Here is a 72,089-nt window from a genome sequence, read left to right on the forward strand (position 1 = left end):
TGCTGTGCATCGATGTGGAGTCCGAAGCTCGCCAAGTTGTTCCAGTGGCATACCATGACTTTTTGGACGTTTTCAGCCAAAAGGGGGCAGAAACGCTTCCTCCCCACAGGGCCTATGACTGTCCAATTGAGCTCCTCCCTGGGGTTGAAGTTCCTTTTGGCAGGATCTTTCCTCTATCTGAATCTGAACTTGCTGCTTTGAAAGACTACATTGATGAGAACCTTAAAAAGGGGTTCATTCGCCCTTCCACGTCTCCTGCTGGTGCGGGGATCTTCTTTGTAGAAAAAAAGGACCACTCATTACGCCCCTGTGTGGACTACCGTGAACTTAATAAGATCACTGTGAAAAACCGTTACCCTCTTCCACTTGTGCCTGAACTATTCCAGCGACTCGGTACGGCCACTATTTTCACAAAATTGGATCTTCGGGGTGCTTATAACCTGGTTCGCATACGAGAGGGGGATGAATGGAAGACGGCGTTCCGCACTCGGTTTGGGCATTTCGAATACCTCGTAATGCCCTTTGGACTTTGCAATGCTCCCGCTACTTTTCAGCACTTCATCAACGATGTCTTTAGAGATTTCCTGGATCTTTTTGTTGTCGTTTATCTTGATGATATACTAATCTTCTCTCCCTCTCTAGATCACCACCGTAGTCACGTCAAAAATGTATTGAGTCGCCTTCGACAACACGGACTTTATGCAAAACCAGAGAAATGCGTATTTGAACGCCAAAGCATCCAATTCCTGGGTTTAATCATTTCCACTGAAGGCATCCAGATGGATCCCCAGAAGGTTACAGCCATCCTGGATTGGCCTGCTCCCAGTGATAGGAAGGGTGTCCAACGTTTCGTGGGGTTTGCAAATTTTTATCGAAAATTCATCAGAAATTTTTCTGCAATCATATCCCCCATTACAAGTTTAACCAAGCAAGGTACAAGATTCTCTTGGTCTCCGGAAGCTCAGAAAGCTTTTGACACCCTAAAAAGACTTTTCACATCTGCATCTGTCCTGAAACACCCTGATCCAGCCCTACCCTATGTCTTGGAAGTGGATGCCTCAGAAACAGCGGTCGGAGCAATATTATCTCAGAGGCAGGGAGCTAAGGCTCTACTGCATCCAGTTGCTTTTTTTTCCCGCAAGCTGTCTAATGCTGAAAGGAACTATGACGTCGGGGACCGTGAACTTTTGGCCATCAAAGCCGCTCTGGAGGAATGGAGGTACCTGCTAGAAGGGGCTGCACACCCAATCTTGATCTATACAGATCATAAGAACCTCGAGTATTTAAGAACTGCAAAAAGATTAAAACCCCGACAAGCCAGGTGGGCACTATTCTTTTCTAGATTCACTTTCCACTTAACATTCAGGCCCGGATCGAAGAATACAAAACCTGATGCGCTATCACGCATGTTCAGCAAACCTGAAGAAATCTCATCTCCTGATACCATTCTATCCCCTGGGAACTTCATGTTGCTTCAAGGAGAGTTAATAAAACAAATTAAACAAACTCTAGTAAGGAACCCTTGACCAGTTGGGGTCTCTCTACTGGCAAAGGATGGGCTACTTTGGCACGAAGACAAGGTCTTTGTGCCAGAAGACCTCCGAATGGCCATCCTGGGGCGATGCCATGATCATGTGCTGGCAGGTCACTTTGGCATTGGCAAGACAACTGAATTAGTACAACGGACATTTTGGTGGCCGGGGGTGGAGAAGGATTGTAGGAAATATGTAGAATCTTGTACCACTTGCATCCGCAATAAAACCAGCAGATCCAGAGCCTGGGGTCTTCTAAAACCCTTACCAGTTCCCAGTAGACCTTGGAAGATGATCTCAATAGATTTTATTGTAGAACTCCCCCCATCTGAGGGCCACAACACCATTTTTGTAGTTGTCGATAGGCTGTCTAAGATGGCACACTTCCTGCCCATGAAGGGCACACCATCTGCACGAGAAACAGCTCAAATTTTTGTCAAGGAGATCGTAAGGCTTCACGGGATTCCGGCCAATATTGTGTCCGACCGTGGGGTGCAGTTTACATCCAGATTCTGGAGAGCCTTATGTGATTCGCTCGGGATTGAACTTTCATTTTCTTCTGCATATCACCCACAAACAAATGGGCAAACAGAGAGGACTAATCAGACCCTCGAACAGTACCTACGATGTTTCACCTCATTTTCTCAAGACGATTGGGCTTCTCTGCTTCCCCTGGCCGAGTTTTCTTATAACAATTCAGTACACTCTGCTACAAAGCAATCTCCATTTTTTGCAAACTACGGTTTCCACCCTTCTTTTTTGTCTAATACAATTCCAGATTCCCCTGTACCAGCTGTTTCCGAAACTATAAATTTCTTCAACGCCAATAACAGACTACTACAGGAAACAATAGCCAAGACACAGGCATACAATAAGGAAGTTTTTGACAGGAAAAGAAGAGGAGAATTGATCTTGAACCCTGGTGACCAAGTGTGGCTAGCAACTACTAATTTGAAACTGGCCTGTCCCTCGAAGAAACTGGGCCCTAAATTTATAGGACCCTTTCCGGTGAAGAGACGGATCAATGAGGTTGCGTATGAATTAGAGTTGCCTAAATCATTTAGAATCCACCCTGTGTTCCACATAACCTTGTTGAAACCTGCCATTCCTGACCCCTTTCCAGGACGAAGTTCTGGCCCGCCTGAACCTGTAATTATTGACGGGGAGGAAGAGTTTGAGGTAGAAACAATCTTAGACTGCAGGAAGAAAAGAAATCAGATCCAGTTCCTGATAAAATGGAAAGGATATGGGCCAGAGGACAACTCCTGGGAACCCGAAGGTAATATCCATGCCTAAGATTTGTTTCATGCTTTTAAGAACTCCCATCCTGACAAGTGGGCCAAGTTGGGCATCCGGAGGCTGCCCTTTGGGGAGGGGCAGTGTCAGGAGGGGCATGCCAGCACCCAAAATGGCTGCCGAAGAAGACGACCTGTTACCTCTTCATGTCAGGAAGGGCATTCCAGCACCCAAGATGGCTGCAGAAGAAGATGACCTATTACCTCTGCCCCTGTCAGGATGCCATTGGTGTGCATGCACCATGTGACAGCTTGGTCCGCCCAAACGGGCTATTTAAACTCAGCCAGTTTCCAGGCTCAGTGCTGTCTGCTCTACAGCGTTCCCTGTGTAACCTGCAATTAGCTACCTGGCTTCTGTTCCTGTTGTGACCCGGCTTGCTTCCTGACGTTCCTGTTTCCTGCCTGCATCTGACCCCGGCTCGTCCCCCACTCCGCACCTGCCTGCTCCTTCTGCCACTCCGCTGCCAGCCTGTTGACGACCCGGCTTGTAATCTGATTCTGCTTCCGCTTCAGCCCCTGTTCCTGACGTGCCCATTGTGTATGACCCGGCCTGCCTGTACTTGCCTTCTCTTCAGCCTTGAGGGTGCCACCATCCCTTCTGCTGCATCTGCACTCCTGCCTGGAGGGATCAGTTGTCTACTTGTTCCAGCTACCTGCCTACCACTTCTCTGGGATTTCTACAGACACCTCTACAGCCCGGCCGAGTGCTCCGATCCAGCTCCAGGTTCAGCGATCCTACCAGGCACTCGTGCGACTCTGCATCTCGGTGCTTCCTGTCGGCTCTATCAGGGACTCCGAGTCAGAGCTGTAAGAGAGGCCGTCCTCTGCATATCAGGCTCCATCACCAGGTACGTGACACGTCCTCTTTATCTTAACACTTGAACCCTTTCTTGAACAACTAAAAAACAACCAAAACATTAAAGGGATCCGAACACGAAGTAAAGAATTCAAATACGCTGCCTTCGCGGACGATATTTTACTTTTTTTGGCCGAACCTATAACCACTCTCCCGAATCTCCTAGCCGAATTCCAATCCTTTCAAACTATATCCAATCTCAAAATTAACTTCACAAAGTCGTACGCACTCAACATTTCCTTAACGCAGGACACAGTACAGCAATGCGAGAGTAACTTTCCGTTTCAATGGAGAACCGATCACATAACTTATCTTGGTATCCAAATTCCCCCCAAACTAAAGGATTTATATTCTAAGAACCATCTTTCCCTATTAAACAAGTTAATCCTGGACCTTCAAAAATGGAATAGGCCGATTTTTTCCTGGTTCGGCAGGGCGGCCATTCTCAAAATGAACGCTCTCCCGAGACTTCTTTACATCCTACAGGCAGTTCCTATTCAGCTCCCACCAACATTTTTTAAGACATATAAATCCATTTGCTCCAGGTTTCTTTGGAACGACCGAAGACCCAGGATTAGCTACCAATTTCTTACGCGTCCAAAAGCTTTAGGTGGCATAGGCCTACCTGACATATCCAACTACTGCTATGCCGTACACCTATCTCGAATTGCTGACTGGAATTTACACGCAACCTCTAAAGACTGGGTCTCCCTAGAATCATCCTTCTCGCCTGCCCCCCTTGGCTCCATTCCTTGGTTCAACCCGAACAGAATCCCATTGAATATAAAAAGTCATCCATTAATTGGTCCGACTCTGCATTATTTCCAACGTATCTGCAAACGATCACAGATATCATCTATTCCTGGCCCATTAACGACGTTCAAACTAAACCCAGACTTTCCCCCAGGCTTATCCACTCAATTCTTAGGTCCGGACTGGACACCAACTCAAACCAGAGCAGGCAACTTTTTTTCCAGAGGTGAATTACTATCTGCATCAGACATTGCAGAAACCCTAGAGATGCCCCCTATCCCCCATTGGCCGTATATTCAAATTTCCCACTTCCTCCACTCGTTAAACAAAAATCAGGATTGCTCCCGTGCACAAACTCCCTTTGAAAAACTATGTTCCCAACAATCCCCACAACGACACCTGATAGCCCAGACGCATGCACTTCTCTTCGACCATTTAAGCCCAAGGCATTACGTCGCTTGCAACCGCTGGGAAGAGGATTTGAACCTCTCTCTGACTGACGAACAATGGAGTAATATTTTCCCAACCACACATAAGGGCACATTAAATGTTAATTCGCAAGAGAACAACTACAAAGTACAAACCAGGTGGTATCATACACCAGCGAAACTAAGCAAATTATTCCCGAATACACAAGATAGATGCTGGAGATGCCTTTCAGATACGGGAACATTCCTGCACATTTGGTGGTCCTGCCCCTTGTTGGTCCCTTTCTGGACAGAGGTATGCAAAATTACTACTCAGGTCACTACATATAACATTGAACCTTCTCCAGCTCAGTGTTTATTGCATCTCTCTCCCGGATCTCACAACACCTACCATAAATCATTAGCCATGTTTATGCTAAACGCAGCGAAACAATGTATTCCCACTAAATGGAAATCCAACCAGGTACCCACAGTCAAAGAATGGCTCTGTAGAATCAATCACTCGGCAACAATGGAAGAGCTGATACACATTGCTCGTGACACACCTTCAAAATTTAGTTCGAAATGGGCCTGTTGGATCCACTTCAAAACTACCCCAACTTACACTAATCTCTTGAATGGTCGTCCTTGAACCCTGAAAGTTCAATAGACACAAAAGACGTTCTGCCTTCCCTGTGATAGTTAGACCTACAACCCCCCCCCCCCCCTCACGAAACAATTGGCTACTTGAAGCAATCCCGGGGGGCAAACTCACCTACCTTACCTTCATTTCTCCTATATGTGCTATTTCTCTCCCACTCTTTCTATGTCCCCTAGCTATCCTCTCTTACCTTCCCTGCCCCCCTTCTCCTGATCCCTCTCTTCTGAACATATGAATTCCTCTTTATACACATTCATAATCCTCACCAGCCATTATCTCCCATAGGACCCCAAATTTCACGATGGACTACATTGCAATTTAAGCCGGGTCCGATCTGTACAATCCACACTTGCTTGTGATAATTTTGACAAAGTCGTTTGGGTTTTTGATGACTCTATTTTGTATTCTCTTTTCTTTTACATTTTGCTTCTCTGTATTACCAATGCTCGCTAACTGGACAAACTCAGAAGAGATCTGTTTGTACTTATCGTTTTTCTCCTGTATTAAAATAAACTTCAATAAAATTTTCTTTAAAAAAAAAAAAAATATCAGACATTAGTATGTTAAAACTGTGTTGATCTTGCCTTCATCAGATAGGGTGATGTCACCCCTGTAAAAGCCACATTTTGAAGATGCACACAAATTGGAAGTGAAAATGTGGATTTCCCTCCTGATCCCATGCCTAATGTGAACATGTGCTAGCTCCGATCATGGGTAATCAATGGACATGTTTCGGGGGTGCAACACCCTCATCTCACCTACTTGAGTTGCTAGGAAGGGGTTGCACCCCCAAAACGCGTACCTTTGAATTCTCGTGATGGCAGATAGCACATGTTGACACACTGGGGGTTATTTACGACAGGCAAATTCACTTTACACTACAGGTACACTACAAGTGCACTTGGGAGTGTAGTCGCTGTAGATCAGAGAGGACATGCAAGGAAAATAAAAAACAGCATTTTTGCTTGCACATGATTGGATGATAAAATCAACAGAGCTTCATCTCATTTCAGAACTACCCCTCAGATTTACAGCAACTGCATTTCCAAATGCACTTTCAGTGCACTTGTAGTGCAAAGTGGATTTGCCTTACGTAAATAACCCCACTGTGTCAAAATTTGGCTTTTAAAATACTTTAAAACTTGAATCAAAATAAAAAAAGGTACAATTTTTTTTATTCTGCCTAAAGCATCAATGATGTTCTTCATTTTTTGTTTAACATCATTGATGTTTTCCTTTATCTTTTCTAAATCATGATTGCACACCATGATCTCCCAGATGAGGACATGTACATTTGCACTTGTGAAATGAGTTTCTTCTTCCACAACATCCACATCACCTTTGAAATGGATATTTTGATGATAGGCAACTCCTATCCTCATATTGATTAGTGGTTCCAAATTAATAACTACTGCAGTAGGGAACAGACACAAAAGATACGCTCAGCATCTTTCCAAATAACCGTTCTCCTTTATTATGACGCATGTGAAGGTTTTTATACACATGATTACGTAGGTATCACATTAATATTACAATTGTACATTTATGGTAACAAGGGGCGTTACATTGGCAGGGTAATTCTAATCAAGACTTGAAAGAATGCAAAACATGTACTGAAAACATTGTTAGTGCCGTGTGCACAGTGAAGGCATCGTGCAATACATATAAAATAGAATACAATTATATACAGAACCTACAAATTTACATTACAGTCTCCTCTCTTTTGATCAATATTTTGATCACTAACCATACCTGCTATCACCTTTAACCTGGAACCTCCACACGCTTAGGTGGAGGTAGTCCTGGCCAAAGAGGCAAAAACTCCATTGTGGAGAAAATAATAGCTGAGCAGCTTTTTTCATTACAAAACGACTTTTCACTGTAAAAAACAAATGATTGATAAGATATATTTACAGAGTACTGGCTGTACACTCCTGTGGCCAGAATGGCCTTCTAGATTAATTGCTGGTATGCTGACTTATCAGCATATGTAAACACAGACAATTCTACATAAAATGGAAGAGGTACAAAAGACAAATATGACTTCAACATGGCTAAACTATTTTTCAAATATATGTATCCCTTACAATTAAAGTAATTGAATCAAAAATTACCCTAGACTGTTATCGCAAGAGGGAAACAAATCAAACACTGAGATTTCTTTAATTTAGTAATTTTAGCAGTGTCTGGTGTGGATCCAGGTGACTTTTCCTTCAAGTTTTGCAAAACTGTACATGAAATAGATGCTGTATTGAGTCTCCAAACATTTCCTTATATATAAATGTCTCTAAACAATCCACAAGTCACCTGGCTTTAGTTTTAGATCCTTCCAAACTTTTAGGATCTGGAATTGGTGAGAAAACACATAAATGAGTTTGTCAAAAACCTTAAAAAATCAGCAACATTCTCTGTGAGATCCGAATGGAGGACTTCAGCTGCTAAGACAAAATATAAGCAAGTGAGTAACACACTCCCAAACCAAATCCTAAAGGGAGAGAGTCCAACATCCCCTTACGGGCTTGATAAAATATAATAAAACATTCAGGCAAAAGTTTTCTAGTTTCTTACTCTACTTTGTCCGCTACATTGTAGACAGTAGGGGGTGTAAAAATAAAACCTCAAAACTTCTAATAAGGACTCTCCTATAAAAATGATTTCCTCTGTTACTCTCTGTAGATTCTGCACTCTGTACTTACAAACTACTTCTGATAACACCTTTTTACTGTGGCCTTTGCAGTAGCATTTGCCACTGGACATCCATAAAACATGTCCATACAAACAAAATACATACTCGTAAGATCCTGACTCGGGCATCTGGATAGATCTTTTTGTTATCTCTGGAAAGGATGTTTAGCTTTTGGTAACACCTTTGGTAACAGGTAAAACAAGAAGTGGTATGTTATAAAAACAACTGTGGAGAACCCTGGCTCTATCCCATGCTCATTTACTAAGGCAGCCATAACTACTTGTGACTGATGACATGGTCCATGTGTCAAGCTGAAGGGAAAAGAGTGTCTGGCAGACATAAATGATCACCTTTTCCAAAGTCTTGTTTCGTAAGAAGTTGCCCTCTGTGGACCACTTGTGCTTCTCGTTCTGGGGTCCTTAAAGTTTAATTATTAATCCCAGCTATACTGGACCAGAACTAGGGTGGAATCTGTGAGTTGCACAGACCCAGCAAGTGTCCGGGGCTGTAAATGCAGCATCCTTAGAGTCGCCTGGTCTGTTTCCATATGTGAGTTTTACTGTTGGAAACCTGGAAGGCTGAAAATAGCCGATAAAATTAACTTGGCATGCTTGATTGGTTTACCCGCCGAAGTAGAAACAAACTTCTGGCCCTTCAAATGGAACCAAAAGCTCTCTATATCTCGACTATCTATATAAATATATACTCTTTTTATAGCTCACAGGCTTTTCTAAAACATGGAGCTCTGCTTCTTGAGCTGGGGAAAAAGGATCCGATGACTCTGAATACAGGGAATCCTTCTGGGTGATAAACCTCATCCTCAGTATAAAACCAGGAATAACACTACAAAAAAGTAAATACTCGGGTCTTCAGGGAGTGTGTCCTGCACTGGGCTCACAGCAGCTGATTCCTACGTCATCAGTTTAACACATGTGCTTTTTCTTTGTCTCCAGCCTCCTCCAATAGAGGCAATGAGGTGGCTGGATTCAAATGTACACATTTTTCATTGTTAGATTTGTACATAAACACACAAAACAAATTCATATTTTGAACCTTTCATTAGACAAACACTATATATTTGCTGTGCAGAATGTCGGAATATTAAAAATTAAATATTCAAACAAAATAATATCTGTAACTTTGTCTAATAGCAACTTTGCATAAAGATACAGCTCTGATACATCGGAGTGAACCCTTGATTACTGGGTCCAGCTTGCACAAATATAACAATGGCTTGTTTTCTATCATGCTGTTTGTGTAAGAACACCAGTTTCATGTTTCAAAAAGACAACTTTTTCCTGGCAATATTATAATAAATGATAAGAATACCCGCAGTCATGCAGAGATTTCCATAAACCCTAAGTATTCTTCTACTTATACCCACTGCATTATAAGGAAAAGGGGCACATCATTTCACAATCCACACATTCTGCTTTGGATTTCAAAAATAAAAATACATAAAAACAAAAGGACCAACAATATGTATGACGGACCAGAAAGCACTTGGCCATCAAAAAATATAAACCAACTGGCTGCAGGCAGCAGCTATCCTAACAGGGTGTATGGACTTGATGTGATGGGTCTGTTATATTTACATGTTATTATTACTCTCACATCATGGACCGCACATTAAGTTATTATCAGACTTTAAGATTTAATTTCTGTAGAAAAACTTCCTTATGTATCCCATCCATCTTGGCTTTGTTAAACATTATTGCAGCTGTATTCAAATTAACAACCTCATCTTAATCTTTTTTTTCTTTCCACTCAATAAATGTAAAATTACAAAATTGTTATCTTAATCTAAACTAATTCCATTTTTACCAATTTCCCCATTAACCTGAATTTCATTTACAACCAAAGGTTGTCTAAACCAGTTTCAATATATCTATATTTATTAATAAAATTGTTAAACTCATATTAGAAATTAATACTCATATGATAATTTCAATATCACACACTAATATATATGCACAGATAAATGTCCTTAAAGGGGGACATATTACTTAATTTTTTTTTTAATGCACTGTTTCCACTATCAAAGGATATTCAAATTGTGTAAGACACGGTTAATTTGTAACCTTCATTCTACCTTGTTTGGAAAACAGATTCAAAAATAATTGTGATCACATTGTTTATCATTAGATTCGTTAAACCCGGCACATTTTGTTATAAATGTTTTGTCTAAAAAACTGAAATTGGCATGGTGTCCTTCCAGCTTATCAACAATCTCTCATCCCAGCTACATTCTTTCAGGAGAGCACAAAGGAGGGGGTCACATCTGCATCTGCGTACATGACACATGCAAGCGATAAAACTAAAGGTTCCTGATGAGAGACCATTAAAATTTCCTCTCATATAAACACTATTTCAGATTGGGGGTACTCCGACCCACTTAAGAATTCATAGAGAAAACCGTGGCAGTTGTTAATGAAAAACTCTCTGTATTCTGCAGTTTTCATTTGTTTTGTATACATTATGTTATTATGTAACCCCATGTTGCTGTTTTCCTTTTATATGAAACTTTCAATAAAACTTTTTTGGAAAAAAAAAAGAACTAAAGGTTCCAGCATTCACAAACATACTCAAATATATCGCTCTAAAATCGCTTACATTTATCCCATTTGTACACAACACATGATATCATTCGCTCACTTTCTTTTAACGCTTTTTAATACTTCCTTGCTTAACCACTTGCTTACTGGGCACTTAAACACCCTTCCTGACCAGACCAATTTTCAGCTTTTGGTGCTCTCACATTTTGAATGACAATTACTCAATCATGCAACACTGTACCCAAATGAATTTTGTGTCCTTTTTTTCCCACAAATAGAGCTTTCTTTTGGTGGTATTTGATCACCTCTGGGGTTTTTATTTTTTGCGCTATAAATGAAAAAAGACCGAAAATTTTGAAAAAAATGCATATTTCTTTGTTTCTGTGATAAAATTTTGCAAATTATAATTTTTTTTTCATAAATTTTGGCCACAATTTATACTGCTACATATCTTTGGTAAAAATAACCCAAATTAGTGGATATTATTTGGTCTTTGTGAAAGTTAGAGAGTCTACAATCTGTGGTGCGAATCGCACAAAATTGATCACACCTGATGTACTGGTGGCCTATCTCATTTCTTGCGACCCGAACAAGTCAGAAAAGTACAAATACCCCCCAAATGACCCCTTTTTTGAAAGTAGACATTCCAAGGTATTTACTAAGATGCATGGTGAGGTTTTTGATGTTGTCATCTTTTTCCACAATTCTTTGCAAAATGAAGATTTTTTATTTTTTTTTTCTCACAAAATTTTTAATGTAATAGGTTATTTCTCTCACATGGCATGTGTATACCACAAATGACACCCCAAAATACGTTCTGCTACTCCTTCTGAGTATTACGATACCAAATGTGTGAGACTTTTACACAGCCTGGCCACATACAGAGGCCCAATATTGAAATAGCACCATCAGGCGTTCTAGGAGCATAAATTACACATTTCATTTCTCAACCACCTATTACAGTTTTGAAGGCCCTGGAACACCAGAACAATGGAAATGCACACAAAGTGACCCCATTTTGGAAAGCTAACACCCCAACGTATAATCTATGAGGCATAATGAGTCGTTTGAATGGTTCATTTTTTTCCAGAAGTTTTGGGAAAATGTGGAAAAAAAATGAAAACGCATTTTTTTTACGCAAAGTTGTCCATTTATAAGATATTTCCAACACATAGCATGTACATAGCAAAAATTACACCCCAAAATACGTTCTACTACTCCTCCTGAGTATAACGATACCAAATGTGTGAGACTTTTACACAGCCTGGCCACATACAGAGGCCCAATATTGAAATAGCACCATCAGGCGTTCTCGGAGCATAAATTACACATCTTATTTCTCAACCACCTATTACAGTTTTGAAGGCCCTGGAGCACGAGGACAATGGAAATGCCCACAAAGTGACCCCACGTGGCACTGACGACACGTGGCACTGACAGATGGCACTGGAGGCAGATGGCACTGGAGGCAGATGGCACTGGAGGCAGATGGGGCTGACAGATGGGGCTGGCAGATGGGGCTGACAGATGGGGCTGACAGATGGGGCTGACAGATGGGGCTGACAGATGGGGCTGGCAGATGGGGCTGGCAGATGGGGCTGGCAGATGGAGCTGGGGCTGGCACTGGGGCTGGCACTGGCAGATGGCACTGGCAGATGGTGCTGGCTATTTGCTCTGGCTAATTGCTCTGGCAAATGGGGCTGGCAGATGGCACTGCGGCTGGCAGATGGCACTGGCGCTGGCAGGTGGCTCTGGCAGGTGGCACTGGCAGGTGGCACTGGGGCTGGTGGCACTGGGGCTGACGGATGGCACTGGCGCTGGCAGGTGGCACTGGCACTGGCAGGTGGCACTGGCGCTGGCAGGTGGCACTGGCGCTGGCAGGTGGCACTGGCAGGTGGCACTGGCACTGGCAGGTGGCACTGGCACGTGGCACTGGCACTGGGGCTGGCGGCACTGGGGCTGGCGGCACTGGGGCTGACGGCACTGGGGCTGACGGATGGCACTGGCGCTGGCAGGTGGCACTGGCGCTGGCAGGTGGCACTGGCAGGTGGCAGGTGGCACTAGCAAGTGGCACTGGCGGCACTGGCACTGGCGGCACTGGTGGTGGTAGGTGGCACTGGCAGGTGGCACTGGCGGCACTGGCACTGGGGCTGACGGATGGCACTGGTGCTGGCAGGTGGCACTGGCGCTGGCAGGTGGCACTGGCGCTGGCAGGTGGCACTGGCAGGTGGCACTGGCACTGGCGGCACTGACGGCACTGGGGCTGATGGCACTGGGGCTGACGGATGGCACTGGCAGGTGGCACTGGCAGGTGGCACTGGGGCTGACGGCACTGGCGGCACTGGGGCTGACGGACGGCACTGGGGCTGACGGACGGCACTGGGGCTGACGGGCGGCACTGGGGCTGACGGGCGGCACTGGCGCTAGCAGGTGGCGCTGGCAGGTGGCACTGGGGCTGACGGCACTGGGGCTGACGGCACTGGGGCTGACGGCAGGCGCTGGCAGGTGGCACTGGCGGCACTGGCACTACTGGCAGATGGCACTGGGCTGACAGATGGCACTGGGCTGACAGATGGCACTGGGGCTGACAGATGGCACTGGGGCTGACACTGGCACTGGGGCTGACACTGGCACTGGGGCTGACACTGGCACTGGGGCTGACACAGGCACTGGGGCTGAAACTGGCACTGGGGCTGACACATAGATCGCTCTCCCTCCTCACACGCTGTCTCTGTGTGAGGAGGGAGAGACACGGCAATGGGAGATGATCTCATATGTTTACATATGAGATCATCTCCCATTGGCAGCTGCGATCGCGCTGTGAACGGCCACTTTGATTGGCTGTTCACGGCGATCTGTATTTGCCTGTCTCCGGGAGACACGGCAAATACAATACTTCCGCGATGCACGCCCCTGGCGGCGTGCATTGCGGAAGTAAACACCAGGCCGTCCAGGGACGGCCAGGCGAAGGAAGCCGCCCGCTCTAAGGCCGTCATTCGGCTATAGGGCGGGCGGGAGGAGGTTAAACTTCTGCTTTCTTTATTTTGTTCTGATATCCTTTGCATCCAATGTATTGTAATACCATACTTCACATACTGTACCTTCTATGATCAGACGGGCAGCCATAGTGCTTATCCCATCTTCCCTGTCTGACAACATATAAAGCATTCTGTTTTAACTCTCATTACTGTTTCTTGACTTTACTAGTTGTAGTGCCTGGCCCAAAATTCATCCCACAACTTAACATCAAAAAGTCCCTTTCTGTCTCGTGTAAATGTCACTCTTGACCCATCCTGCTCACATAAATATCTGATTCTCTAGCTGTATACTCTGCATGATTCTTTGTCTCTGTGGACTTTGGTGGTAACCCAGTTACCCTTTTTGGATCCCTGTTCACTTTAACCATTAATCTAGGGGCTCAGTATAGGCGGAACCGCACCTTCGGTTCATATATAGCGCTCCTCTTGCGCTGGGCATTTTTGAGAGTCTCTTACCCATCATTCCCTTACTTAATTTAATGCCCATAATGACTGGCCAGTCTTCTCCACGTGTGCCTATACCCTTTTGCCTCTAAACTACTTTATCTAGCAGATGAACTACATATACCTGTGAACAGCACTATTCTTCCCTTTCTCTATAACACTCCGATGGACAGTAGACAGTGACAACATAACATATAACCACCAATCAATACAGTTCGATTAAGGGGAGTAAAATAGGTACCCTTTGTCCCGAAAATGCCTTACCAATCAAGGAAGTCTGATAACTCAAAATGTAAGCAAAAGGCTTACCTCAGCTGGCTGATTATCAGAAATTCCCGGATCGTCTCAAGCTCCTCGTTTCGGATACTCAGGGTCACCTGATAACCCCACCTGGCTAGCTTTACCACCTGAAATGGATATTTTGATGATAGGCAACTCCTATCCTCATATTGATTAGTGGTTCCAAATTATTAACTACTGCAGTAGGGAACAGACACAAAAGATACACTCAGCATCTTTCCAAATAACCGTTCTCCTTTATTATGATGCATTTGAAGGTTTTTATACACATGATTACGTAGGTATCACATTAATATTACAATTGTACATTTATGGTAACAAGGGGCGATACATAGGCAGGCTAATTCTAATCAGGACTTGAAAGAATGCAAAACATGTACTGAAAACATTGTTAGTGCCGTGTGCACAGTGAAGGCATCGTGCAATACATATAAAATAGAATACAATTATATACAGAACCTACAAATTTCCATTACACCTTAAAAGAATATAACACACCATGTATTATAAATATGCAGGCATACATCTATTACCAGAAGCTGTGGTCTCAGGCACGTCATGAACCTGCTCAGGTTGTGGTGCGGTGACTTCCCCTTCTTTAAGAGGTTGGGGGTCCCTGGTGTCCTCTGATGTCCTGAATCTTTTCTCCCCTATGTGAATAAAAAAAAGCTACATTTAGCACACAGATATTTGAGGCAAGAAATAAGAATATGAAACATTGCTTGAAGTGTCGTAAAATTGTCTGTTTTGGCAGAGTTCTGAAGACATGATTTTTTTCCCCTTTCTTCAAGCTGGAATGCTTACTTTTTTGGTAAAATTTCCCACATGGAGACACCCCTAGTATCCACTGGAGCACCTGTGTGGGACACCCTAAAAGGGTGTTCTGGTGTCCCACACTAGTGCTCCTGTGTCCAGATGTGTAAACAATTTCTGGTCCTTTGATGACGCCCTGTGGGAGGGCGAAATGCATTGACAGGACACACTTCCGGTATTGGTGTAATTTCCTGTCTCATGGGAACGCTAATAAATGGTGTTTGCTGCATCCTCTGAATCATTTCAATGCCTGATTTTAACTTACTTTTGTAAGTACAACCTTTTATGTGCAAAAAATTTCCAGTCTGAACATACTTCACTATTAGTCCCCCTTTTTTCTTCCTTTTTGAGTACCTGTTTTTGTATGGCTGAGTATTAATGTTAAAGGATAGTTTATCATTTCATCAGTGAACCTGCCATCCTGCAACATCCTCTGGATATCACTATAAGCCTATTTTGACTCCCAGACTGCAAAGCTGGGTGTCATGGTGATTTGGTGAGTGGGGACTAGGGATGAGCTGAACAAACCCTGGTTGGGTTTGCACCAGAACCTGTGAATGGACCGAAAATTTGCGCAAACTTTAGAACCCCGTTAAAGTCTATGGGACTCGAATGTTAAAAATCAAAAGTGCTAATTTTAAAGGCTAATATGCAAGTTATTGCCCTAAAAAGGGTTTGGGGACCCAGTTCCTGCCCTATGGGACATGTATCAATGAAAAAAAAAGTTTTAAAATTGGTCGTTTTTTCGGAAGCAGTGATTTTAATGATGCTTAAAGTGAAAAAAAAAGTGAAATATTCCTTTAACCACTTAACAACCGGGCCATAGCCGAATAATGGCTACAGGGCGGTTGCTTAACTCTGGGAGGCTGTCATATGACGTCCTCCCAGAATTCCGCTCTCGTGCGCCCCCTGGGGCACGCACTCGAGAGCATCCGTGACCGTCAGGTCCTGCATCACGGATCACGGTCAAATGATGGAGCGATCACTTGTAAACAAACCGGCATCATGTTATGATGCCAGTTCCTCCATCCCCTCTCTGTACTGATCTGTACAGTGAAAGGGAGAGATCAGTGTCAGCAGCACTGTGGGCTGGATCTGCAGTGCCCACAGCGCTGCTCACCGACAATTAACCCCACAATACTCTGCAATACCCAGCAATGCCCTGCCAATACTCTGCAATACCCTGCCAATACTCTGCGATGCCCTGCCAATACTCTGCAATACCCAGCAATATTCTGCAATAGCCTGCAATACCCTGCCAATACTCTGCCATGAATTGCTATACCCAGCCATACTCAGTGATACCCAGACATACTCTGTGATACCCTGCAATACCCAGCCATTCTCTGCAATACCCAGCCATACTCGGTGATACCCTGCAATACCCAGACATAGTCGATGATACTCTGCAATACCCAGCCATACCCGGTGATACCCTGCAGTACCCAGCCATACTCGGCCATGCTCAGCCATACTCTGATACCCTGCAATACCCAGCCTTACCTTGGTGATACCCTGCAATATCCAGCCATACTTGGTGATACCCTGCAATACTCGGTGATACCCAGCCATGCTCGGCCATGCTTGGCTGTACTCTGCCTCTGTATGTTGCTAAGCTGTGGAATTCTCACACATGTGGTATCGCCATACTCAAGAGAAGTAGGAGAATCTATTTTGGGGTGTCATTTTTGCTATGTACATGCTATGTGTTAGAAATATTGTATAAATGGACAACTTTGTGTTAAAAAAAAAATGCATTTTAACCACTTCCCGCCTGCCGGCCGTCATATGCTGTCCTTGACTTTGTGCAGGGATATCTGAAAGATGCCTGTAGCTACAGGCATCATTCAGATATCAGCTTTTTCAGCCGGCGATTCCCTACACCATAAGAATGATCATAGGAGAGGGGATGTCCCCCCCGCCTACCGACTCGCCAATACCATCAAAGCCAAATTTTGCAAAGAATTGTGGGAAAAAATTACAACTTCTAAAAACTCATCATGCCTCTTACTAAATACCTTGGAATGCCTTCTTTCCAAAAAGCGGTCATTTGTGGGGTATTTGTACTTTTCTGGCATGTTAGGGTCTGCACAAAATGACATTTTTAAAGGAATAAAAGTCATTTAAAACTGCTTACAGCTTTAATGTAATGTCTGGTTCCCGGGAATATGGTTGAAAATCAGTGAGAAAAAAGGCATGGGTACCCCCCCCCAGTCCATTACCAGGCCCTTTGGGTCTTGTATGGATATTAAGGGGGAACCTTGCACCCAAATTAAAAAAAGGAAAGGCGTGGGGCCCACAGGCCCTATATACTCTGAACAGCAGTATACAGGAAGTGCAAACAGGACAGGGACTGTAGGTTTGTTGTTAAGTAGAATCTGTTTGTAGTTTTGAACTGGTACATTTTTATAGTGTAGCTCCAGTCAAAAAAATCTATTTTTAAGATTTTTGGAAAACATAGGGAAGGATTATCACCCCTGTAACATTTGTTTTGCTGTCTGTGCACCACTTCAGAAGATTTCACCTCACTTTCTGTCCCAAAGACAAATGTTTTTTGAAAATTTGGGGTTTTTAGTGAAACAAGGATTGGTGATAAAGCATCAGTGGAGAGGAGACACGTTTTTCCCATATCAACTCTTATAGGAGTAAATTTCCATTTCCTGTTGTCTCTTTCCTTTTTCAAGTAGGAGACGTTTGTAAGTTGGATGTTTGAAAGTAAGGGCCTGCCCTATATGCTCTGCAGAAATTTGGGCCTAAGGTGTTGGTGTTGCCACAACACTGTAAGCCCTCACAGTTACTCACAGTTACTCTTGGTGGGTGCTGGAACGCCCTGCTGTGAACAATTATATCAAAAATTGTAATTACATGCCATTGTTGAACAGTGGTAGAAAAATGGGGTCTATATTCGTAGTGGTGGTGGGGCTGCTGGTGCCACAACACTGTCGTCACAGTTACTCTTGGTAGGAGCAAGAATGGGCCCTAAAGAATTGTAAATACATGTCCCTGTTGAACAGGGGCAGAAAAATTAGGCCTTAGGCACTAGTGCCACAACACTGCATCACCTCACAGAAACTCTAGTTGGAATGCAGGAATGAGCCCTGATGCAAAGTATTGCATCAAAAATTGTAATTACACGCCCCTGTTAAACAGGGGCTGAATAATTGGGCCTTAGGCTCTGGTGCTGGTGTCACAACACTGCAATCCTTCACAGATACTCTAGTTGGAGCACAGGAACGAGCCCTGCTGCAAAGTATTGCATCAAAAATTGTAATTACACGCCCCTGTTAAACAGGGGCTAAAAAATTGGGCCTTAGGCACTGGTGCTGTTGCTACAACACTGCAACCACTCACAGATATTGTAGTTGAGTGCAGCAACAAACCCTCCTGCAAAATATTGCATCAAAAATTTTAATTACACACCCCTGTTAAACAGGGGCTGAAAAATTGGGCCTTAACCACTGGTGGCAGTGCCCAGAACCAAAAATGTTCTTACAAGCTATCAGCATGATCATTGAGGAGGAAGAGGATAGTCACTCAGCATAACAAGATAGTGTCAGAAACCATGAATCAGACTGAGACAGAAGTACAATTAAATCACACTTGTTTATTAATAAAAATAATAAGGCAAATAGAAAAAGCGTAGTCATAACCAGATCGGGTAGTCAGCCAGGCCAGAAGTCAGGGATTCAAGTAGAGCAATAGCAAGCAGGATAAGGAGCCAGAGGGGATGTCAGAAAGCCAGTCTTTAAACAAACTGCAGGAGATGGTTTTTAGTGATGTGACCAAGGCGAAGGCAGAGGTGAAGTGAGCTGGAATGCTTTAAGTAGGCAGGTCAGACGAGCATCATCAGGAACAGCTGGTAACTGTGGAGAGAGAAGAGAGCTGGCAATTAGCCGACAGCTGAGCGGCCAGCCCAGAGAAGGAAGCGCTAAGCCAGCCCTGACAGATAGTCACTCAGCATCAGCATAGGTAGTCTTGAAGGGATCATCTGACATATCAAAAAAATTATTCGGTTACATAAGCATCAGGTGCTTGGTAGCTAGTGGTGATCCAAGACTGATTAATTTTTATGAAGGTCAGTCGATAAACCGAGTCGGTGGACAGGTGCACCCTGTGATCGGTTACATAGGCTCCAGCAGCACTGAATGTGCGAAAGAACGCTGGATGCAGGACAGGCCAGTAGCTCAGTTGCATACTGTGCAAGCTTTGGCCAGTGATCCATCCTCAAGACCCAGTAACCCAGAGAATTTTCGGTTGGAAAGCTATCCAAGTCTGATCTTGCCCCTAGATATTCCTGCACCATGTAAATCAGACACTGGCAATGTTTGCTAGAACCGATCATAGCTTGATGCTGCAGGAGAAAAAACTTGTATGAACGCATCGGTCGGACGGCCACCTTCTCCACCACTCCTTCTGTGACTGACTGAAGCCTCAGCAACACGTTGCCCAGGACCAGGAATTTGTAAGCTACCAGGCTCTGGGAACGTATTGCACAGACCTTTCTGCAAGGCCTTCTGAAGGTGTTTCACCCTCTGCTCCCACTGCGATGGCAAGATAAGGTCCGAAACCTTACCCTTGTAACGTGGATCAAGGAGGGTTGCCAGCCAGTAATGATCCCTCTCCTCGATCCGACGAATACAAGGATCCTTCCGCAGGCTTTGTAGGATCAGGGAGGCCATGCAGCGTAGATTAACTGAGGCATTCGGTCCGGAGTCCTCTGGGTCACTAAGGATGACATGATCTGCAGCTACCTCCTCCCAGCCATATACAAGTCCATGGGTTTCTTGGGACTGTAAATGATCCCTTAAAGCCCGCTGCTGATGCTGAGTGCTGAACTCCCCCTCCATGCTGACACAATTCTCCTCCTCCACCTCATCCTCCTCATCCTCTTCCTGTGTGATCAGCAGGCCAGCAGGAACACTGTGTGGATAAAGGGGGCCTTGAGAGGTAAGGAAGTCCTCCTCTTTCTGCCTCTGTTCTGCCTCAAGTACCCTGTCCATTATTCCAAGCAGCATGTGCTCCAACAGGTTGGCAAGAGGGTCAGTGTCACTGATGCATGCACTGTCACTGCTCACCATACTCATGGCCTCCTCAAATGGTGACAAGGCAGTGCATGCATCCCCGATCATGGCCCACTGGCGTGGGAAAAAAAACAAGCTCCCCTGACCCTATCCTGGTGTCATAGTCGCACAGGTACTCATTGATGGCCCTCTGCTCCTCTGCTGCATGTGCAGCCGCTGCAGTATTGCCAACGTTGAGTTCCACCTGGTGGGCATGTCACAGATTAGGCGGTTCTTTGGCATGTTAAATTCCTTTTGGAGGTCAGCAAGCCAAGCACTGGCATTATATGACCGGTGGAAATGCACGCAGACTTTCCTGGCCTGCCTCAGGACATCCTGTAAGCCCAGGTACCTGTCCAAGAACCGCTACACCACCAAGTTAAGGACGTGAGCCAAACAGGGCACATGGGTCAGTTGTTCCTGTCGGAGGGCGGAGAGGAGGTTGGTGCCATTGTCACAAGCCACCATTCCTGGCTTAAGCTGGCGTGGCGTCAACCACCTCTCAGCCTGCCCCTGCAAATCTGACAGAATCTCTGCCCCAGTGTGGCTCCTGTCCCCCAAGCACACCATCACAAGCACCGCATGGCATCTTTTTGCCTGCGTACTTGCGTAGCCCCTTCAACGCCTACGGAGCACTGCTGGTTTCAAGGACAAAGCACAGGAAGAGGCCATGGAGGAAGAAGAAGAGGAGGGGGTGGAGGAGAGAGGTGTGTCACAATCACCAGTAGTAGCATTTTGGAGGTGTGGTGGTGGAACAACCGCCTACAGTACTGCACCATGTCCTGTATCCTTCCCAGCTGCCAGCAGAGTCACCCAATACGCCGTGAAAGATAGGTAACATCGCTGTCCATGCCTGCTGGACCATGAGTCAGCGGTAATATGCACCTTACCGCTGACCGTCCTGTCCAGTGAGGCCAAGACATTGCCTTCCACATGCCGGTAGAGAGCCAGAATTGCCTTCTGTGAGAAAAAGTGGCATTTGGGAATCTGCCACTGAGGAACCACACATTGCACAAACTCACAGAAGGGGCCAGAGTCTACCAACTGAAAAGGTAGCAGTTGAAGTGCTAGCAGTTTAGCCAATCTAGCTTTCAACAGCTGGGCATGTGGATGGCTGGGAGTGAACTTCTTTCGGCGGTGCAGCAGCTGGGGCAGGGAGATTTGCCTGGTACCATCTGATGTCAGTGTACCAATAGCAGATTGCCCACAAGTACTTGGCTGTGACACACCTAATTCTACACCTTCATTCCTCTCAGTGCAGGTTTCAGAAAGGACTGAAGGTATAGTGGGGTTGGATATCCCAGCTGGTGAGGAGCAAGGAGAGGTTCACTTTGTTCTTTGGTGTGGGTCTTTTAGGTATGCTTGTCAACTAACTGCATGCCAGGTCTACATATGTCTGGTCAAGCATGTGTTGCCCAATCGGCTGATGTTTTGGCCACGCAAGATACGCTTGAGACATATGTTGCAAATAGCAGTGGTGCGATCTGATGCACTCATCTCAAAAAAGGCCCACACCAAAGAACTTTTGGCATAACGCGTAGAGACAGCAGCGCCCTGCACATGCGGAGCTCTGTGGTGTGATGCAGTCGGTTTGCTGCCCTTAAGCTGGCCCCAGGAGGGCATCCTGCCTCATTGGAGATGTGCCTCCTCCTCCTCCTCTCTTGTATCAGGCACCCACGTGGAGTCAGTGGCCTCATCATCCCTTCCCTCCTCATCACTGGAGCAAACCTGTCAGTATGCTGCAGCTGGTGGAACATGACTGCCAGATTGCTGTCCTTCTTGGGCACCCCCTCTCTCTAGGCTCAGGTTACTGCCTTCCTCTAGCTGCGTACCATCATCAAAGCCTTCAAAACGCTACTCTTGGAGCATGTACCCAACACTGTGGTCAAACAGTTTGGGGTACTCCTCAGGAGCACATGATGGGGCTAGGGAAGGAGTGACTGATGCCATTGAGCCGAGGGAAGAGGCCACGTTGGCAGCTGCTTTGCCAGACAAAGTACCCTGAGCCTGGGTGAGAGAGGATGAGGAAAATGAGGACGGCTTAGTCATCCACTCTATCAAGTCTTTGGCATGTTGCAGCTCAACGCGGCCAGCTGCTGAAAAAAAGGAAGAGTGTGTCCCACGACCACGTGCTAATGAGGATGCACCGTGTCCACGACCAGCACTGTTGCCTCTAGACACAGAGCCTGCTTGCCCTCTTTTATTGGCTCGTGACTGTCTGCCTCTCCTTGTTGGCCTTCCAGACATACTAATGGCTTGCAGGGAGATGTAGCTGCACAAAGCTGGGACATATATATATATATATATATATATATATATATACTGAATATGCTGCAGCAGAATCAACTGCCTGCCTGTAGTATTATTAGTATGAGAATACCGGCAATTGTATTCAGGTAAAGCTTTAGGTGCACACTATGCAAAGGACACTAAAACAAAATACAGCATCTCCCTGCCTCTATTTGTATGAGAATGCTGGCAATTGTATTCAGGTAAAGCTTTAGGTGCACACTGTTAAAACAAAATACTGCAGCTCCCTGCTTCTATTTGTATGAGAACACCAGCACATGTATTCAGGTAAAGCTTTAGGTGCACAGTGTGCAAAGGACACAGTACACCAAGTGAAAATAGTACAGCTCCCTGCCTGTCAGTATATTATGAATAGAAGGAACGGATCTAGCTAAACTGAATACAGTGTATAAATATATATTCCACACACCAGTGATGCATATATATCCTCTACACACTGTAACTGAAGCTAACTGACTCGCCTGCCTATTCTATTTAACTTAAATCAAATGACACTGTCTCTCTATCTATCTCTCTCCGCCACCACAACACACTACACAAGGCTGCCATGCAGGCGGACTTATATAGTGTGGGGCGTGTACTAAACCCCCTGAGACATAATAGCCCAAATCCACCCTGGCTTTGGCCAATCATGGCTCTCCGTTTTTTCTGCGCTGTTATTGGCCAAAGCATGCGAGTCATATCGCATTCTTGGCCAATCAGCAGGCAGCAATGCACTGCGATGCTGCAGTGAATTACGGGCCATAACGCGCCACTCGAATTTGTCAAAAATGGCCCATAACGTTCGGAATTCACCGAATGGGCGAACAGATGATGTTTGAGTCAAACACGGGTTTGACTCGAAGGGGAAGCTCATCCCTAGTGGGGACACATGTGGGGGTGTCTGGGCAACATTTTCTCTGCACTTTCTGCACACCAGATGTGAAGCATTCCCTGCATTATTTATTTGTGAAGCACATTCACAGTTTTATATGGACTCTATGTTTTTGTCATCACTTATTATGGGTTTTTGTTTGTGAGCGCTGTATTTATATTTTATTACTATGTCCAGGTATCTAGCACTTTGTGTATAGCAGCTTCATTCATTTTTTTTTATCACCCAATTTTTTATCCACACCATCAGCATGAGTTTATATATATAGATTATATATATATATATATATATATATATATATATATATATATATATATATATATATATATATTTTTTTTTTTTTTTTAGTTTTGATTCCAGCTTCCATCAACACCTAAAAAGTATGGCACCTCATCCCAGTTGAAATTAATCAAAGATTTTTGGGGAAAACCCAAATAGGGAGGGAGTGGGATTTTGACAGTGCGATATTTTAAGTTATTCAAGAAAAGAGTTTTCCAAAGAGTACTAAAATAATCTGTTTATTTTAACAATTTAATAAAAAAGCAACGTTGCTAAATATACAAAAATATTACATATCATAACAGGTCCCAGTAACAGTTGAGTTAAGGTGCTTGTAACCGATTATCCCGACATGTTTCTCAATAGCTTCCTCAGGGGATATACAAGCTAGCAATAGAATAACATCAGAACAAAATAATTAGTAAACAATAATGCATTAAAGTAAATGAAAACAAAAATACCTATCAATATAACCAAAATGCCCAGAGCTTTAAAAGAGAAGGGTGCTTACCCTCACTCCACAACCATTGTTCCCAGCAGAAAATAATAATAAGTAATAATAATAATAAGTAATATAATAAGTTCTCTCTCCGTTCCTCCCTGGTGGCACCTCCTCTCTTCTCGTCCATCCCAGATGATGTCACAAGCAAATAGGGGTAGATGAGAAGCGAGGGGAGGGATTGTGTGGAGGGACAGGGACCAACTACTAAGACCAAATGGCCATCTCTGCTGCAGACAGTCAGTTCAAGGAATGTTCAGAGTGAGGGAGGGGTACCCCAGCTTTGGCAAATTGATTTTCAAAAATGCTAACTGCTCTATTAGCTGGGGGGACAACTGGGATCTTTGGGGTGACAGGATGTTTCCCGTCACAGAAAACACCCGCTCACTCTGGACACTTGTCGGAGGGCAGGACAGTAGCTCCTTGGCAATATCTGCGAGGGCAGGCCACTCCTCGCTTTTCCCCTGCCAAAAAAACATTGGATCTGTGGTGGGGTGACATGACAACCTCCTTTGCTGATATCGGTTTCTTGGGGTGCACTATGCTGGAGGTTCCCATTAGGGTGTCAAGTGCCTCAGCCAAGACAGAAGATGCTCCACTGGCAGGAGCTCTGCTCACTTCACTAGATGTAGATGATGCATGGGAGAGGGGGTCTTCAATATCTTCTTCCTCCTCTTCCTCTTCTCCCAGACTTACCATCTGCCTTTCCCTCTGACGCACCCTGTCGATTAGTCTGTCCTGCCATGTTGTCAGAGCACTACACTGCACAGCCATTTTGCCCTTGATGTGAGGGTCACACATGGCAGCCAGCATCAGTTCTGGGCAAGAGGCGGTCAACTCCTGCATGCGCCTGCCCAACTCCATCAGAAATGTGTTTAGCAAAGCTGAGGGGCGTGACCGGATGTGCAAGATGGAGTGAATGAGAGATGCGAGACGCCGTGTGTGACTCTCTCCCAGACCCCCATGACGAGAGCGGGGAGCGCTTAGTGCTACGGTCGGACGCAGCGTGCGGTGGGCTGGAGCTGTTCATTGAAGCTGGACGGGAGGAGGAGTGACAGCGCATCACTGTACTATCGTGCCGAGCCCTCGGAGATTCACGCTTACTTCCGGGTTCTGAACCCCAGCGAACACGGCCGAAGAAGCACGAGTACCCCCGACCAAGCCGAACGCTTTTGAACCCTGCCGAGAGACGCCGCACACAGTGGACACCAAGAGGCCCTCCCGCTCTCCAGTAAGCCGCGATAGGAGGAAGGAGGTAAGCGGCAGGATTGCGGGGGGGGGGAAGAAGTCGGAGGTGTGAGGGGCATAGCAGGTGGAGGTCTGGCAGAGCAAGTTGTGGACATAGCGATGCCTGAGAACTGGTAACAAGTAAACAAGAGGGCGCTGGCCGGGGGGTGAGAAGGACTTATAGCTCTTGTTCTCTGGAACTCATTGCTTCGTTTTGTGCTCTAAGACGAACGAATGATAACCCAGGTAGTATACGCAAAGAAGTACCTGCTGTAAAAACGAACGTCTGTAAGCGGCGAACCAGGAAGTCTGTGATATTTGAATTGAATGCTTGTGGACTGACTGGCTATAAGACAAGATCAGTATCGCATTAATTGATTAACTGAGGGATGGTGGCTGTTCTAAAAATCAACTGGTTGAACGGTATTTGAACTAAGTGCGTGCAAATAAATGTCTGCTGTGAAGCATTAAAACAGGAAGTTTTGGTGATACATGAAGTGAATACTGGAGAACTGGTTATAAGATACGGCTAATATTGCACTAAGCGATCAACTGAGCGAGGGGTGGCTGTGTTAAAAAGTTAAAAAGTTAAAAATATATTAAAATACGATATATCCAGGACTGTTCTGTGGAAAGGGGCGAGAAAAGGAAAGTAAGATGCAGCACCTGCGCTCTGCAAAGGAAAGAGGGGAAAAAAGTTCGCAACAGTCTACCACAGCAGCTAAATTAGAACAATATGCTCATAACCCTGCACAGTCATCGCAGACCCCTCCAAAAAAAGGGCAGACAAAGGGGCAGCATGGAGAAATGTCTGAAAGGAAAAGCATGGGTCAGTCGAACATTAACAGTAATACGCAGGCTGGAGCAGTGGCCAAATGCTCAGTTAATAAAAAAGCGGGTGCAGGGGAACAGAATATGGAGATCACAACGGGTGACTCTCCTCCGTTAGAAAAAGAGCCAACAATTAAGGATGTGTTATTGGCCATAAACGCATGTAACATCTCACTGAAAGAACTCTGTAATCAAATGAAGGGAGTGAAGGAAGATCTAATGCTGGTAAGGCAAGACCTACAGAAAGTGGTGGAAAGGACGACAGAACTTGAGTTAAGGACTAGCAGATTAGAAGATGATACAACATTCCTAATTAAAGAAATAGAAAGCCTGAAGGAGCAGTTCGGCGGATATAGAACAAGAATGGACGAAATGGAAAATAGGCTCAGGAGGGACAATGTGCGAGTAGTGGGGCTTCCGGAAAAAAGTGAGGGTGTAAACCCTGCTGAATTTATGGAGCATCTTCTGGTTGAACTGTTTGGGAGGGATGTTTTTTCAACAGCGTTCTCAATAGAGAGGGCGCATAGGGTACCCTTTAGAGCACCATTGGAGGGGGGCCGTCCTAGGCCATTATTAATGAAATTACTGAACTATAAAGATAAAGTGGTATTATTACGGAAGGCAAGGGAAATGGGGAATGTATTGTATAAGGGTGTTAGAATTTCATTATATTCTGATTTTTCCCCAGAACTTCAGAGAAAAAGGGTAGAGTTCCTCCAGGTTAAACGCAGGTTACAGAAGCTCAGGGTGCCGTATGCTCTTCTTTACCCTGCAAAGCTACGGATTAATGCACTAGGGCATACTCAGGTTTTTTGTTCCCCAATGGAAGTGGAAAAATGGATAGAAGAAAATAAAGAAAAGTTGTAGTTGTTGGGGTTTCTAGTACTGAGTGGGATGGGAAGATAGAAAGAGAGGGGGGGATGAAGTATGTGTGTTCTTGTTTTTTTTTTTTTTTTTTTTGTGTGTGTGCTGTCTGTGTTTGTATGGGAGGGGGGTTGGGAGGGAGGTAATACACGGCGAGCGCACTAGGTGAGGGTGGTAAATAGGTTGTGAAGAGAGTGGTATAAGGTCACTAATAGCCCCTAGGGTAACACCTAGGAAGGTGGGGGAGGGGCGGGAGGGAGGTAGAAAGGGGGGAGAGGGAGTGGGTGTAGTAGGGAAAATAGGGGGGAGGTTGAAGGGGGAAAAAAAATATATGTATGCACTAATAAATGGAGTACAGGAAATAACTCAAAGCAAAAAAGGACACAAACTGGGGGGTGGTAAAACTTGGGGTGGTAAAAAACAAGGAAAATATATTGGTCACAAGGGGGAAAATGGTAATAAACAGTTATATAGTATAATCTATATTCAAAGACACATAATATACGAGTTAATGGTGACGCCTAATAAATTTGTTATTATACAAGGGAGTAATATTTGGGGAGTGTGGTATAAGGTAATAAAAGAAGTTAGAGGGGAGTTGGTGGGTACTGGGAGACAAATGGTTCTCAATAGTGTCCTCAGTAGACTGGTTATTTCGCTCTCTCTCTTTCCTACCCTAGGTTTTTCTTTTTTTTTCTTTCTCCTCTTTATTTGTTTATGGCTATGCAGGATGGTAAGATTAAGATAGGCTCCTGGAATGTGAGGGGTCTGGGGACGCGGCTGAAACAAAAAGCTGTGCTATCCTTGTTGGAGGGATGTGGAGTAGAGCTGCTATGCATACAGGAGACCCATTTAAATAGAGATACAATATACCGGTTGCAGAGCAGAAAATATCAATTTCAATATCATTCTGTTTATTCGACATATAGCAGAGGGGTGAGTGTCTTGGTAAAAACGGGGGTGAATTTTGTATGTAAACGGGTTAGCCTGGATGAAAAAGGCAGATACATTTTCTTACAGTGCCTAATTGAAAATAGAGAATGTATGCTGGCAAACATCTACATCCCTCCACCATTTAAAATGGAAGTGCTTTTTAAATTACAGGAATTTTTAGTGGGAATAGATCGTGTTCCTATAATAATAGTAGGGGATTTCAACACGGTATTGGATATTAAAATTGATAGATTCCCAGAAAAAACACTGGCGGAACCAGCTTGGCAGGGGAGGTTGGGACAGTACCTGGAAGAAGTAGGATTACGGGATTTATGGAGAACTGGGAACCCGGGAGCTCGGCAGTATAGTTGTTACTCGTCCACACATACTACGTTATCCAGGATTGATATGATACTGGGGAATGACCTGGCCTTACAAATGGTGGAAAAGGTTGAATATCAGCCCAGGGGGATCTCAGATCATTCCCCAGTGACAGCAGTATTAAAAATGAGAGAACGTAAGGTACAGAGGTTGTGGAAAGTGAACCCGCTCTGGTTAGAACTGATAAAAAAAGAGACAGAAGAACGCCCTGAGAGAATTCAGTGGGAATTAAAAGAATTTCTAAAAAATAACCGGGGTACAGTAACATCGGGGATCCTGTGGGATACTCTGAAAGCTTTTTTAAGGGGCCTTATGATCCAATCAATAGCAAAAATAAACAGAAAATCTAGGGAACAGGAGGTACAAATAGGGAGAGAAGTGTTAGAGACTGAAAGAGATTTTATTAGCGACCCCACGCAGGGCAAAGAAAAAATCTGGTTAGATAAACAAGAAGAACTTAGGCTATTAACCCTAAAGAAAGCAGAGATTCAGCATATGTTCCAACGCCAAGCCTCCTTCGCGGAAGGGGAAAGCGTGGGAAAAATGTTGGCACAACTGGTGAAGAATAACTCGGGCCCTTCCTCAATTTCGGCGATTAGGATATCTGAGGGAAAGGTTGTAACAGAAACTGGGAGTATTTGCCAAGCATTTGAAGGATATTATACAAACCTATATACTGCACAGAAAGTGGGGATGGATGAGCAAATGGAAACTTTTTTAGGTCAATTAGAGGTACCATGTTTGAAACAAGAAGAAAGAGAGGAACTGGAAGCCCCAATAACTTTGAAAGAACTTCAGGAAGCAGTTGCGAGTATGCCAAATCAGAAATCGCCTGGGCCGGATGGACTACCGATTGAAATCTATAAAAATTTTGGCGAGATACTGATTCCTGAACTCCTGGAGATGTTAAGAGGAGCATATGGGGAGGGTAAATTGCCTCCATCAATGATGGAGGCGGTTATAACCCTGTTGTACAAAGAAGGGAAGGACGCCTTAGATGTTGCAGCGTATAGGCCAATCTCTCTCCTGTGTACCGATACAAAGATACTGGCCAAGGTATTAGCGACTAGGCTTAATCGAGTCATAGCAAGATTGGTCCATATGGACCAAACAGGGTTTATAGCCAACAGGTCAACGAGTATAAATATTAGAAGAGCCTTTTTGAATTTGCAGGTCCCAATGGATAACGATACTCCGGGTGCAGTGGTGGCATTGGATGTAAGGAAAGCATTTGATAGCGTAGAATGGGGATATATATGGAAAGTTTTGGAGAAATTTGGCCTGGGTCCTTCCTTTATAGGATGGATTAGGATGCTATATGACAAACTTAGTGCGAGACTAAAAATTAATAATGAGTTATCCGGGAAAATAGAGTTGGGGAGAGGGACGAGGCAGGGGTGCCCATTATCACCCCTGCTCTTTGCATTGGCTATAGAGCCCTTGGCATGTGCAATTAGAGCAAACCGGGATATTGTCGGTTTTGTAAGAAAAACTGGAGAGGAAAAAATCTCACTTTATGCAGACGATATCCTATTGTTCTTAGGGGATATGAGATACTCACTACCAAGGGCAATGGGACTGGTGCAAGGGTTTGGAGGCTTCACAGGGCTGGAGATAAATTGGGAAAAATCGGAATGTCTTCCTTTGGACCCAATTGGTCAGCAAACGGCCCTAGGAACCCCCCAAATGCCAATAGTGGATAAGTTGAAATATCTGGGAGTAACCTTGTCAAGGGATCCTAAGCAATATATAAGTCATAACTTAGTCCCATTACTGGCTAAGTTTAAACAAAAAATTGCTATATGGAAACGAATGCCTCTCTCGGTCGCTGGCAGATGCAATCTGATAAAAATGATATGGATGCCCCAACTTTTATACATATTACATAATTCCCCAATATGGATTAACAGAAGCTGGTTTAATAAAATCGAGATGTTGTTTAGGGAGCTAATATGGAGGGGAGGACAGGCCAGATTGAGATTGCGGATGCTTCAGCTACCGGGAGAGGAAGGAGGATTCGCGGTCCCTTATCCGGAGTGCTATTTTTGGGCGTCCCAATTACAACAGCTAGGGGGGATCGATGAGAAGAACGGAGGAACCCCAAATGGGAGATTAGTATTAACAGGCTCCCCACATAGTACCCTGATTGAGACCCTGGAAGCGGACTCATTCCAGTGTAGATGCCCTACAGTAAAAATGATGTTAAAGTTATGGGGTACAGTTAAAAAAAAAATGGGATATAGTGAAATAACAAAGTATACGCCTCTATGGAACAATAAGAAGCTACAGGAAATATGGCGGGTTGGAAAAATTGCAGATTGGGAAAAATGTGGCATTGTAAGGCTTAGCCATCTATATGGCGGCAGGGGTATTAAATCTTTCGGCCAGCTGCAAAGAGAATTTAAGATATCACAAAACTCATTTTATGCCTATATACAAGTGAGGCACGCTTTAAGGACCCAGTTTGGAAACCTGTTATTAACATGGGAGGAACTGCCCTTGCTATACCCAGTAGCACAAGCAGGACCCACTAAAGGATTAATATCTAAATTCTATGCCCAGCTGGGTGAACAGATTAATAGTGAGAGGAAAGGGAGGGTTGAGAAGGAGAAATGGGAGCAAGACCTAGGTAATATAACACGAGTACAGTGGAAAAATATCCTAGCGGCATGCCCAAAGGTCTCGGTCTCTCCTCCTCAGAGGATTTCCCACTTGATGGTAATTAATAGAGCATACTATACTCCCCAGAAATTATTTAAATTTGGTAAGAGAACAGATGACTGTTGCCCCAGGTGTGGGGGGTCAGGGAATTTAATGCACATGCTTTGGAAATGTCCCAAATTATTTAGATACTGGGAAGGAGTGGTAAAGATAATAAGTAGGGCCTTTGGGACGGTAATAGAATTAAATCCCATAGTGTGTATTTTAGGTTATAGAGAGGAGGAAGCAGAGAGGAAGGGAACAACAACGGTAATCCTAAGATGTTTATTTCAAGCTAGAAGGATGATAGCTAGGAGATGGCAATCAAAGCTAGCCCCTACAGTAGAGGATTGGACAAGGGCGGTAAATGATTATCTATGTAAGGAGAGGGCAGTATATGCAAAACGAAATAACCTAAAAGAGTTTAATAGGAACTGGCGAGAGTGGATAGAAGTGATGCATACCCCAGTTTAAACCATGATAGGAAAGGGAAGAGGGGAGGGGGAGGGGGGATGGGTAATGGGAAGGAGTAGGGTAGGGTACATTAAAGGTACGGGAATCATTATAACACAATTATGCTATACTGTAGGATAAAAGCACCAATATATATATAGGAGGGGAGGGGAGGGGGGGTGGGGTTGATAGAAAGGGTGGGAGGGAGGGGTGGGGTTATATCAGTAGGAAAAATGTAGGAATTGCAAAAATAGTGGTGGTAGGAGAAGGGGGGATATGGTATTGTTTAGATAGTGTGCTTTTTTTTTGCTTGCTAATTATATGTGATGTATGGATGTATCTTCATGTCCCCCTTCCCTTCCTAGAACTCAAAAACTCAGATTTCGGAATGGAAGAAAGATGTATTTGAATCCTGGCAATGTTATTTTAAAATGTGGTCTGTATAAATGTGAAAATTTAATAAAGATTAATAATTTAAAAAAAAGAAATGTGTTTAGCAGAGCCAAAACATCGGGTTGAGGGCCACCACAAGGCAAAGGTTCCTCAGCCGACTTGAACCGCTCCAATTTGCTCTGAAGGTGGTTGAAGAGTGGGAGCACATGACCAATGCTGACATCCTCGTGGCTTAGGTGATCTGTGACAGAGAGGAAAGGTTTGAGGACTGCCACAATCTGCCCGATTATGGCCCAGTCCTCCCTGCCTAAAGGTCTCTCTATGCCAATGTTATGATCACAGGCCATGGCATGGAGAGCCTTCTGCTGCTCAAGGATGCGTTCCAGCATTGCTAGTGTTGAATTCCACCTAGTCCCCACATCCTGTTTTAGGCAGTGTTCTGGAAGGCCTGCCTTCCTCTGTTCCACCCTGAGGAGGTGGCTGTCCCTCACACTCCGATGGAAGTGGCCAGCCATCTTGCGACAAGAGTCCACCACTTTGGACAGCCTTCCATCGCTGCCAGAAATGGTCTCCACCAACCGAAAACTGTCAGTTACCACCTGGTGGAGAAGGTGGGCTGAGCAGCGCACACCCACAAAGCTGCCATCCCTTACAGCCTTGACCATGTTGCTGCCTCCATCAGTGACAACATAGCCAATCCAGTAGTTGCTGTCTGCCTGTCCAAACCACTGCAACAACATTTTCTGCAGGGTTTGCAGGATGTTTCGCACTGTGTGCTTTTCATCAAGCACCTCAGTGTGCAGGAGGAAGGAACGGTACCCATGTTTGTAAACTGCTGACAAGGATCCAGATGTTTGAACTACATCATGGGACACCTTGGCCTGCCACCAATGTGCCGTCAGGGACAGAAAGGCATGCTGGGGACTACACGCACTCCACAGGTCAGTGGTCAGGTGCACTGCCTGTCCACCTGCCCTTCCAATCTCCTCCTTGAGCACCCCGACACAAGACCTGTATAAGGCTGGCACCACAGTTTGGCTGAAGGTCTTACGTGATGGCACACGGTACTGTGGTGCAACAGCCTGCATCAATTGCTTGAAGGGCTCACCTTTCACCATGTTGAAAGGTGCTCCTCCAACTGCAATGAGCTAGCCAATCAGGCGTGGTATTTTATGCACCTGCGCCCGAGACATACCCTTACTCTGAAAGCCACCAAAATCTTCCAGGGTGGCCTGGCTGGTATGGATTGGATGCGGGATGGTAACAGCATTCTTTTCTGCCTTATACTGGCTGGTGGTGCTGGCACTCATGGTGGCTGTGGCAGTGCCACTATTGGTTCCCCTTTTGGTGTTTGGAGGAGTGGCCATAATACTTTTCTCCCCTAACAGCACTGCATGGTGGTGCACACGCATGTGCTGGTTCATGCCACTATTACTGAGATGCCCTATGTCTCGACCCCGGCTGACCTCCCTGCCACAGTGATTGCATTTGGCTTTCTGACCGACACCAATTCTTTTAAAATGCTGCCAAATGCTGGAACGGCAGCCACTACCTCGGACACTGCCTGATGGAATACCTTCCACTGCAGTGGTCACGCTCTCTTTCTGAGGTTTGGCAGGAGCGGGAGGAAGAGACCTGAACATCCCAGGTATTTTGGGTTCTGTGATGGATTGAGGTCTAATGGTTGCATTGTCCCATTCTGATGCTGGAGGCTTAGAAAGCACTTGGGCAGGGGTCTTTTCAGGAGAAAAAAGTAGTGGGGACTGAGGGGAAATACTTTCTGGGTTGTCGGTGGTGCCAACATGGGTAGAGGGCAGGAAATTAAATTTGTCTACAACAATGTCAGGAAAGCCTGCTTCCACCTCTTTTACATTGCCAAGGGAACAGTGATCATTAGAAGCAGTAAACTCTGTCTCCTTGCTGACCACTGCCAAGCTCCCTGTAGTGCTGATGGTGATGGCACTGGCAGCAATGGTGGTGGTGACATCATCATGAGCCTCGGCCTCCTGACATGTTTCCTGCTGCATGGCCAGGATCTCCAGCTTTGGCTGCACAAATGTATGTGCACTGGGAACCCCTTTGGCCTGCCCTCTTCCATAAAAGGTACCAATGGGCAGCATGTTAACAGCAGCAGTGGCAGAGGTGGTAGTGCCACTTTTGCTATGAATTTTGCTGCTGGTTCTAGGAGTAAATCCTGGCGACATGCAAATGTCTGCTGTTTGCCAGGCTCTTTACCACCAGCAGTCTTCACTCCCAGTCGCCTCAGCTTTATGGGAGGTGAGCTGAGCTCAGAGGGAGCAGAGACAGAATGTCCCACCTGCTGCTCATGTACACAGCTCATAGCTCTCCCTCTCCCAGCAGCACTCTTTCTGCCTTTTTGGCCTTGTTTGCTGCTCATTTTTCCTTTAAAAGTTAGAAAAATGTAGACAAAAAAAATATGATTTTGATTGCAGCAAACTAACACCAAAATCACCAAAAAAAAAAATATATTATACAAACAGAAAATAACAAAATATTAACTAAATGAAACAAGAAATTAAAAAAAAAATGATATTTCAAAACCAACCAAAAAATGAATAAAACCAGAAACTAAACACTAACAGATGATACACTTGCAAACTACAAAAGATATAAACTAAAATGAACAATGAAAAACTAAGGATTGCAACCAAGTCACATGTTGTTTCCGTAGTAATGAAATTTGGACATATTGTCATATTGAGGTATATATTTTTTCCTTTAAATTAATCGTAAAGAATGTTCGTACAAGTTAACGAACCTAACAACAATTCGTATTTCGTACGAATTGAAATTTAATTTCGGACACGAAATACGAAGTACGAATTATTTCTAACACGAAACGGAACTAAACAAATTTATTGACGGCACCCATGTCTACTGAACAAATGTAATTAACCTGCATCTGCCAAAAACATCGTATTAGTGAGCGAACTAACAATGTTTACTATGAACGATTACTGCGTCCACGAACCTGAATCTTTCCATTTTAAATGCCATTTTAAATTGTACAACAGTAAAGAAAAGCACATGTACCAGTAGGGATGAGCTCAGTGTCGACTCGAACATCGGCCGCTCGTCTGTTCGGCGAATTCAGAACTTTGTGGACCGTTTGCACCAAATTCGTGTGGCACGAACGGCCCACAATGCACTACGGCCTCGCAGTGCATTGCTGGTTCATGATTGGCCAAGCATGCACTGTGACCCCGCATGCTTGGCCAATCACAGCACCGGCAGCGAGGAGAGCCATAATTGGCCACAGGCAGGATGCCTTTGGCCAATTATAGGTCAGGGGTTTAGTACACGCCCCACACTATATAAGGCTGCCAGCGCGGCGGCCTTGTGTAGTGTGTTCCGACGTGCAGGGAAAGAACTAGATAGGCAGGGACAGTGTGTTCTTTTCTCAGGCATCTTAAAGTTAAAGTGGTGTTGTGTGCCTCCAGCACAGTATACACATGTATCTACCCTTTATTGCTGGTGTTCTATAATAAAGGCATCTGCAGGAGTTAGTGGGTGTTGTGTGCCTCCAGCAGAGCACAGTATACACCTGTAGCTACCCTTTATTGCTGGTGTTCTCTAATACAGGCATCTGCAGGAGTTAAAGTGGGTGTTGTGTGTCTCCAGCACAGTATACACCTGAAGATACCCCTTATTGCTGGTGTTGTCTGTTGCATATTAGCCTTTAAAATTAGCACTTTTGATTTTGAAAGTTTGAGTCCCATAGACTTTAATAGGGCTGAAGTGAGTACAAATTTTAGGTCTGTTCGAAGGTTCTGGTGCAAACTGAACCGGGGGGGGGGGGTGTTCGGCTCATCCCTATGTACCAGCACAAAAGTAATAAAAATAATAAAAATAGGAACACACAACATAATATTTACTTTTTTGCAGAACTCTCTTGATTCTTCTTTACTGATCTTGCTCCCTCAATTTGAGGTCTGGCCATTGTTTCCTTAGTTGATCCTTGAATCGCTGTACCCCAAAATTCTTCTGCAGACTTTTCACACTTTACTCATGATTTTGGCCTTTTTCACATTTGGGTTTCTGTACAGTCCATATTTCCCGTCAAAGTTGGCCCTCTTCAAGATGTCCACCATCTCACAAAAGGACATATTTGAGGCCATGGATCAGGATGTTTGTGGCTCCGGGCTTTCCTCGTCGTTGCTTCTACTCTCATGCATCTGCTATGTCATGTGCTCTCCCACTGCGCCGAAAGAGAAGGGGCGGGGAATATACTAGAAAGAAGGTCAGCAGCGAGCAAAATTTCACGAATGCGCAATTTCTAGAAAGTGTAACACGTGTGCGTTGTACGTACGATCTGTGAGCAGAGGAGTCGCGTAATTGTGCTAACGAAGGTACAGTTTTAACTTGGGGCATCAGTGGCCTATACTGCTTATAGATTGAGGCCTATATTGGGATACGATTAGGAGAGTTTCGCCTGACATTGGGGGTTGTCTTGTGTTGTGTCTTGCAGATAAAATGTATAGATTCAACGATCATGACTTCCTCCCCAACTTCATTGAGAAATACAAGGAGTTGCCCTGTCTGTGACAGGTGAAACACCCTTTTTATAAAAATAAAATAAAGAGGAAAGCAGCACTGGATCAATTGCTGGAATAGGTAAAGCCGGTGATTCCCATGGCAACCATCCCCTATTTGAAGTGCAAAATTGGTGGCCTGATGAGCACATATAATAGGGAGCGCAAAATGGTGCAGGATTCCATGAAATCAGGAGCAGCAGCAGATGATGTTTATGTCCCTTGGCTGTAGTACTACAGCAGACTGCGGTTTTTGTCAGACCAGACTGAAATCAGACCATCACGCTCAACCCTTCCTTTCACTCTTCCTTCCACCTCAGATGAGATTTCAGAAGTCCAACCTTGGCCTCCCACCTAGGGAGTGGAGAAGCCCAGCTTGAGCCAGGTATAGCATTGTTCAACATATTTATTGTCAAAAATGAATGATGTTAACTAGATGTTATTATTGGTCACTAATTTCTCATTTAACAAAGTGGTTTACATATCAATAGACAGTAGTAGACAAAAATGATTGAGTCAAGAATGACAAATGCTGGGTTCAGAAGGATAGTCTTTTCTATTTGTTAACATTCAATTTGCAACAGTCATGAGCTCAAAATTGTGTGTGATTGATGACCAAAAGACTAAAACTATGTCCCATTTTCATACACAGGAAAGTCTCAGCCAGGAGGAGGGCGTGGAAAGTCTCAGCCAGGAGGAGACTGTGGAAAGTGGTAGCCAGGAGGTTGCCATGGAAAGTGGCAGCCAAGAGATGGCTGTACCCAGTAGCCTGACACAATTGCAGGTTCTTCCCCTTCCACCTTCTAACAAAAAGGCCCAGGAAGGGGAGTAATGTGGAGGAGTCAGTTCTTTGATTCGGCAGGCTACTGCAGCCCTCAGAACCACTCCCAAACTTAAAGAGGCCTATGCCTGCATGGCAGCCAGCAAAATGCAGGAAATGGAGGTTGGCCAACGCCTCATTTATAAGGAATTCATGTATCATGACTAAAAAAGGTGGTGATGGGTGAACTCACAAAAAAAGTCATGTATGCGAGTTGGACCATATTCCTCCTCCACCTAATGCCATAACTCCAACACCACAGCCAAAGCCTGGAAGAAAGCATGGAAGTAAGACAAGAGTGCAATGGCCTGAGTTTGATCTGGTCTCGGTTGTTGTAAGACCATAGCCTGGGTACGTATATGTCATCTGCTGCTGCTCCTGATCTCTCTGAGTCCTGGACCGGATTGTGCTCCCTATTGAATGGACTCCTCAGGCTACCAATTTGGCCTGTAAAATAACTGATATCTGCACTGGGGTACAAAGGCTTTGCCAATCTCAACAGTTTATCCAGCATTGCCCTCCTCTTTATTTTGTTATGACCCCTAATAAATGTCTATTTTTTCACAAATACTTGGCTATGTGTTTTAGTTCAAAAAGGAGAGTTTGTTTGTGAGTAGGCAGGTACATTTCAAAAATACAATGTCAAATTAACAAGGGACACCAACACCAACTAATCTCCTTGAGGTTAAAAAATATAAGATAATGATGGTGTTGTGGTAACTTGACACACAAAACAACAAAAAATATTATGGAGATCACTAGAAAAAACATTAAAAAAATAAATTAGGAGATCTTGATAAAAAAAAGGGGATCACTATAAAAAAAAGTAAATATTATTCTGGAGATCTGGTGGAAAAAAAAAGATTATTCGGGAGATCACGAGAAATAATAAGGAAATCAGTTTGTCAGTACTCCTTGTGAATATCAGCAGCAAAACAACTTCATTATTCTAGTATTATAAAGAAGAAGAGAATGTGCTGCGTGACAAATGTGCTATCTCTAGTACGAATCCTAATTTTACCAGACTGAGCGCTTCCGTCTCGTACTTAATTCAAAGCCTGTGTGGAATTTTGTGCATCGGAATTGTGTACACACCCTCAGAAGTTACGACAATGGATTTTGTTATTGGAAAATTTGAGATACAGATCTTAAACACCTGTTGTCGGAAATTCTGACACAAAATGTCTGATGGAGCCTACGCACAGTTGGAACTTCCGACAACAAGCTCACTTCAAACATTTGTGGTTGGAAATTCCGATTGTGTGCACATGGCATTAGCAATATTAAAATCACTGCTCCCGAAAAAACAGCCATTTTTAAAACTTTTTTTGGATTGATACATGTCCCCTGGGGCAGGATCAAGGTCCCCAAACACTTTTTATGAAAATAACTTGCATATAAGCCTTTAAAATGAGCACTATTGATATTTCATGTTCATGTACAATAGACTTTAACCGTGTTCATGTGTTCGTCCAAATCTTTTGCTTGTTCACACGTTCTGGTGCGAACCGTTGAATGGAAGATGCCATTGTGCTGCAGCTCAGTTTCAGGGTCTTGGCAATATTCTAATAGCCTGGAACATGTTTATGTAGAGAAACAATTATTTTTTTAGATCCTTAGAGAGTTCTTTGCTATGAGGTGCCATGTTTAACTTCCAGTGATCAGTTTGAGAGTGAGAGCGATAACACCAAATTAAACACACCTGCTCCCCATTCACATGCGAGACCTTGAAACACTAACACATCACATGACACCAGGGAGGGAAAATGGCTAATTGGGCCCAATTTGCCATTTTATTGCCAGCGGTTTAGACATTAATGGCTATGTGTTGAGTTATTTTGAAGGGACAGCAAATGTACACTGTTATACAAGCTGTACACTCACTACTTTGCATTGTTGTCACATGAAATGATATAATAAAATATTTACAAAAATATGTGGGTGTACTCACTTTTGTGAGATACTGTGTATATACTAAACTGCCTTATTATAACACTATATACACTATATATGGCCTTGTAAGCAGCCTTATATAGTGTGATGCATGTGTGACTTAGCCCTCTGAGCCATGATTAGCCAAAGGCACCCTGTCTTTGGCCAATTATGGCTCTCGCACCAGAGCGCGCTGGGATTGGCCAAAGCATGATGGTCAGGTGCATGCTTTGGCCAATCATCAGACGTCAATGCACTGCGATCTCGCAGTGCATTATGAGTCATTCCACGGCGCTCTAATTTGCCATGAACGCCCCATAATGTTCGGTATTCAGCGAACTGACAAATGCCCGATGTTCGAGTCAAACTTACATTTGACTTGAACATCGGGCCCATCCCTAGTAGCAGAATACATTTTTGAATTCGAAGAAATGTAATTGTTTTAACTTTTTATTGGATATGTTTTATAGCAGAAAGTAAAAAATATATTAAAAATATAAGGAGGCTACACCCTCTGAAACATGTTGTCATAGGAACCCAAACATCGGACATCAGATTTCTCTACCCTATGACTCAGTCTGTGCACCTGGGCTGAGTCTCCCTGTCATCAGAGGATTCTCGTGAGCAGGCATTTCATGTACAGCTTGTCGGCGGCTGCATGGTAACACACACTGAGACTTTTGACTGTCAGTCTGACCTGGATCCAGCCTGAGGCACTGCACTCGGGAGAGCTATTACAGCTTTACACAGACACGCTTCTTATCTGTACTAAATGTGAGTGTTTAGTGTTACTTTTTAGTGATACTTTTTATCTCCAAACAATAAACAGTATTGCATCAGGAGCCGATGTGCTCTGATTTTCTATTATAGCTATACTGTGTTCTCCAGAAGATGTGCAGCAGCATGCAAATACTGGGGGCTAAGCCTGGTATTGTAGCACTCTAGAGAAATATGACAACAATTTTGCAAAAGAAGTAGAACAAATATAGACTGAGATTGAATAAGTACAATCACTCTCAAAGTCAGGAACCAGAGGTTGTTACCTCTAGCAATCAGGCAATCGCCAGAACAAGCCTTTTTTTTTTAACAAATGCTGACATCTACAGAGGGGGTGGAGGCATTATTGTCAACCTTTGAGAAGACAGCAAAATTAGAAGAGGGCCCCTTAGACAAATGGGCAGGCCTAATTGCTCCTTTCTTGTCAGGAGACTCACAAAAAACATATTATGACCTTGTTCCTGTGGACACTAGAGTCTATAACTACCTAAAACTAGGGATGAGCCGAACACTCCCTGGTTTGGTTCACAGAAGAACATCCGAACAGGCAAAAAAGGTGTGCGAACACCATTAAAATCTATGGTACACGAATATGAAGAATCAAAAGTGCTAATTTTAAAGGCTTATATGAAAGTTATTTTCATAAAAAGTGTTTGGAGACCTGGGTCCTGCCCCAGGGGGCCAAATGCAAGCCCGATGCGTTTCGACAACATATGTCTTCAACAGGGGCATAGGCATTTGGCACCCCACATTGCTTTTTCTTCCTTTTAATATTTATTTTCTGTGATCACATGTCATAATTTTGTTTATTTTTATGACCATTTAAATAAAACCCAATGGTTACCCTCTGACCTGCACCATTTGGAGCTTTCTTTTTCCCTTATATTTTTTGTGGACCACCTCCCACATTTGGGGCTGGCACCCCAAATGCGACTCATCCGATCCTGACACTTTGAGAGACGCTTCGAGAGACGTTCACCATAGTCTTATAACATCGGAAGCCTCCCCAGTATCCACTTGGACTACTATCAATCCACTATTGGTTCCATGTTTGGACCCCAATCGCTGTAGACTCAACCGTCGTATGAAAGATGAGTCCATCTTCTCTGGTAAGAGTATTTTACCTATTCTTTGAAATTACTTCAGACAAGTCATTATCCTTGGTTTCACTTGACCTGTGGACTCCCTGATTTCCTTGTGAGGAAGATCTACCACAACATTTGTGCACTACTTAATATATGTGGACTTTTTTCACTGGGACTCACTATTTAGTTATTTACACTTTTTAGTATCCCCAGTTTTTATGTTTTCAGTATATTCACATTTTGTTTTTTGTAACCACGTAATTTATTTATGTACGGTTCCTTTACACACATCCAGCGCTACACTATTTGTTACTTTATATTCAATGATTTATATTGCTGGGATCCGGCAATACAATACAGCCGCAAGCAGTTTTCAATTAAATTTTTTCCTTTAGAAATTTAATTTTGCTTATCTCATTCATTACACTATGCACGGCCACTATATAAGCAACCTTACATAGTGTGAGGCATGGACTTAGCCCCCTGAGCCATGATTGGCCAAAGGCACCCAGCGCACTGTGATTGGCCAAAGCATGCAGGTCAGGTGCATGCTTTAGCCAATCAGCAGCTGTCAATGCATTGCGATTTCCCAGTCCATTAAGGGGCATGGCGCTTGAATTTCCCGCAAATGGCCCATAATGTTCTAAATTTGGCGAACGGATGAACTCCCAATGTTCGAGTAAAACTTACACTGCACTCAAACATCGGGTGCATCCCTACCTAAAACTTGAGCTGCTGTCCTGTCTGTGGGATTAAAAGTACCATTTCTGTTTTTGCAGATGACACTAAGCTATGCAGTGGAATAACGTCTTTACAGGATGTCTCCAATTTACAAGCCAACCTCAATGCACTTAAATGCAATTAATCTAATTGGGCAACTAAGTGGCAAGTTAGGTTTAACTGAGCATGTGCAGTTTGGCTACCTTGCCTGTTCTTTCCAAGGTAAACAATGCAGGAGGGGGAGAATCTATGCATACAGGATAAAACAGACTTTTTACACAATGCAGAGGATTAACCCCTAAAGTTCCACACAATATGGTGGAAGTTTAAAGCCTGGCGTTGTGGAGCCCGGATATCAGTATTACTCAATGTGTCTCAAGAAGCTGTTAACACACTATTGAGGAACCTGTGGCAATACATTTATTTGGAGCCTGAAGGCTGGATAGTCCCATATCTTTAAGGCTTGATATGAACTGCATTAAGGTGAGAGCTTTGGGTGCACATAACAATTGTGTGAAGGTATGCAATGAACATTTATTAGAGACAGCTCTATCACAAAGAATTGTGTTGATTTCAGTTTTTTGGACTTTATTTGATGCACCATTATTGCATATATATATATATATATATATTTAAAAGAGGAAAGAAAATCTGCGCTACAGTGAAAAAAACAAACAACATTTTTTTGTCATGCAGCAATTCGAAATATATACCGTACCAAAAAATGCTATATAAAAAGAACTTGAAAAAAAGGAATAGAACTGCGCAATCCTTAATATTTAAATTAAGGTGTGAATAAACAATGAAGTGCATGTGTGCTCAATAATGTGCAGAGTATAACATAAACCCCAACATAGAAAATGCATTAGCGACATATACCCATGCAGTACAGGTAAGACCACATATAAAATACCACCAATTGTTATAAATAAGCACTAGTAACTCGATACAGAAATCTCAATGGTACTAGTGCTTCGAAGGAATATGTGCAGAAATTGCTAAATGAAAATCAAAAATAAATAAAATAAAATAAAAAATAATAAAAATAAAAATAAAAATAAAAAACTTGTTGAAAAGTCCAGGTGAGTGAGTTCAAAACAAACAAATGTCCACAGTGACTTGTCCAAAAATCCAAAACAGGTGTAGTCGTGAAGCAAGATTTAAAGTGCACCACCACCGTGTAGATAACAAATGGCTCCTTACCAGATGCCCCAGTAAGGAGTGCGTATCTTAAGGTCAAAACAAGGTATGCATCAGACTCAGACTCAGAATCACCCCCCTTTTCTTTGTAAATGAGGTTTAATTTTGATAAATGTGAAGTTATGCACGTGGGGGCTAAAGTATGCATGCATCATACATACTTAGGGGGAGTGCAATTGGAGGAATCAATGGTGGAGAAGGATCTGGGGGTTTTTGTAGATCATAAGCTCAATAATAGTATGCAATGCCAAGCTGCAGTTTCCAAAGCAAGCACAATCCTTTCTTGTAATAAGAATGTATGGACTCCAGAGAGAGAGAGAGATCATTTTGCCCCTGTACAATTACAATCATTAGTAAGATCTCCTACAAATCATTAGTGGCGGGAAGCTGACAACGTCATATGAAACCCGCCCAGGATGGGCGATCCCATCTGCGGACATCATTTGACTATAGCCGGTATGCGAAGTGGTTAAAGAGTAACTCCACTTTCATGGGGAAAAAAAATAGCAAATAAAGAAAAAATAACACAGCGTATACAATTGGTACACAAGTCATATTGTAATTGAATGTTCTTAAAAAATGACCTTTCCTTTTCAATCTGCAGTTCTGTAATTTTCTAAAAAAGGGAATGCAATATGGCTACCTGGATGTGTTCTGTACAAAATGTGTACAGAACACCCCTCAGAAATATTCCCTGCTTGTGTGATTGGCTCACTGTCATTTTTTGGTGAGATACTCCCAATGGAAAATCATGTCCAAAGGAGTGCAGGCCCAGCAATTTTTTCTCATTAGTGCCCTGCAGGTGCTGTAGCTGATTGATAATTATGAAACCACTCCCATTATATTCACTTTCCCACATAGACATGGACAAACACACAGTGATTTCTTCAGAATAACAAAAGGTAGGAATCTGATAAAATCCTTGCAATGTACATAGATCACCCAGGGGCACTATAACTTTTGTGCAAACCAATCAATATATCCTTATTGTGATTTTTATTACAAAAAATATGTAGAAGAATACCTAAACTGAGGAAAGAATTCACTTTTTTTTTAAATGGGGATATTTATTATAGCAAAAAGTACAAAATATTGTGTTTTTTTTCAAAATTGTCTCTCTTTTTTTGTTTATGTAGCGGGGTCTCTTTAAGGACTATAAAACTACTGTTCCCAGAACCCCGCTGGTTCCCAGGATGTTTGGAGTTATGCCCCAGAGACTCATGGGGGAGGGCATATAAGGAGGGGGAGAGGCCTAGTTCTTTCTCTTTGGACACCCCCCCCTCTCCTAGCAAGAGGAGGTTTTGTGCTGAACTGCTGGAGGCACAAGGCCTGAAGCCTGGGCCTTGTGCTCTTTTCCAAAGAGCCCTTTGCCAGCCTAGCTGCACCTGAGAGACATTTTCTCATCCTTGCTGCAGTACACGAGAAGGATTGAAGACTCGGAGGTTGGTGGATTCCTGTTCCTAGACGAATCGGCGGAGAAAAACGGACTTGGACCTGTCCGGGTGGTGAGAGCTGTTTAAAGACAGATACTTTATCTTTATTATTCATTTGGATTACAAAGTTGTTCTTCAAGTGCACCACCGAAAGATTGCTAGCGAATATTGTTTCACTGGACTTCCATCTAGATCAGTCAGGCCTGACTGCATAGGTAGATAGTGCTGGGTGTTAGTTTACCCATGCGGGGAAGTAGCTGAAAAAGGGCAGCGCTAGAGTTGCATAGCAATACTTTATTATGCTGATTACTCTGTTTATCTTTATTACTGGTTACTGCAGGGACCTGTTTATGTGTTGCAAACCAAATGTTCGATTCATGTTATTCCTTTTATAAAACAACAAGTAAAGTCAGTTATATATATACTTTCAAAGATTGTCTATGAGCTTGAGTTATCCACCCACGCACACACATATTTAGAGTATAAGTGATTTAATGTGTATTGCTAGATACTAACTGTGCCAGAGTGGGTAGAGCAGATTGCCGGGGGGGTTGGCGGAGCTGTGCTCAGGGCCCAAACCAAACTTGCGGCCCTCTTAATTGAGGGTATCGCTATACGTGGGGGCTCGTAAATCCGGGATTTCTGAGACAGCGGTGAACACGCCAGAGGTACCGGCATGGACCCACAGGGAGTCAGAGCGTGGTGTGAAGCGCCTAAGGCCGACCCCATTCAGTCAGTGGTCATTAGCCTCCCAGGGGAGAAATGGTCGACTGAGACCGTAGAGGAGTTAATGAAGTCAGTGTCCCCAGACCATGAACCATGGGTGATGGAGATAAAATCAGACCCAGACATCTCATATCAGTACGCGCTAGTGGAATACTGGGATGGGATGCCGGAGGCTTGCAAGCGCAACTGTGTGCGGACACAAGACAACAGATCCTATAGGTTGACGCACGCAACAAAGGAGGAGCCATCGCCAATGGGATCACCGCAGGCTGCGGCCCGTACCTCACCCGAGAGTCTCAGACCAGCACCGGCCACCATTAGCGCAGAACTGTGTGCTGTCCTGGGGGAGATTGTGGCCCAGTGCAAGAAGGATCCCACAGATTACCCGATGTCGGGGTACAGAAAACTCCGGATGTTTTCAGGGAGGAAACCTGTACCTTCGGAAGAAGAGGGATTTGAAGAGTGGTTAGATAGCGCAACTCAGGCACTAGAGGAATGGGAAGTTCCAGAGTGCAGAAAGAAGCAGAGGATTGTGGAAAGTCTAAAGGGGCCTGCTCTAGAGGCCGTACGCAACCTGAAGATGAGCAGGACAGACTGTAATGCGCAGGAGTACCTAGATGTATTACAGAATGTGTTTGGTGGGACAGAGAAAATCTCTGAGCTTGCTTATCAGTTAGAGCATTGCTACCAGAAGAAAGGTGAAAAACTATCAGACTACATGGGACGTTTAGATAAAATCCTGCATAGGATGATCCTAAGGAAGGGGATCAGCCCAGGGAAAGTAGATGAGGCCCGTGCTCAACAGGTACTGAGGGGAGCTCAACCCATGGATCCTATTGCATGGACACTGCGTGCCCGACAGGATGGGAAGAATCTGGAGTACACTGACCTCATCCGAATGATCAGAGAGGAAGAGGCCCTACTGGAAGAGAAAAGGGAAGAACATCCCATCGAGCCCGTCGAACAACCGGTAGCAATAGTTACACCGGCCATGACTCCCGCTAGAGATAAGGAGGTGGACACTTTGAAGTTACAGATGTCCCAGGTGATGGAGATGTTGACTGCTATGATGGCGAAAGGTCAAGGGGGAGCCGAGAAACCAAGTCCTAGGAAGGAGTTGTTTCCAGATACACCAACACCAAGCCCCACTCGGGACCGAGAAGAGATGCTATGCTACAACTGCGGGGGCAGTGGCCACTTCGCCAGTAGATGTTCCAGTCCCAAGAAGAAGAAGATAGATAACCGCCAGCCGGCGGGAAACTCCAGAGGGCCCCGGGGGGGGAGTCAACCGGGTGCCCATGCCTTTCAGTGAACTCCAAACTGAATAGAAGGAAGAGAAAGAGAGAAAACCAGACCCCTCAGAAGGAATGTCTACAAATAAGAAACAATAACATCCCTCAGCGGGTTTGTACTCCCATTACTGGGGGGAGGGTCAATGCATACCAGGCTCGAAAAAGAATAAAGTCAAAAACCAACTGGATGAAGACGGGTCCCCAGAAGAAGGTGGCCTCAACCCGGCCCTACCCAGAAGAATTGGTCGGCCTGTCCCCCACTGTCTCCATCCAGGTGGAAGGAGTCTACACGAAGGCCCTCCTGGACACTGGAGCTCAAGTGACTTTGTTGTACAGAGACTTCTATGATAGGCACTTGAGCCATTTGCCTATACAGAAGATAGAAGAGCTGGAGATATGGGGCCTGGGAGCTCAGAGTTTCCCCTACGATGGTTACCTGCCCATAAAGCTGACCTTCGATCCATCTGTGGGGGGGGAAACAGAGGTGTTTGACACCCTGGCAGTTGTGTGTCCTAGACCGCCCGGGGCCAGCAAGATGTCCCTCATCATAGGGACCAATACGGATCTGGTGCGAAGACTTCTGACCCCCCTAGTGAAGACGGGAAACCATCAAGATCCCAATATCCATCCCATGCTGAAGACAGCCTACCAACGGTTGGTCCTAGAGCAGAAGACCCCAGGAGAGGGGATAGGGAAGGTGTGGAGACTTGGGAGAGAAGGAGTGGTGCTGCAGCCCGGAGAGGTAGCCTGCCTCAGGGCGACGGTGAAGCTTACCTGGGAGCAGCCTGGCCCCTTTGTCATGCTGGAATCCGATCCAAGGGAGGACCACTCAGGCCTGGAAGTGATACCGGAAGTGATTCCAATCAAGGCCCTGAAGAAGGCTCGAGGAAGAGTCCCAGTGAGTGTGAGAAACCCTACGGAGAGACCCATAGAGATCCCTGCCAGGATGCTGTTGGGGCAGGTGAGTCCTGCGGCCCCAGTCAGCTGGTCAGAAGTAAAAGGAACGGGTGAAGGAGGAGATGTTTGGGAAAAACTTTCCATGGAGAACCCGGACCTACCTGGAGCCTGGAAGGAGAGAGCCAAGGCCCAGCTGACTAGATGGGAGAGGATTTTCTCAAAGGATGAGTTTGATGTGGGATGTGCCAGGAGTGCCACCCACCGAATCCGCCTCCACGAAGACAAACCCTTCAGGGAAAGGGTTAGGCGGGTCCCTCTAGCTGATCTGGAGGATCTGAGGGAGCAGCTTGCGGAGTTGAAGAAGACGGGTGTGATTCGGGAGTCTGGAAGTCCCTATGCCTCCCCCATAGTGGTCGTCAGGAAAAAGAATGGGTCGTTGAGGCTTTGTATCGACTACAGGACTCTCAACAGGAGGACCATCCCTGACCAATATACCACACCGAGAATAGAGGATGCCCTACAGAGTTTGTCTGGTGCCAAGTGGTTCAGTGTAATGGACCTTAAGAGTGGGTACTACCAAATCCCCATGCACCAGGAAGACCGAGAGAAGACAGCTTTCATAACCCCAGTGGGATTCTTTGAATTCAACAGAATGCCTCAGGGCCTGTCTGGAGCCCCTGCTACCTTTCAACGCCTCATGGAGAAGACCGTTGGAGACATGAACCTCATAGAAGTACTTGTGTACTTGGACGATGTCATTGTCTTCGGGAAGACTTTGGAAGAACATGAGGCCAGGTTGGAGAAGGTGTTGAGAAGACTCAGCGAAGAGGGACTCAAGCTTTCTCCCGAGAAGTGCCGGTTTTACCAATCCTCTGTGAACTATCTGGGACACATAGTGTCTGAAAAGGGAGTGGCTACAGACCCTGAGAAGTTGGAGGCAGTTACCTCTTGGCCAAGACCGACAACAGTCACAGAGCTCAGATCTTTCCTGGGGTTCTGCTCCTATTATAGAAGATTTGTGGATGGGTTTGCCCGGATTGCCAAGCCACTAAACGAATTGCTCAAGACTGAAGGAGAAGAGGATGGCTTGGGACCTAGGAGGGCCGGTGAGTCGGTTCAAGATCAGTGGAACCCAAGGTGTGAAGAGGCTTTCCGAACCTTGAAGAGGAGCCTTACCACAGCCCCAGTCCTGGCCTATGCCGACCCCACCAGACCATATGAGCTACATGTCGATGCCAGTCATGAGGGCCTAGGCAGAGTGCTCTATCAAGAGTATGAAGAGCAGCTGCGACCAGTGGCCTATGTGAGCCAGAGCCTGACTCCCTCGGAGAAGAACTACCCCACTCATAAATTGGAGTTCTTGGCCCTCAAATGGGCAGTAGTAGACAAACTGAAGGACTATCTCTATGGGGCGAAGTTTACCGTAAAGACAGATAACAATCCTCTGACCTACCTCTTCACTACTGCAAAGTTAGATGCAACCGGACACAGATGGTTGGCTGCATTATCCGGATTCAACTTCAGTCTAAAGTACAGACCAGGGGCTGGAAATAGGGATGCAGGTGCCCTGTCCCGAAGATCTCATGTCATGGTCAATGACTGGGAAGACTGGACCCAGGTAGCACCGGAAGGAGTGCGAGCACTCTGTCAGGGTGCTGAGTTTCAAGCAAGAGGGGGCTCCAGAGCAGAGGAGATAGGAGTCACCGCAGTGGGAGTCCCTCAACCCTACTGTGGGGTAACTCAACTAGCAGAGGAACTCCTGCCAAAGCTGTCCAGAAAGGAGCGGAGCTATGACCAATTGGAAGACCCCATGGGGAGATTGGTCCTTGAAGCTTTGGAGAACGAGAATCCAGAGGGACTTCGACGTCACCCTTCCAAGGAGGTTCGCCTGCTGAGGAAAGAGTTGGATAAGCTACAAGTACATCAGGGAGTGGTCTACCGAAGGGGCCCCTCTGATAACTCAGAAGATAAGTGGCAGTTGTTTCTCCCAGAGAAGCACCGAGAGACGGTACTAATTGCCTTACATGACCAGCATGGCCATCTAGGGGCGGAGAGAACTTTCCAGCTTGTCAGAAGCCGGTTCTATTGGCCCTGTATGAGGGCAGAAGTGGAGGAATATTGCCATTCTTGTGCACGATGCATCCAGAGGAAGACTCTACCCCATCAAGCTGCCCCAATGGGCCACCTACAGAGTCAGGGTCCAATGGATCTGGTGTGCATTGACTTTCTCTGCCTCGAACCCGATTTGAGTGGATTGGGAAATGTTCTGGTGGTAACCGATCATTTCACCCGTTATGCCCAGGCTTTCCCCACCAAAGACCAAAAGGCCTCCACTGTGGCCAAGGTGCTCATGGAAAAATACTTTGTCCACTATGGATTACCACAGAGAATCCACTCAGACCAAGGAAGGGACTTTGAGAGTCGTCTGATCCGGAACCTACTGGACTCATTGGGAGTAGAGAAGACCAGGACTACACCTTATCATCCACAAGGAGATGCCCAACCTGAGAGGTTTAATCGGACCTTACTAAACATGCTTGGAACTCTAGAGACAGAGAAGAAGCAACACTGGAGCCAACACATATCAGCTTTGGTGCATGCTTACAACTGCACCACAAGTGATGTGACGGGTTACTCCCCCTACCGGCTCATGTTTGGGAGAGAAGCAAGATTGCCGGTGGATCTGGCCTTTGGCATTTCCCTAGACCATGCCTCTGCTACCTCCCACAAGGGATATGTGGACCGACTTAGACACAATTTGAAAGTGGCCCATGAACGAGCTCAGGCGGCCTCGGACCAAAGGGGAGCCCGCAACAAGAGGAACTTCGATCTGAAGATTCGAGTGCAAGACCTGCAGCCTGGGGACCGTGTACTGCTATGCAATCTGGGGATCCCTGGGAAGCACAAGCTTGCTGATAGATGGAGATCGGAGCCCTATGTCATTTGCAGAAAGCTACCTGGATTGCCTGTGTATAAGTTAAAACCAGAGGGGAAAGTGGGGCCCTTGAAGACTTGGCACAGGAATCATTTGCTCCCGCTTACTGAAGCAGTCAGAATACCTCCAGTGAGAAATCCACCAGAATCTGTTTCCATTCTGGATACCCCGGGACCTAGCACTCGGTCTCAGACCTCCCGGGTTAGAGATGGACAAGATTCCCAACGAGGTGAAGGTGGAAGAGGAGAGCTTGAGTGGCTGTGGCCTTCATCAACTCCAGGAAATTCTGCCATAGATCTCCCACCTACTGAGGATACACAGGATGGGACGCTGAACCCAGAAGCTACAGAGTTCATTCCATCTAGTGGTGTGCCTGAAGGCTGGGAAGATATCCCTAGCATTCACTCAGAAGAGGAAAGGACCGATGTTCCAGAACCAGTGATGCTGTCAGAGTGTGTTCCTGAAGTAGAGCCTGTGGCACCAGAGCCTGAAGTCCCAAGAGAACAGAGAGCTCGCCGAGTTGTGAGACCCCCCAAGAAGCTAACCTACTCTCAAATGGGGGAGAGCTCTGAGGACTCTGTTGTGACTGCTAAAAGAAGTGCTGAACGCTCTAATCCCTCCACTGACCATTTGGTGGAGGGCAACCCCAGCTCACTCTCTGGCACAGTTAGGCAGGCCACTCATGCCAGTGTGACCTGTGGGACAGGGAATCCCACCTCAGAGTTCTGGTGGAAATTCCCTGTACCAACATCATACCCAGCACTTTCAAAATTGGTACAGGATATGTGTTAAAAGTTTATCTTTGGGGACCAAAGAGTTTAAGTGGGGGGAGTGTGTAGCGGGGTCTCTTTAAGGACTATAAAACTACTGTTCTCAGAACCCCGCTGGTTCCCAGGATGTTTGGAGTTATGCCCCAGAGACTCATGGGGAAGGGCATATAAGGAGGGGGAGAGGCCTAGTTCTTTCTCTTTGGACACCCCCCCTCTCCTAGCAAGAGGAGGTTTTGTGCTGAACTGCTGGAGGCACAAGGCCTGAAGCCTGGGCCTTGTGCTCTTTTCCAAAGAGCCCTTTGCCAGCCTAGATGCACCTGAGAGACATTTTCTCATCCTTGCTGCAGTACACCAGAAGGATTGAAGACTCGGAGGTTGGTGGATTCCTGTTCCTAGACGAATCGGCGGAGAAAAACGGACTTGGAACTGTCCGGGTGGTGAGAGCTGTTTAAAGACAGATACTTTATCTTTATTATTCGTTTGGATTACAAAGTTGTTCTTCAAGTGCACCACCGAAAGATTGCTAGCGAATATTGTTTCACTGGACTTCCATCTAGATCAGTCAGGCCTGACTGCATAGGTAGATAGTGCTGGGTAGGGATGAGCCGAACACCCCCCGGTTCGGTTCGCACCAGAACTTTCGAACGGACCCCGCGTTCGAAACGAACGTTAGAACCCCATTGAAGTCTATGGGACTCGAACGTTCGAAATGGAAAGTGCTAATTTTAACGGCTAATATGCAAGATACTATCTTAAAATGGGTTTGGGGACCTGACTCCTGCCTCAGGGGACATGGGTCAATGCAAAAAAAGGTTTTAAAAACGGCCGTTTTGGCGGGAGCACTGATTTTAATGACGATTAAAGTGAAAAAAAAAAGTGAAATATTCCTTTAAATATGGTGCCTGGGGGGTGTCTGTAGTATGCCTGTGAAGTGCCACGTGTTTCCCATGTTTAGAACAGTCCCTGCACAAAATGACATTAAACGGAAATAACACCATTTAAAACTGCTTGCGGTTTTAATGTTATATCTGGTTCCTGCAATATGGTTGAAAATCATTCAGAAAAATGGCATGGGTAGCCCTCCCTGCCCATTACCAGCCTATTTGGGTCTTGTACGCATATTAAGGGGAACCCCGTACCCATATTAAAAAAAGGAAATGCGTGTGGCCCCCAGGCCCTATATACTCAGAACAGCAGTATACAGGCGGTGCAAACAAGACAGGGACTGTGTAGGTTTGTTGTGTTAAGTTGAATCTGTTTGTAATTTTCAACTGGTACATTTTTAAAGTGTAGCTCCAGTCAAAAAATACTATTTTTAAGCTTTTTGGAAAACATAGGGAAGGGTTATCACCCCTGTATAATTTGTTTTGTCGTACATCTTTTTTCATCTCACTTGCTGCTGTCTGATGTTTGTAAGTTGGATGTTAGTAAGTAGGGGCCTGCCCTATATGCTCTGCAGAAATGGCGGAACAAGGTGTTGGTTTTGCCACAACATTGTAAGCCCTGAAAGTGACTCTTGGTGGGCGCTGGAGCGCCCTGCTGTGAACGATTATATCAAGAATTGTAATTACATGCCGTTGTTGAACAGTGGTAGAAAAATTTACCTTTGCTGGTTGTGATGCTGGTGCCACAACACTATAAGTCCTCACCGTTACACTCGGTGGGCACAGGAAGGGGCCCTCCTGTGAAATATTATATCAAGAATTGTAATTACATGTCCCTGTTAAACAGGGGCAGAAAAATTGGGCCTTAGGCACTGGTGCCATCACACTGCAACCTCTGCCATATACTCTAGTTTTATTGCAGGAATTAGCCCTGCTGCAAAGCATTGCATCAAAAATTGTACTTAAACGCCCCTGTTAAACAGGGGCAGAAAAATTGGGCCTTAGGCACTGGTGCTGGTGCCATCACACTGCAACCTCTGCCATATACTCTAGTTTTATTGCAGGAATTAGCCCTGCTGCAAAGCATTGCATCAAAAATTGTATTTAAACGCCCCTGTTAAACAGGGGCAGAAAAATTGGGCTGCTGGCATCACCCAGAACCAAAAATGTTCTTCCAACATATCAGCGGAGGAGGAAGAGGATAGACAATCAACATAACAGGACAGTCACTCAGCATTAGCATAGGCAGTCTTGAAGGGATGTGGTATTTAAAAAAAAAAATATTCGGTTACATCAGCTTCAGGTGCTTGGTAGCTGTGGGTGATCCAAGACTGATTCATCTTGATGAAGGTCAGTCGATCAACTGATTCGGTGGACAGGCGCACCCTGTGATCGGTAACAAAGCCACCAGCAGCACTGAAGGTGCGTTCCGAAAGAACGCTGGATGCAGGACAGGCCAGTAGCTCAATTGCATACTGTGCAAGCTCTGGCCAGTGATCCATCCTCAAGACCCAGTAAGCCAGAGGATTTTCAGTGGGAAAGGTGTCCAAGTCTGACCTTGCCCCTAGGTATTCCTGCACCATGTAAATTAGACGCTGGTGATGGGTGCTGGAACCAATCATACCTTGGGGCTGCGGACTAAAAAATTGTCTGAAAGCATCAGTCAGACGGCCACCTTCTCCACCGCTCCTTCTGACTGATGCCTCAGCAACACGTTGTCCAGGACCAGGAGTTTGTGACCTCCCAGTCTCTGGGAACGCGTTGCACAGAGCTTTCTGCAAGGCCTCCCGGAGATGTCTCATCCTCTGCTCCCTCTGCGATGGCAAGATAAGGTCGGCAACCTTACCCTTGTACCGTGGATCAAGGAGAGTGGCCAGCCAGTAATGGTCCCTCTCCTTGATCCGAAGAATACGAGGATCCTTCCGCAGGCTTTGCAGGATCAGGGAGGCCATGCAGCGTAGGTTAGCTGAGGCATTCGGTCCAGAGTCCTCTGGGTCACTAAGGACAACATGATCCGCAGCTACCTCCTCCCAGCCACGTACAAGTCCACGTGTTTCTTGGGACTGTAAATCATCCCTATAAGACTGCTGCTGCTGATGCTGATGCTGAGTGCCAGCCTCCACCTCCATGCTGACACAATCATCCTCCTCCTCCTCTTCCTCCTCCTCATCCTCTTCCTGTGTGATGGGTGGCACAGCAGGAACACTGTCTGGATAAAGGGGGCCTTGAGAGGCAAGGAAGTCCTCCTCTTCCTGCCTCTGTTCTGCCTCAAGTGCCCTGTCCATTATTCCACGCAGCGTATGCTCCAAGAGGTGAACAAGAGGTACAGTGTCACTGATGCATGCACTGTCACTGCTCACCATCCTTGTGGCCTCCTCAAACGGTGACAGGACAGTGCATGCATCCCTGATCATGCCCCACTGGCGTGGTGAGAAAAAACCAAGCTCCTCTGACCCTGTCCTGGTGCCGTAGTCGCACAGGTACTCATTGATGGCCCTCTGCTGCATGTGCAGCCGCTGCAGCATGGCCAATGTTGAGTTCCATCTGGTGGGCATGTCACATATAAGGCGGTTCTTGGGCAGGTTCAACTCCTTTTGGAGCTCAGCCAGCCGAGCACAGGCATTAAATGATCGGCGGAAATGCACACAGACTTTCCTGGCCTGCTTCAGGACATCATGTAAGCCGGGGTACCTGCCCAAGAACCGCTGCACCACCAGGTTAAGGACGTGAGCTACACAGGGCACATGGGTCAGTTGTCCCTGTCGGAGGGCGGAGAGGAGGTTGGTGCCATTGTCGCAAACCACCATTCCTGGCTTAAGCTGGCGTGGTGTCAACCACCTCTCGGCCTGCCCCTGCAGAGCTGACAAAACATCCGCCCCAGTGTGGCTCCTGTCCCCCAAACAAACCAGCACAAGCACGGCATGGCATCGTTTTGCCTGCGTACTTGCGTAGCCCCTGGAACGCCTACGGAGCACCGCTGGTTCTGAGGACAGAGCACTGGAAGAGGCCATGGAGGAAGAAGAAGAGAAGGGGGTGGAGGAGAGAGGTGTGTCACAACCAATAGTAGCATTTTGGAGGCGTGGTGGCGGAACAACCTCCAACACTACTGCACCTTGTCCTGCATCCTTCCCAGCAGCCAGAAGAGTGACCCAATGGGCCGTGAAAGACAGGTAACGTCCCTGTCCATGCCTGCTGGACCATGAGTCAGCGGTAATATGCACCTTACCGCTGACCGCCCTGTCCAGCGAGGCAAGGACATTGCCTTCCACATGCCGATAGAGAGCCGGAATCGCCTTCCGTGAGAAAAAGTGGCGTTTGGGGACCTGCCACTGAGGAACCGCACATTGTACAAACTCACGGAAGGGGGCCGAGTCTACCAACTGAAAAGGCAGCAGTTGAAGTGCAAGCAATTTAGCCAAGCTAGCATTCAACCGCTGGGCATGCGGATGGCTGGGAGTAAACTTCTTCCGCCGGTCCAGCAGCTGGGGCAGGGACATTTGTCTGCTATAATCGGATGTGGATGTACCACTAGCAGAGTTCCCGGAAGCACTTGGCTGTGACACACCTAATTCTACACCTTCATTCCTCTCAGAGTAGGTTTCAGAGAGGACTGAAGGTCTAGTGGGGTTGGAGATGCCAGCTGATGAGGAGCAAGGAGAGGTCCGCTTTGTTCTTTGGTGTGGGTCTTTGAGGTACGCTTGCCAACGAGCTGCATGGCAGGTCAACATATGTCTAGTCAAGCATGTGGTGCCCAAGCGGCTGATGTTTTGGCCACGTGAGATACGCATGAGACATATGTTGCAAATAGCAGCGGTGCGATCTGATGCACTCGTCTCAAAAAAGGCCCACACCAAAGAACTTTTAGAATAACGCGCAGAGGAAGCGCTCTGCGCAGGAGGAGCTCTGCGGTGTGATTCAGTTGGTGTGCTGCCCCTAAGCTGACCCCCAGAGGGCATCCTGCCTCGTTGGACATGTGCCTCCTCCTCCTCCTCCTCCTCCTCCTCCCTCCTTCCAGGCACCCACGTGGAGTCAGTGCCCTCATCATCCCCTCCCTCTTCATCGCTGTAGCAAACCTGGCAGTATGCTGCAGCTTGTGGAACATGACTGCCAGATTGCTGTCCTTCTTGAGCATCCCCTCTCTCTGCGCTCACGCTACTGCCTTCCTCTAGCTGAGTGTCATCATCAGAGCCCACCAAACACTGGGCATCCTCCTGGAGCATGTACCCAACACTCTGCTCAAAGAGTTCAGGAGACTCCTCAGGAGGACGTGGTGGGTCTAGGGAAGGAGTCACTGATGATGACATTGAGAGGAGGGAAGACGATGTGTTGGCAGCTGCTTTGCTACTACCCTGAGACTGGGTGAGAGAGGATGAGGAGGATGAAGAGGGCTTGGTCATCCACTCTACCAAGTCGTTGACATGTTGCGGTTCAACATGTCCAGCTGCAGAAAAGAAGGACAAGCATGTCCCATGGCCACGTGCTGATGACAATGCACCGCGTCCACGACCAGCACTGTTGTCTCTAGACACAGAGCCTGCTTGCCCTCTTTTATCGGCTCGCGCCTGTCTGCCTCTCCTTGCTGGCCTTCCAGACATGGTAATGGCCTGAAGGGAGTTGGGTAAAACAGTAGTTGGGTAGTTTATATTGTGCTGGAGGCACACAACACCCACTAACTCCTGCAGATGCCTTTTTTATAGAACAGCAGAGATAAATAGGTATATACAGATGTATACTGTGCTGTGCTGGAAGCACACACAACTTCCAATAACTCCTGCAGATGACAATTGGGCCCAAATAGAGAACAGCTATGTAGGTGGATTATAGCGGTATGTACTGGGTACAGAGCACGCAGACAGCACGCACTATCTCCTGACACTACTGACTGCAAGCTCTATTATTAAAGATGGACCACTAGCTATATAGGTGAGGTGAATATCACGGTGTATACTGCGGTCAGGGCACGCAGACAATAACCAGAAAACAGCAGAGTTAAAGGGGTATATACAGATGTATACTGTGCTGTGCTGGAAGCACACACAACTTCCAATAACTCCTGCAGATGACAATTGGGCCCAAATAGAGAACAGCTATGTAGGTGGATTATAGCGGTATGTACTGGGTACAGAGCACGCAGACAGCACGCACTATCTCCTGACACTACTGACTGCAAGCGCTATTATTAAAGATGGACCACTAGCTATATAGGTGAGGTGAATATCACGGTGTATACTGCGGTCAGGGCACGCAGACAATAACCAGAAAACAGCAGAGTTAAAGGGGTATATACAGATGTATACTGTGCTGTGCTGTGCTAGAAGCACACACAAATTCCAATAACTCCTGCAGATGGCAATTGGGCTCAAATAGAGAACAGCTATGTAGGTGGATTATAGTGGTATGTACTGGGTACAGAGCACGCAGACAGCACGCACTATCTCCTAACACTACTGACTGCAAGCTCTATTATTAAAGCTAGATCACTAGCTATATAGGTGAGGTGAATATAGTGGTGTATACTGCGGTCAGGGCACAGACAGTAACCACTACACAAGAGCAAGATAGGAAATCAGCCAAAAACGATTGGTGTGTAACTGTGTTGAAGGTACACAGAACACCCACTGCTTCAGATGCCAACACACTACACGAGGCCGCCTCAAAGGCGGCCTTATATAGTGTGGGGCGTGCACTACACAGCCTGAGCTATGATTGGCCACAGGCAGGACGCCCGTGGCCAATCATGGCTCTCCTCGCTGCTGGCGCTGCGATTGGCCAAGCATGCGGGGTCACAGTGCATGCTTGGCCAATCATGAGCCAGCAATGCACTGCGCCATCGCAGTGCATTGTGGGCCACAAGAATTTTGCCGTGAACGGCCCAAACGTTCGGAATTCGGCGAACGCCCGAACGACCAATGTTCGAGTCGAACATACGTTCGACTCGAACACGAAGCTCATCCCTAGTGCTGGGTGTTAGTTTACCCATGCGGGGAAGTAGCTGAAAAAGGGCAGCGCTAGAGTTGCATAGCAATACTTTATTATGCTGATTACTCTGTTTATCTTTATTACTGGTTACTGCAGGGACCTGCTTATGTGTTGCAAACCAAATGTTCGATTCATGTTATTCCTTTTATAAAACAACAAGTAAAGTCAGTTATATATATACTTTCAAAGATTGTCTATGAGCTTGAGTTATCCACCCACGCACACACATATTTAGAGTATAAGTGATTTAATGTGTATTGCTAGATACTAACTGTGCCAGAGTGGGTAGAGCAGATTGCCGGGGGGGTTGGCGGAGCTGTGCTCAGGGCCCAAACCAAATTTGCGGCCCTCTTAATTGAGGGTATCGCTATACTTATATCGCAACATTAATTTTGTTTGGGTACAACGTCGCACGACCGTGCAATTGTCAGTTAAAGAGACGCAGTGCCGAATTGCAAAAAATGGCCTGGTCATTGAGCAGCCAAATCTTCCGGGGCTGAAGTGGTTAATTGACTATTCTCAAGAGAATCCACATCTATATATGTATCTATGTGCTGTTATTCTATTTGACATGTGTTTATTTTGTAATAAAGTTTCTACATTTATATATATATATAAAAAAAAAAATCTCATTGTGGTAGTGCCTTAAAAGTTCCAATTTAGGGGTATCCCCTTTTTTTCCTACAGGTGTCTGGGATGTGGCACACCCACTTATAGTTTTCTCTGTCAAATCCTCTTATTATTCTCAAGAGAGAATACATTTAGTTCAGCTAATAGTTCCTGTTTTTGATCATGCATTTGTGTGATTATAATGTCTTCTAGTTATCTCAAGTAAATATCATTACTTACAAGTATCATCTATTTTATGTGTGCATTAACAGTTAACCACTTCAATACCAGGCACTCATACACCTTCCCGCCCAGGCAAATTGTCAGCTTTCAGCGCTGACGCAAATTTAATGACATTTGCGCAGTCACGCTACACTGTACCCAAACACATTTTTGTATCATTTTGTTCCCACAAATAGAGCTTTCTTCTTGTGGCATTTGATCAACTCTGCGGTTTTTATTTTTTGCGCAACAAATAAATAAATACTGAAAATTTGGAAAAAAAAAAGGTTTTCTTTGTTTCTGTTAAAATTGTAAAAATAAGTAAGTTTTCTTCTTCAATGACGGGCACTGATATGGCTGCATTGATGAGGTGGCACTGGTATGCGGCACTGATGGGCATTCATAGGTGGCACTGATAGATGGGCACTGATGGACACTGATGGGTGGCACTGATAACACTGATGGGTGGCAATGCTGGGCATCACTGATTTTTATTGTGCCATAGAGGTGCCAGTCATTGCCCATATGTTGGGCATTCATTTTCACATGTGGATGGTCATGGCGGATGTACCTGGCCATCCACGTTAGGTGTTTCCCTGGTGGTCCTGGCAGCTTCCCTGGTGGTCCAGTGTGGGCATCCGAGGGGGGGCTGCACTGATAAACAATCAGCGAAGACCCCCCGTCAGGAAAGCCATAGATCGGCTCTCCTCTACTCACGTCTGTCAGATGCGAGTGAGGAAAAGCTGATCAACGGCTCTTCTTGTTTACATCGTGATCAGCCGTGATTCAACACGGCTGATCACGTGGTAAGAAGCCTCGGTCAGAGACTCTTTATCGAGGGCGGTCAGACTGATACACCGCACCACCAATCGCCGCAATGTGCACCCCCACGGGCGTGCAGCGACTGTTATCCTGCAAGACATTATATAATGCCCAGTCAGAATAACTGAATCATTCTGCCCATCATTCTGCTATAGGCTGGGCGGGAAGTGGTTAAAGTATGGTAGAACCGAGATTAAAGATTTTGGATATTCCATTTTGACTAAACTCCAAAAACTGGGGACTGACAAAAACCAAGGTGCATATCACTGACCAGTTCAACTAGCCAGAGTTGAAAGCTGGGATAAGGAAATACTATACATTTAGTCACACATGCCAGATATCCACTCTAGTGTCACACTTCTGCAGCCCTTGCTGCCCCTGCTGCCCTAGCCTATAACATAAGTTCTGTTGAACAGATAGTGATGGCTTTTGTAGGCTCTTCTAGTGAAAACCAAGGTCACTGATACATACCAGTGATCCTTCACTATGCCATATCCTGAGTTTGTTCCTCTGTGAAATACTTTGTCTGAAGTTATTGTCAGAACACTGTTCCAAATGTTTACTGAAATGGGTTTTTCTAGAGAAATTTCTACTAACCGGTGCACACTAGTCATGTCAAAGGCAATGGCAGATATGTGCAAGCTGTCCCAGATTGGCCAGCTGAGCACATCTGTCTACCATCAGCAGATGGGTGGCCTGGTTGAATGCTTCACCAAGACCATAAAGACCATGCTTAATCAGGTGGTGCAAAATAAAGGGTAAGGCTGGGGCTGCCTTCTGCCAGCATGCCTGTTCACCATAAGTGATGTGCCTCGGGCCTCCACTGGGTTTTCACCTTTTACTTTGGTATATGTACAGTATGAAAGACTGCAAGGCTCGCTTGACATTGATCCCCTGATGAAGTCACGTGACCGTGACGAACACTAGTCGGGACGCTACCGGAAGTGACGCAATCGAGCTCGAGGCTCGTTTATACACCATACAAAAACTCTGTCTGTTTGTGAGTACCAAAGCTGTTTTTATAAATAAATTTCAATACTGTTGAAAAATACTATACTATGGGGCTCCCTTCCTCCTTATCTGTTTAACCCCTTGCATAAAACCGCCGAGGTATACCACCAATTCCCCCCCCCCACGCTGAAGTACCGCTGAGGGACCACTTACAGAGCCCAATACGGCACAGTAAGCAGGAGACGCCAGGACCCGGGGACACGTGAATAGGACCTCGAGGGATAAGGACCACCAGGAACCCTGAGGATACATATACCATATGCTGTTACCTTACAGCTGTAAGGTAAGGGGACACCCATATTCTGATTACACAGGACCACGTGGGAGATATCCACCATCACCATTATCACTGTTTAAATCTCTACCTTATAGTGCACATATATTTTAAGCACCAGCATTGCAGGCGACTGTCTTGTTACATGCGATTTTGGGCTAATCGCCACTTGTTGTTGCACCAGCTGAATGGACAATTTTAACTAGGATTACTGTTCCATTGTTGTTTTTTATATTTTTTATAGCTTCAAACACTGTGCACCTTTTTCCTTCTGTTTTGGATTATTCCCAGAGGGTTGTTTCCCTCTCACCAACACTTGGATCGTTTATGCGTTTTTGTTTTGATTCAACAATTTGATTTATTTTCTTTGATTGTATGATTCAATTTAGTGCACTGCACCGATATTTAAGTCTATGGTATAAAGACACCCGCACAGAGTCACTTTGCTTAACCCTCCCTTGGCTTTAACACCATATGCGATTTCTTTAGTCACAAGGCAAGCATTACTTACATCTTTTGCCTTATCTAGCTAATGATTACTTTTGTACACTGTTACACATATACTTTGACTTAGCAGATTTTCTTTTCAGATCTATTTATTGTTCAGCATTAGCACTTTGTATGCGTTTTTCGTCATTTTTAACAAATCGCATGGTGATTCACTTTATATATTTTTTATTTTTTCCACTATTTTATGTATAGTACTTTAGTCACTGAAACAAATACAGTAGTAGTTATTTTCACGGACCTTCTTTATATTCAGCACTGCCACTTTATGCAACTCTGCTACCTAAAAAATCGCATTGGGACCACTAGTCTTATTTATCATTAATTGTTTTTCTTATCCATTTGTCCACCACTCAAAATACTACTACGCATAGGAGTGAGGGTCCCTCACTATATATACATATATATATATTTTTAATATTTTTTATATACATATATTGTCTTTTCTTTTTCTACGTTCCATTTATTACCTGTAGTGGAGACGATATTACATTTATCTTCTAATCTTTTGAGTACCTATTGAATATATTAAACCTGTTCTAACTAGATTCTTCACCATAGTACCGCGCACCACTACCTTTTTACCTTTTTCGCTTGACATAGTACGCACAATTTTCAGCAGGGAATTGTGTGATGACAGAGTTTTGGCCTAAAATCCTACTGTTAGTATGCTTCAACAGACAATTGCTGACTAAATTTCCACCATCAAATGTTGAATGGCAGGCTAGCAAATTTTCGGCAGACAATGGTCTGTTGTCAGATTTTCCTATCGTGTGTACACAAGTCCGTCACACAAAAGTTTAAAGTACAAACACGCATGCTCAGAATCAATGCTCAGCAAACACAACGTTAGCAGAAGGTGCCCAAAGGGTGGCGCTCAAGAGCTGAAATTCCTCGTAGTATGTCACTACGTTCATGTTTGTTGGTCAATAGCTGTGTACCGTTTGTATGCAGGACAAGTTACTCGCACACGCCCTACGGACAAGTCTGATAATTTGTTGGCCAACAATATGATTGTGTATAAGGCTTAAGTCCAGCCTTCAGAAGCGTGTTTTAGAATATGTCTCCAAGATGCAAGAGAGGATCACAAATATGATGTAACTGGTCAGGAACACATGAAAAATTCTGTCAAGGCCCATGTGAACATACTAAAGTTTTCAGTTTTGCATTATTTTGTGTGAGGTAGTGCCCCAATACCAAATATTCACATAAATAGGAAAAATACAAAATCAAAAAAATATCACAAACTTCTCAACCAACATACATGGCCTTCAGCAAAAAAGAACCCTCAACACAAAATATTAATATATAAAAATGCAAAATCAAGGGATTACACTATTTCTCCCTGAAACATATAACAACTGTAATCTTTCCTTAAGGTACTGGCTAGGAAGGGGTTAACATCTAGGGTGAATCAAAGGGTTATGTCTAACAATGTGTAATGTGAGCTGCTTTTTACTACTGACTGATTTGTTGATTTTCTCTGCATTGCAAGGAAAAGAAAAAAAAAGTGATTGTTCCCTCTGTACAGAGCGCTGTGTTGATTGTTAACACAGAGCTCTGGGCTGTGATTAGACACAGCAGCTCCCAGCCACAAATAACACTCGCTGTGTACAATCACAGGGGAGTAGTGATGAGCTTCGTGTTCGTGTCAAACATACGTTTGACTCGAACATCGGCTGTTCGCCCGTTCAGCGAATACCGAACGTTATGGGCCGTTCGCGCCAAATTTGTGTGGCGCTCACAGCCCACAATGCACTGCGCCATCGCAGTGCATTGCTGGCTCATGATTGGCCAAGCATGCACTGTGACCCCGCATGCTTGGCCAATCACAGCGCCGACAGCGAGGCGAGCCATGATTGGCCACAGGATGCATGCCTGTGGCCAATCATAGCTCAGGCTGTGTAGTACACGCACCACACTATATAAGGCCGCCAACACGGCGGCCTTGTGTAGTGTGTTGGCATCTGTAGGAGTTAGTGGGTGTTCTCTGTGTACCTTCAACACAGTATACACCGTTCATTATCGGCTGATTTAGCGTTCTTGCTCTTCTGTAATTGAGCTGTTAGCAATACGCAGGAGTTTGTGCCTGTTGTCTGCGTGCCCTGACCGCAGTATACACCATTATATCCACCTATATAGCTAGCTATATTGCTCTTTTGTAATAGAGCTTGCAGTCAGTTGTAGGAGATTGTGCGTGCTGTCTGAGTGCCCTGACCGCAGTATACACCGTTATATCCACCTACATAGCTAGCTATATTGCTCTTTTGTAATAGAGCTTGCAGTCAGTTGTAGGAGATTGTGCGTGCTGTCTGCGTGCCCTGACCGCAGTATACACCGTTATATCCACCTATATAGCTAGCTATATTCCTCTTTTGTAATAGAGCTTGCAGTCAGTTGTAGGAGATTGTGTGTGCTGTCTGCGTGCCCTGACCGCAGTATACACCGTTATATCCACCTATATAGCTAGCTATATTGCTCTTTTGTAATAGAGCTTGCAGTCAGTGTTAGGAGCTTGTGTGTGCTGGCTGCGTGCTCTGATCTCTGAGGACTTCCAGTGTGGTGGAGAAAGAGAGGGAGCTGATGACTTCAGTCAGCCCAGGCCAGGTGCCTGTTTCTCAGCCTAATGAAGGACGTGGAGCCCCTAAGCTCCTGGAGCTCGTCAAGGAGGAGAGGTTGTTTTTGGAGAACCAGCTGGATCTTGCAGATTGGTCTCTGAGACAGCCAGGAGAGGATGCGGAGAAATCTGCAGACAGAAGGAAGAAAGCTAAAAGCTTAATTGTGAAGGCTTCCCGCAGCTACTGCGAGAAAATGAAGGTCCTGGCGGAGCTAAGGAACCGGAGAGACAGATCGGGTGTTGTAAAGAGACAGGAGTTCAAGACGGTGATAGACGGGTTGAAGAAGCAGTGCAACTTGATGGGTGAGCTGTTATCCAACCTGATTGACAGTGCTTCTAGTGAGAAAGAATTCCTATCTAATGTGGACAAAGCGATGAGAATTGCGTGTGACGAGGGGACCCAGGCAGGGAGACGCCGCAGACAGCGTTCAGCCCCTGACACAGCGCCTGAAGAGGAAATGGCGGGTCCCTCTGTGGAAGCCAGCCATGAAGAAAAGGAAAGTGCGGTGGAAAGAAAGGTGGCCAGTGACAAACCAGAGGGAAAGACTGTGGTGGAAAGAAAGCCAGCGGTGTGTAAAGAAACAGTTTTGGAGAGAGAGAGTGCTGTGAAGGCTGGAAATGTGAAGAGCATTCCTGATGAAAAGACTGCTAGCCCTGCTAACTCCGCTAATCCTGCAGAGGGGTCAGGTAAGCCTAATGCCCCGTACACACGAGAGGGATTAAGTCTGACAGACCTCCAAAGGAGTTCCGCCGGAGTTCCGACGGAGTTCTGGCGGACTTTTCGACCGAACGGACTTGACCACACACCATCACACCAAACTCCGACGGAGTCGAACGTGATGACGTACGACTGGATTCGACGTAGGAAGTTCATAGACAGTAGCCAATATCTGCCCTAGCGTCGGTTTTAGTCCGTCGGAGTAGCACACACACGAGCGAATTATTCGAAGGGGACCGGGTCCGGCGGAGTTCCGTCGGGAAAATTTGAAGCATGCTTCATTTCTAAAGTCCGTCAGACTTTAGCAAAGCTAAAGTCCGTTGCAGCCCACACACGATCGGATAGTCTGACGGACTCAGTCCGTCGGAGTTTGGATGTCGAAAAATCCGCTCGTGTGTACGGGGCATAAGGGTTGCCAGCCTATGAATGAGGCTGTGTCCCCAGAGGGCAGGTTAGACCCCGGTGAAGTGGGAAGGAGGCAGCAAAAGGACATTAAAGACAGGAGTGTTGTTAAGAAGATACCAGTGGTGCAGCTTGCTAGGATAGTAAGCAAAGGGAAAATGGACTTACCTGTACAGTCCCCAGTGATCCCAGCCGGTGGTTGCAAGCAGGGCACGCCGTCAGTTGCGTTGTCGGCTGCCACTGCTGCAAGCCGGTCTCAGGGTAAGGGGACTAGGGTATATGAGAGTCAAGCCAGCTTGGCTGCCGCTGTGGGCAGCGGTGCAGTGTCGGCCGGCGGCATGGCATCTGACAGTTCGGGAATGGCGGCCGTGAATAAGAAAACGCCGTCTTCCCGCGGGAGGAGGGGTGGTGCTACTGACCGCGAGGCCAATAGTAGCGCGGGAAGGGGTGATGACGCACTTCCGGTGCGCGAGCTGGTTCATGGCGGGAATAGCCCGCGGCCGGAAGTGACGGTGGCGGGTCCGGAAGTTGACCCCGAGGGTCGTTTTCAAAGGACTTCCGGTCTGCTTTCTGGTCAAGAGAGTGTAAACAGTAACAGTAATGTTGAAATGTCTAGTTGTATAGTGCCAGAACAAGCTACGGCCTGGGGTGACTGCCCAATGGGCGAGCTTGATGGTGAGAACCCTGCAATGACGTTCATTCGCGGCTTGGAGGGTTCTCAATCAGGGCCGAGCCAAGTGTCAGTGGATTCCTGCGGGGCCCATATGGAGGTGGAGTGGCAGGAAGCCTGGGAGGCTTTGCTTTATAGCTCTGAGGATGAGACCTATCCTAAAGTTCAGGCTGGGGTAAACGATGTGGGGAGTGTGACTTCCCATGCCGTGAGTGGGGGGGCTGCTTCTCATGTTGTACCCCCAGTGTCTGTGGCAGAGGCTCCTCCTCCGGGACCCGTACTAAGGGGGACACCGGAGGTAAGGTTGCTGACGGCACTTGGTGAAAGGCGTTCCTACGCCAATGTAGCTGGGTCCAGTGTGCCTCTGGACCACCTGTACCACCAGTTTGGGGCCAGTAACTTTCGGGTACCCCCGGCTGGTCAGACCCCTGGGGCCAGTACTTGGTCTAGGGGGACAGGTGGTCCGGAGCGCAAGCGTAGGAATGTGGTCCAGCTGAGATGGGAGGGTGAAGGTCAGTGCCCCACGAGGGGTCAAGTGGTTGACATGGTCCTGGCGTTGGGGTTCAGGGTGGCTGAGCTATTTGCTGTGATCCACCCAGCTGGCACCCCTGACTTTGATGTCAGTTTCACCAACGCTGTGACCATGGAGCGTTTTATAACCGCTTTTGGGTTGGTTAAAGGGGCTGATCCCTGGAAAGGGTTCCGCCTGATTCCTTTGAGTAGGCAGGAGGAGATTAAAAACCTGACGGTGTTAGTAAGGAACGAGAGCCTGCCCCCGGAGGACATAGCAACTTGGCTGGGGAGACACGGCCAGTTGCAGTGTCCTCTAAATAAATGCTTAGACGAGCGTGGGGTATGGACTGGAGCATGGAACACCAGGATTCGTTTGAGAAGATCTGGCAACACGGTTGCACATGTCCCAGGAAGTGCTTTCCTGGGACGAGACAGAATCCTGGTGTTCTACCCAGGCCAGCCCCGTAGGTGTTTCAGGTGTGGGTGTCCAACCCACATGAGTGCAGATTGCACAGTTGTGCGCTGCACTAAGTGCAATAAGTTTGGACACTCAGGTGACACGTGTGGGTTGATCTGCTGCAACCTTTGCGGTCAAATGGGGCATCCCTTTAGCAGATGCCCCAGAGCCTACAGGAGTGAAGCTGCAGCAGGTGGTGGGCCAGGAGGGGATAGTGCACCTCCTCCTGCTGGGCAGAGTTCTGGAGGGGAAAGGCAGGGAAGCGCTCCTACGGCGGAGCCACAGGGTGCACCTCGAGCCCAGAAGGCAAGTAGGGTCCCTCAAAGAGAAAAGGGGGTACGGCCTGCAGATGTTGCCCAGGCCCCTGTCACTGAAGTTCAGGTGCCCGGTCCAGATATTGGTCAGGTGGAGGTAGTTGGGCCTCCCCTTTTGGATAAGGGGGGGGCACAGGGTTCTGTTTCCCAGGTTACTGCTCCCACTCCCCTTCCTCGGAGATGTAGGCCGGGCAGACGTCTGGTCACTGTCTCCTCATCCGATTCTTCGGCTGGGGATGACAGGTCTGGGGAGGAGGAGATGGAAGTCTCGGTTAAGGGGGCTCAGAAACGCCCAAAAGAAGTATCGGATGAGGAGGGTGAAGTGGCTTGGGTCACGATTAGGAAAAAGCAGGGGAAGAAGAAGAAAAAAAGGGCCCCGTTACCTGAGGTGGATCCTGGGCCACCAGAAGGGCCTAGCAGTAGGGGTGATGCTCTACTTATAAATTTTTCTTCTGGGGAGGAGGAGGGGGAAGATGATATGTAAAAATTGTTTTTTCCCTTTTTGACTGTATAGTTTATCGTTGTTAGTTTTTGTAAAGTGAATGTAAACTGATGTTTGTTTTGTTATGTTAAGCTTGAAATTTGGTAGCAGTATACTGGAATAAAAAATATCCACCTATATAGCTAGCTATATTGCTCTTTTGTAATAGAGCTTGCAGTCAGTTGTAGGAGATTGTGCGTGTTGTCTGCATGCCCTGACCGCAGTATACACCGTTATATCCACCTATATAGCTCTTCTCTAATTGAGCCATCTGCCATCTGCATGAGTTAGTGGGTGTTGTGTGTGCCTCCAGCACAATATACATTACCCAATTGCTGGTTTTCCCATCTCCCTTCAGGCTATTACCATGTCTGGAAGGCCAACAAGGAGAGACAGACAGGCGCGAGCCGATAAAAGAGGGCAAGCAGGTTCTGTGTCTAGAGACAACAGTGCTGGTCGTGGACGTGGTGCATCGTCATCATCAGCACGTGGCCATGGGACACGCTTGTCCTTCTTTTCGGCAGCTGGACGTGTTGAGCTGCATCATGCCGAAAACTTGGTAGAGTGGATGACCAAGCCCTCTTTATCCTCCTCATCCTCTCTCACCCAGGCTCAGGGTAGTAGCAAAGCAGCTGCCAACACATCGTCTTCCCTCCTTTCAATGTCATCATCAGTGATTCCTCCCCTAGACCCACCACGTCCTCCTGAGGAGTCTCCTGAACTCTTTGAGCACAGTGTTGGGTACATGCTCCAGGAGGATGCCCAGTGTTTTGTAGGCTCTGATGATGATACTCAGCTAGAGGAAGGCAGTAGCGTGAGCGCAGAGAGAGGGGTTGCTCAAGGACAGCAATCTGGCAGTCATGTTCCACAAGCTGCAACATACTGCCAGGTTTGCTCCAGCGATGAAGAGGGAGGGGATGATGAGGGCACTGACTCCATGTGGGTGCCTGGTATGAGAGAGGAGGAAGAGGAGGAGGAGGCACATGTCCAATGAGGCAGGATGCCCTCCTGGGGCCAGCTTAGGGGCAGCACACCGACTGAATCACACCGCAGAGTTCCGCCTGTGCAGGGCGCTGCCTCTTCGCGTTATTCTAAAAGTTCTTTGGTGTGGGCCTTTTTTGAGACGAGTGCATCAGATCGCACCACTGCTATTTGCAACATATGTCTCCAGCGTATCTCGCGTGGCCAAAACATCAGCCGCTTGGGCACCACATGCCAGACATATGTTGACCTGCCATGCAGCTCGTTGGCAAGCGTACCTCAAAGACCCACACCAAAGAACAAAGCGGACCTCTCCTTGCTCCTCATCAGCTGGGATCTCCAACCCCACTAGACCTTCAGTCCTCTCTGAAACCTGCTCTGAGAGGAATGAAGGTGTAGAATTAGGTGTGTCACAACCAAGTGCTTGCGGGCACTCTGCTAGCAGTACACCCATGTCCGATTATAGCAGGCAAATTTCCCTGCCCCAGTTGCTGGACCGTCGAAAGAAGTTCACTCCCAGCCATCCACATGCCCAGCAGTTGAATGCTAGCTTGGCTAAATTGCTAGCACTTCAACTGTTGCCTTTCCAGTTGGTAGACTCGGCCCCCTTCCGTGAGTTTGTACAATGTGCGGTTCCTCAGTGGCAAGTCCCCAAACGCCACTTTTTCTCATGGAAGGCGTGTGGAAGGCAATGTCCTTGCCTCGCTGGACAGGGCGGTCAGCGGTATGGTGCATATTACCGCTGACTCATGGTCCAGCAGGCATGGACAGGGACGTTACCTGTCTTTCACGGCCCATTGTGTCACTCTTCTGGCAGCTGGGAAGGATGCAGGACAAGGTGCAGTAGTGTTGGAGGTTGTTCCGCCACCACGCCTCCAAAATTCTACTACTGGTTGTAACACACCTCTCTCCTCCACCCCCTCCTCTTCTTCTTCCTCCATGGCCTCTTCCAGTGCTCTGTCCTCAGAACTAGCGGTGCTCCGTAGGTGTTCCAGGGGCTACGCAAGTACGCAGGCAAAACGATGCCATGCTGTGCTTGCGCTGGTTTTTTTGGGGGACAGGAGCCACACTGGGGCAGATATTTTGTCAGCTCTGCAGGGGCAGGCCAAGAGGTGGTTGACGCCATGCCAGCTTAAGCCAGGAATGGTGGTTTGCGACAATGGCACCAACCTCCTCCCCGCCCTCCAACAGGGACAACTGACCCATGTGCCCTGTGTAGCTCATGTCCTTAACCTGGTGGTGCAGCGGTTCTTGGGCAGGTACCCGGGCTTACAGGATGTCCTGAAGCAGGCCAGGAAAGTCTGTGTGCATTTCCGCCGATCATTTAATGTCTGTGCTCGGCTGGCTGAGCTCCAAAAGGAGTTGAACCTGCCCAAGAACCGCCTTATATGTGACATGCCCACCAGATGGAACTCAACGTTGGCCATGCTGCAGCGGCTGCACACGCAGCAGAGGGCCATCAATGAGTACCTGTGCGACTACGGCACCAGGACAGGGTCAGGGGAGCTCGTTTTTTTCTCACCACGCCAGTGGGGCATGATCAGGGATGCATGCACTGTCCTGTCACCGTTTGAGGAGGCCACAAGGATGGTGAGCAGTGACAGTGCATGCATCAGTGACACTGTACCTCTTGTTCACCTCTTGGAGCATACGCTGCGTGGAATAATGGACAGGGCACTTGAGGCAGAACAGAGGCAGGAAGAGGAGGACTTCCTTGCCTCTCAAGGCCCCCTTTATCCAGACAGTGTTCCTGCTGTGCCACCCATCACACAGGAAGAGGAGGAGGAGGAGGAAGAGGAGGAGGATGATTGTGTCAGCATGGAGATGGAGGCTGGCACTCAGCATCAGCAGCAGCAGTCTTGTAGGGATGATTTACAGTCCTAAGAAACCCATGGACTTGTACGTGACTGGGAGGAGGTAGCTGCAGATCATGTTGTCCTTAGTGACCCAGAGGACCCCGGACCGAATGCCTCAGCTAACCTACGCTGCATAGCCTCCCTGATCCTGCAAAGCCTGCAGAAGGATCCTCGTATTCTTCGGATCAAGGAGAGGGACCATTACTGGCTGGCCACTCTCCTTGATCTACGGTAGAGGTTGCCGACCTTATCTTGCCATCGCAGAGGGAGCAGAGGATGCGACATCTCCGGGAGGCCTTGCAGAAAGGCCTGTACAACGCGTTCCCAGAGACTGGGAGGTTACAAACTCCTGGTCCTGGACAACGTGTTGCTGAGGAATCGGTCAGAAAGAGCTGTGGAGAAGGTGGCCGTCTGACCGATGCGTTCAGGCATTTTTTTAGTCCGCAGCCCCAAGGTATGATTGGTTCCAGCAACCATCTCCAGTGTCTGATTTACATGGTGCAGGAATACCTAGGAGCAAGGTCAGACTTGGACACCTTTCCCACCGAAAATCCTCTGGCTTACTGGATCTTGTGGATGGATTACTGGCCAGAGTTTGCACAGTATGCAATTGAGCTACTGGCCTGTCCTGCATCCAGCGTTCTTTCGGAACACACCTTCACTTCTGCTGGTGGCTTTGTTACCGATCACAGTGTGCGCCTGTCCACCGACTCAGTTGATCGACTGACCTTCATCAAGATGAATCAGTCTTGGATCACCCACAGCTACCAAGCACCTGAAGCTGATGTAACCAAATATTTTTTTTTTTTAAAATATCACATCCCTTCAAGACTGCCTATGCTGATGCTGAGTGACTGTCCTGTTATGTTGATTGTCTATCCTCTTCCTCCTCCGCTGATATCTTGGAAGAACATTTTTGGTTTTGGTCTGCACCACAACTAGAGTATATATGGGAGAGGTTGCAGTGTCGTGGCACCAGCACCAGTGCCAGCAGCCCAATTTTTCAGCTCCTGTTTAACAGGGGCATGTAATTACAATTCTTGATATAATATTTCACAGCAGGGCCCGTTCCTGTGCCCACCCAGAGTAACTGTGAGGACTTATAGTGTTGTGGCAGAGCAAAAGGTAAATGCTGCTTTTTTTTTTAATAAGACTATCTACTGTATTTGTGTTTGTTTGTATGTGTGTGTGTGAGCATGCTTGTATGAGTGAACATGCTTGTGTGTGTGTGTGTGAACATGCTTGTATGTGTGTGTGAACATGCTTGTGTGTGTGTGTGTGTGTGTGTGTGTGTGTGTGTGTGTGTGTGTGTGTGTGTGTGAGCATGCTTGTATGAGTGAACATGCTTGTATGTGTGTGTGTGTGTGTGAACATGCTTGTGTGTGTGTGTGAACATGCTTGTATGTGTGTGTGAACATGCTTGTATGTGTGTGTGAACATGCTTGTATGTATGTGTGTGTGTGTGTGTGAGCATGCTTGTATGTATGT

The sequence above is a fragment of the Lithobates pipiens genome, unplaced genomic scaffold, assembly GCF_037356315.1.
Source record: "Lithobates pipiens isolate NorthernLeopardFrog02 unplaced genomic scaffold, aLitPip1_a1.2 Scaffold_10, whole genome shotgun sequence".
NCBI lineage: Eukaryota > Metazoa > Chordata > Amphibia > Anura > Ranidae > Lithobates > Lithobates pipiens.